The 70,630-nt window shown below is 42.3% G+C and overlaps 5 protein-coding genes across 16 annotated transcripts in view; all 5 read right to left on the bottom strand.

The window, feature by feature from the left end:
• The window catches only part of LOC146645912 (neural cell adhesion molecule L1.1-like), a 43,953-nt gene extending 34,042 nt beyond the window's left edge, over positions 1 to 9,911 (bottom strand). For 3 of the 4 annotated variants that reach the window (XM_085392798.1, XM_085392800.1, XM_085392801.1), the window contains exon 1: positions 9,741 to 9,911. The gene's annotated coding sequence lies outside the window, so the exon portion shown is untranslated. The remainder of the gene's footprint in view (positions 1 to 9,740) is intronic. The other variant, XM_085392802.1, reaches the window with a different exon arrangement.
• Positions 9,912 to 17,948: 8,037 nt separating this feature from the next.
• On the bottom strand, positions 17,949 to 30,482 carry LOC146645911 (uncharacterized). Of its 2 annotated transcripts, none has more exons than XM_085393335.1 (8): positions 30,413 to 30,482; positions 28,183 to 28,521; positions 21,267 to 21,344; positions 21,015 to 21,089; positions 20,603 to 20,701; positions 20,170 to 20,207; positions 19,958 to 20,089; positions 17,949 to 19,591 (listed from the first exon to the last, which is right to left on the bottom strand). In XM_085393335.1, the coding sequence occupies exons 1-8, from the start codon at positions 30,450 to 30,452 to the stop codon at positions 19,421 to 19,423; spliced, it is 972 nt and encodes a 323-aa protein (XP_085249461.1). In that variant the 5' UTR covers positions 30,453 to 30,482; the 3' UTR covers positions 17,949 to 19,420. The 2 variants fall into 2 exon arrangements, with proteins under 2 accessions (XP_085249461.1, XP_085249462.1); XM_085393336.1 differs by having other exon boundaries at positions 28,183 to 28,518.
• Positions 30,483 to 32,811: 2,329 nt separating this feature from the next.
• On the bottom strand, positions 32,812 to 49,988 carry LOC146645910 (uncharacterized). Of its 5 annotated transcripts, XM_085393314.1 has the most exons (8): positions 49,916 to 49,988; positions 38,008 to 38,343; positions 35,888 to 36,232; positions 35,135 to 35,197; positions 34,656 to 34,763; positions 34,358 to 34,395; positions 34,128 to 34,286; positions 32,812 to 33,509 (listed from the first exon to the last, which is right to left on the bottom strand). In XM_085393314.1, the coding sequence occupies exons 1-8, from the start codon at positions 49,953 to 49,955 to the stop codon at positions 33,354 to 33,356; spliced, it is 1,245 nt and encodes a 414-aa protein (XP_085249440.1). In that variant the 5' UTR covers positions 49,956 to 49,988; the 3' UTR covers positions 32,812 to 33,353. The 5 variants fall into 5 exon arrangements, with proteins under 5 accessions (XP_085249440.1, XP_085249438.1, XP_085249441.1 ...); XM_085393312.1 differs by lacking the exon at positions 32,812 to 33,509 and having other exon boundaries at positions 33,521 to 34,286; XM_085393315.1 differs by lacking the exon at positions 32,812 to 33,509 and having other exon boundaries at positions 33,521 to 34,286; positions 35,135 to 35,194.
• Positions 49,989 to 55,175: 5,187 nt separating this feature from the next.
• On the bottom strand, positions 55,176 to 62,375 carry LOC146645909 (uncharacterized). 2 transcript variants are annotated; one of them, XM_085393329.1, is made up of 7 exons: positions 61,862 to 62,375; positions 60,248 to 60,583; positions 59,277 to 59,591; positions 58,618 to 58,710; positions 58,216 to 58,314; positions 57,490 to 57,527; positions 55,176 to 56,400 (listed from the first exon to the last, which is right to left on the bottom strand). In XM_085393329.1, the coding sequence occupies exons 1-7, from the start codon at positions 61,899 to 61,901 to the stop codon at positions 56,227 to 56,229; spliced, it is 1,095 nt and encodes a 364-aa protein (XP_085249455.1). In that variant the 5' UTR covers positions 61,902 to 62,375; the 3' UTR covers positions 55,176 to 56,226. The 2 variants fall into 2 exon arrangements, with proteins under 2 accessions (XP_085249455.1, XP_085249456.1); XM_085393330.1 differs by having other exon boundaries at positions 58,618 to 58,707.
• Positions 62,376 to 65,289: 2,914 nt separating this feature from the next.
• The window catches only part of LOC146645908 (polymeric immunoglobulin receptor-like), an 8,805-nt gene continuing 3,464 nt past the window's right edge, over positions 65,290 to 70,630 (bottom strand). Inside the window, exons 4-8 of one of the 3 annotated variants that reach the window (XM_085393321.1) lie at positions 67,681 to 67,995; positions 67,023 to 67,115; positions 66,679 to 66,774; positions 66,100 to 66,140; positions 65,290 to 65,796 (exon numbers count right to left, since the gene is read on the bottom strand). In XM_085393321.1, the coding sequence (XP_085249447.1) occupies positions 65,677 to 65,796; positions 66,100 to 66,140; positions 66,679 to 66,774; positions 67,023 to 67,115; positions 67,681 to 67,995 (665 nt within the window). In that variant the 3' untranslated portion in view covers positions 65,290 to 65,676. The remainder of the gene's footprint in view (positions 65,797 to 66,099; positions 66,141 to 66,678; positions 66,775 to 67,022; positions 67,116 to 67,680; positions 67,996 to 70,630) is intronic. The other 2 variants (XM_085393322.1, XM_085393323.1) reach the window with 2 other exon arrangements.

Below are 70,630 nucleotides of genomic sequence, written 5' to 3'. Positions count from 1 at the left end.
GAGCTTCCTTCAGGTAGTACCGGTAGATGTATATCAGGGTTGTTGAACTCCAGGCCAAGAGGGCCGGAGTCCTGCAGGGTTTAGATGTGTCCTCGATACTTCACAGCTGATTTAAACGGCTAAATGACCTCCTCAACATGTCTGAAGTTCTCCAGAGGCCTGGTAATGAACTGGTCATGTGATTCAGGTGTGTTGACCCAGGGTGAGATCTAAAACCTGCAGGACACTTGAGGTCTGGAGTTTGAGACCCCTGATGATAGAGAACAGTCCTCTTTGACAGCAACGTTAGAGGATTTTCATGAATAACTGCTTCATGTTTCTGGAACGAGACGTTTCAGACTTAAAGGGAAACAAACATCTCCTCAGAATTGGGCAGCCCACCCGAAAAACAGGGTTACAGGCAAGAGTATGAACATATTTTTGATTCTAGGCTTTAAGTATTTCACTAAACAAATGTTAGACACACCAGGCTGTCAGTCCTGAAGCACGGCTTGTTGTCCTGCAGAGGCAGAAAAAGCAGCGAACGTTTGTGTTTGTTGAATGAAAAGCTGGTTATCAAAAGTTCCTGATTATTTCTGACTAATCACTTAATTGACGAAGCATCTGAAGACATGTGCGTCTGTCACACAGCTCCGTTGTGTTATTTCTGTGTATTTGCCTTTCAGATGGGATGTGGGGAGTCGGTCCCGGAGCTCAGCCCGACGCTTTTCACATTCAAATGAGCTCTTATTGGTGTGACATTGTTTAGTCACCTCTGGATTACCTCCGCCCTCCTCCAACAGCCCACCCTCCCACGCACACACTCCGGCAGACACAAAGCCGGCACGTTTGTTTATGATTTGCGTTTCTCTCCACGAAGGCAAACGAAGCGACACAGGCACGAATAAATTGCTCATTAGTGACGGTATGCTCCTGGATAAACAACAGCTCCCGCGCTGGGTGGCTTCCCAGCCCCGCTGGAGTCCATTAGATTTAGCTGAGGGGTGAGTGGCGCCAGCTGTGAGAGGCCACAGTGTGACAGAGCGCTCGGGGCGGTGTATACAACACCCACGGCCACACATCTATCACTGCCTCCACCCAAATCAAAGTAAGTGGTGGCGGTAATGCACCATTTTACCGTTTGCCAACAGCCAACAAACACTATAAAGAAGGAGAAGAAGAAATGAAAGTGAGGAGGCAGCAGTACTGTTCATGTGTTTGAGAGAAGAAGTGTGAAACATGTTAACACGAAACAGGTCGTCCGAGCGAGGGATGTTACATCCTCTGATTCAACAACCTCTCTGGTTAATCTGATCTAATCATTTTCACACATCCTGGATTAAAACATGGAATCGGCGGCGTGCGGCCTCGGCCCTCGGCTCAGCTGCGACGTCAATCAATACCTCACATGATCATGTGTCACGCGTGTGACGGGCACACTTAACTGAGAGCTGTGAGATCAGCAAAGACCGCTCTCCCACTTCTTCTCTGGTTTCATTCTAGAAAGAGGCGATAAAAACATGGCCGACAGAGGAAACGCCTCAGCGACATCATCGGCTCAGACACCACCGAGCTACAGCTGTGACTGCCAGCAGCACAGATCCTGACCTGCTCCAGGACTTTAGGTAACGTCAGCGTCTGATTGCACGTTTGCCTCACGTCGACCTTTGAACCTTCACGTTTTCCTCGCTTTGCTTTGTTTTCATTGGAGGATTCATTACTTGGGTTTCAGATCGAATCGGACTTTATAAACGTCCGTGTTAGGGTTAGGAAGAGGCGGGAATTGGGTTAAAATGTTCTCCTTCCCAACAGTGTGTGACGCCAGCGGGTGCTTCACAGGTTTATGAGACCTGACAGACCTGACTCACGCTAACTCATGCTCTCCATCACAGCAGCTGTGACGCACAGTAGCTGGTTCAGGAGGAGTGAGCATATCTAACCACCAGCTCGAGTCTTTAGCTGCTAATGCTCCCACAGGCTAGTCCCGCGCGGCGTCCGTCTGCTGTACAGGTAGCGTACCTGGGTTTATCGTTGGACACGGCTGCCTGTGGCCAAAACAGCGAGAACACTGAGCTGAACAAACGAGCTGAAAGTAGCGCTCGTGGAGCTCAGGGAAGCAGTGAGTTCATGGTGTATGCATGAAAATATGAATCCCAGCAACGACTGAGATCACAGAGGTTTGTGTGTAAAGATCGAAAGCATGGCTGTAAAACTTTGTGAGGCCCAAGGCGAAACAGAAAATGAATCCACATTATGGAGATAAGCTCCACTTAAATGTTCTCACCAACACACACACATTATCCTCAGTGGTCCCACACACATCCTCTCTTGTTTCCACCACATCCTCCCACGCACTCCCACCCACTTACACCACAGCGAGCCAGCGGCTCTTCTGACTCTGGATCTTTCTTCTTCACGGCTGATGATCCACTGAGAGCTCAGACTCACAGCAGCTGCAGACACATCACACCTAATCCCTCCTGGCAGGTAAAAGGCGCTACGCCGGGCTTTGATTTTGTCTCAACATAATAACCTCGTCCTGTTGATGTGCGAGGTGTGAGGTCACAGCCAGCAGGTGCTCGGGGCATCGACGAGACAAAGGTGAATTCGTTTGAAGCGCGGAGATGAAGTCACACAGAACACGAACGGACGAGTTTCTTTAACAAAGATGAAGGATTTCTGCAAGCTTAGTCTGGGTTTGCATTTCTTTCACAGATATTTCACACAAACAGCTACAACCTTCACTTGATTATTAGCCACTTGGTTCAAATAAAAACTTCATTATGAAACTAAAATTAAACTAAATTACATTAGCTGTTCATTTAGCAAGCGAATGAGTTAGCAGGTTCATCAGAGTCATTATAGATGCAAGGACGGAAAAGGTGGTGCTAAGAGTATAACGCTGGTTAAATTATACACGTGCTGCTTTTACACATCAGGCAAAATAGATAAGGAGACTGCAGTGATCGTTGCACTGGATCACGTGTCTCCCCAACACGTCTGTGTCAGGGATGCAGATCATGTGTGAAAACAGCAGCAAGTCACAGACGTTACAGCCTGTTTGCACACAGACAGTAAAAGTGAGTTTAACACACTGTTTGGTTCACAATTATTTCATTTTTGCTTCTTTTTGAGTCCGGTTGAACTTTACTGATGTGCCAGTAAGTTAATAACTTTAACTTATCAGCGTCTACCGTCACATCTCTCCGGCTCCCAGCTACACCCCTCCCAGGTGGGAGATCGCATTTCCTCTCAGAGCCTCGGTCTTTATCTTCTCCTCTTCTTCCTCCCTCTGCAGCATCGTTTGTCTCTGCTCGCCCCACCCTGAGCACGCAGGAAGGAAGCTTTAAATTAAAAGGAGATTTGACGTAAATCTCTTTATTTAATCAGACAGAAAAATGTCAATTTGGTTTGTGCACGCGCTTGTGTGTGTGTGTGTGTGTGTATTGGCAGTCTTTCCCATCCCTTTCCGTCATTCTCCCATCACCATGGTAACCCCCTGACTCCAGCAGCACACAGCAATATTTCCTCTTTTCCCATCCCCCAACACTGCCCCTCCTTCTTTTCTCCCATCCCCCACTCCATCCCTCCACACCTCTCCCTCGCTTTCTCTCCGGTGCCACTCCCTACATCGCCTCAACTCACCCCTCTCTCTCTCAGTCACACACAGACACACACACAGACACACACACAGTTTCTCTTCCCATTGTCTCAGTTCCCACTCGCGTCTCCTCTGCTCAACACGAGTGGTCTGCAGTGTTAAAGCAGCCGTCCAGCTTTTGGGAAGCTTATTCCCTCCTTTTGTGCAGGTTCTTAAAGTGCACACACACACACACACACACACACACACACACACACACACACACACACACACGCACAAATATAGCACAAATAAGGTGACAGATGGTGAGCCCAGGAAAAAGTTCTGCCGTCGCTGCAGGTATGAGGAGATAAAAGAAAAGCAGCAGGAGCTGAAATAATGCAGAACATACTAAAGTATCGAGAAACATATTTCCTCTTCCTGAGCGCTCATCTCTTAAACTGAAAAGCTTTATTTCGAGTACTCGGCGACTGGAGGTGCAACAGGATTAAACTCAAAAATGCAAAGAAATGTTAAATTATGCAAAGATAATCGTGGATTAAACGAGATAATTCTGCAGCTGTGGGATGACACGGACGCTGAGATTTAATCAGACATGAGGATTATTTTCATCACTTATTAACTTTGGAATTATTTTCTTGATTATTCAATTGTGAGTCGAATATCAGAAAAATCAGACAAATGCTAAAGATAACATTTGCGTGCCACAAAGATGAACTTTTACTTAAGGGCAGTGATGAACCAATCAGACATTTCTCCATCATGAAGCATGTTGGTGACTGAAACCATCTAACAGTGAATTCTGGGGAAATGAAGACGATATGACGGCTCAGTTTATCCCCACTGAACATATTTATCTTTAGAACGATCCAAACGTTTCACTTGGAACAAGTAAGAACGACATTAAGCAGAAAAAAAGCGGAGCAGAGCCTGGATGCTGTGGTTTCCTAACGCACAGGCGAGCTTCTCTTTGGGCAACAAAGTGGCCGATGACCTCACTCCTCTTTATTTCCTGTAGGTCACTGTGGTCTATAAAATCTCTCCACACCAGCATTAGTAAACCACGGATATGAATATTAGGTTTTCCTCTTTTTTGCGGTGGAGTGTGAAAGAGGTCACAGCAGGTGTGACTGATCAGTGTTTACTGGCTTTGAATGAGTCACTCTTTGTTTTAGTGAAACAGACTCATCTGTGAGCAAAATGAACACAGGACAGAGTCTGAGCTCCACTCAGTGTCATAAAGATTAAGGGAACGGACAAATGAACGCGTTTTAGACCACTCGAGTTTTTCTTCTGTTTCTGATTAGACTATTTGGGGATTTTATTATTTCTTTTAGAAAACTTTTTTAGTTTTTTTTTTTTTTTTTTTTTTTTTTTTTTTAAATAAATAGGACAGGGGGAATGAATGAGAGAAAGAGGGGGAGAGAAAGAAAGAAAACCAAAGGGGAGAAGAGACGGTGAGAAGGGGGGAAAAAAAAAAAAAAAAAAAAAATGACAAAGGATGAACTGAAGCTCTGCCATCACGTAATGTCGCATACTGCTGTTTCTGATGTCATTTAGAAAAGAAAAAAAAGAAAACTTTTTTAGAAAACTGAAAAAGTGCCTGAGATGATGTTTTTAAACCTTTTTCCCCGAAATCTCCCAAACATTCAGTTTATTATCAAATAAAAAAATGAAAAAACGCTGAAAACCAAAAAACGAGGCGTCCTGTTCTCGACTATATCAGCTTTGTATGAGTCACACTTTACGCTTCCTGAAACTCAAGTTTCACTTTTTAAAGAGAAGTTTTGAACACAAATGGATGTTTGTTCTTTATGACCATTTAAAGCTCTGACATTAGAAAAAACTAATGTTTAGTGATGCGAGCGAGTGCAGTCTGAGGCTCATGCACCATCACCACAGAAGATACACGACAGGAAATATATGGTAAAAATTATCCTTTGATCAAACCAGTTTTGCTGGTTGGTGAGAAGCATCAGATTTATGTCTCGTATTGCTCATCTTCTGGTCAGGAGACTGTATGTCATGTGACCTTTGGTCCACCGAGTCACTGATCATATTGTTTGTCTGATATTTGTCTGATAGAGTCTCTGTGCTGGTGGTCACGCCATGAATGGACTCTTGTCATGGATCAGCTACACTGCCCACAAAAACAGACACATTTACTCCACTGTATGTGTGTGTGTGTGTGTGTGTGTGTGTGTGTGTGTGTGTGTGTGTGTGTGTGTGTGTGTGTGTGTGAGTGAGTGAGTGTGAGTGTGTGTGTGTTAAAGCCAGTGAAGTCAGATTAGCTGCTTCTGAAGAGATTAAAGCCCCAAACACAGAGGGGCTGTTAAAACCTGCCTACAGGCTCTAATCCGGGCTAATGGACGCACCCCCCAATCTCCACACACACTCGAAAAAGGAAGGAGGAAAAGATGGGAGGGGGGTGTTAAGGGCATTCCTTAATTTCTAAACACAAAGACCTCATTTGTTGAGGGTAAAATGGAAAAAAGGCGATGTGGAAGAACGAAAGGTCAAAAGAGAGGAAAGATGTTTCGAGGGGGAGGGAGCGGGGGCGTGAGAGCGAGATGGATGAAGATGGATGAGAAATGCCACAAAGAGAATCACAGACGACACTCGGAGCAAAGACGGACAGAGGAACTGAGAAAGAGCTAAATTCAGACTAATCTTATTTTCTGAACCCAGACCTCCATCTGACCTGCGGACCTGCGGCTGAAACCTTTTAGTCCAAACTGCTCATTCTTTGATCCACTTGATAGACCTGCTGGGACAAGACAAATTCAGGTTGTCCTCCCAGTCTGCATGCTAACGTAGGGATGTAGACACCGAGGCTTGCCCGAGGGCCCAGAATTACTCTCAGTAACAACTTCAGTCAGAGCGCTTTTAAACAGGTTTAAACAGTCTCCGCTAAACAACCGCATCGTTCCTCTGACATGTTCTGCATGCAGAGCTGCTAAATGCTGCTCGGGACGTCAGAAAACGATTAATGGAGAATATTTATGTGACAATATTTATTTATAAAAAGTCACAAAAAGTTGTGGAGAAACTGCCACAGAGTTTACGTTGATATTATTTTCAGAAATGTTGCGTAAAGTTTAATTTTTTGATGTGTGAAGAGTCTTTACCCATATCTGTAAAACTGATGATATCATTTTTACCTCAAACACTCCAAAGATCACGCGTCTGGATCAACGCTTCGGAAAATGTTTGCTCCCAGCCTGGAAACTGTGACAGATGTTTACAGATGGGCCACATTTATGCCACTTGTTATATCTTTGCCCTTTTCATAACCTCTTATTAGTATATTGATCTTGTAAATGTAGATGAATAAACACGTCATCATTTTTGTGTCATAATTCAGAATCCAGGTTGATCAGATAGAGGCTGTCTGAATAATTTCAAATGCTTTTAACTGTATCAGGTGTGTCAGGTGGGCGAGTTTGCTCCGTCTGGATGAATAAGACTCACACAGGAAGCTCAGTGTGTGCCACATTGTTGGACAGCACCGAGCGCCCAGCACTCGCACACTCTGTAACTGCTGTCAGCTTCATATCATTTCTTATCAGCTGGCTCTCTGCAACGTACGGGTTGGTGTCATTATAGAAAACTATATTAAAGAATTTAAAGTGTCATAATGTTTGGATGATACAAAAGCAAAAACACAGAAATATATCGATGAAGAAGTGATTTAATCACCACGTCACCAGCGGCGCACACAGGGTTAGCTGGTTTAATTTGGGCGTTTTTCTGTCAAAAATCAAATCAAATCAATGTTCTGCAGATATCGTTCACTTAGTTTCATAAATGTTGTCGACATTAAGACAAGAGGACAGTGAGTGTCAGTGTAATTAAAAAGAGCTGCTCCTAATTTCAAGAATATATATGTACTTAATTTTTATTTTATACATTATTTAATTTAATTTAATGTATTTCATTGAGGGTAAAAACAAAAATCTCAGAAAGGCTTTCAGAAGAAAAGACGGGGAGGTTATGGTCTGATTGTGAAATAGAGAAACTTCATCATCTGCACAACTTAATATCATTAAAAATTCAGCGATCCGTCTGCAGTGAGGCGCTGCACACAGACACGAGTCTGTTTAAGGGAATTCCTGTCAGAAACACTTTAATAAGTTCAAACTCATTCACGAGAACGAAAAGCAGACGCAGAGCTGGAACTGAGCTCAGTCTGAAATGCGTCGGTGCTGCTGCTTCCTCTCCACTAAACATGACAGAAGACTGTTGAACTGAGTCTGAGGCAGGAAACAGTCGACTTTCAAAGCACAGAAACGGATCAGCTCAGAGTGTCTTTTAAAGAAGACGTGCTGCAAAACAGTGGGAAGCTACTTTTTCATGTTACTGTGACAGCACTGAGCAGCTCCTTCAGTGGGAGACTGCGGCACCCACGGTGTGGGACGGAGAGATTTCGCAGGTCTTTCCTCCCCACTGCTGTCAGACTCCATAATAAAGACTTTAACTGATCAAGCACACACATCCATACATATGCAATAACACTAAGTGCAATAATCTTTTCTGGCATCGTTGTATTTTACTCAGTTGTATATAGTATTTGTATTTGTATTCTATTTTTATCTTATTGTATATTTATTTTATTTTATTCTACTGTATATAGTATTTTATTTTATTCTATTCTGTACAGTTGTGTACTGTATTTATTCTTATTGTATTCTAATTTTTGCCTCATAACTTTTGCACTGTCCACTTCCTGCTGTGACAAAACAAATTTCCCACGTGTGGGACTAATAAAGGTTATCTTATCTTATCTTATCTTATCTTACTGGCAGCAAAAACAAAAGATGGATATGTTTGTTCAAAGAACAGTAAAGTTTAAAAACATCATTTGTTAATTATTGCAGTCATATCTTGAGAACAGGGCTGTGCAGAGCGCTCCTTTCATGATGCATATTTTTTTCATGTGGCTGTCTGGAGGTAGTCTACTGTAAGTACAAAAGCCTGAATAAAAAATGCAGGCAGATGGTTTCAGTCAGTTTGACTGCTGCCAAAGATCTGGGGAGGGGAGAAAGAGAAAAGGGCTAAAAATCCTCCTACGCCACTCAGCCCTAAATATCCCTCCTCCTCCTCCTCCTCTCATCCCAGTCCAGGCTCCCTCTCACCTTCCACATCCTCTCATTTCTTCTGCTCTTTTTGGATTCAGGCTCTTCTGGGCTAAATCCTTCACCTCCCGTTTCACTCAAACTCTGCACCTTATCAACTTCCCCTCCTTCAGCTCTCCTTCCACCTCCTCTCTCTTATTCCTGCTCTCAGGTTCTGGCCTAATTTTAAGTGAGAAAACTCCACAATGCAGGCAAAGAATGACAAAGAGGCCTAAATGATGTTGCCATGAGGAAAAAGAGGAATTCCAGAGTAAACAGAAGCAAAGGACAAACACAGCTTTCTCTTCCTGCATTTTATCCCCCAATTCAGAGAGAAGTTGAGCTACAGGAAACACTTTTTTTTACACGTTTCTTGGTCATAAATGCTGATAAACTGAATATGTTCTTGGTTTTGGACCGCTAACTGGACAAACCAAAGACCCTGTTAACCTGGAAACAGCACCATTCAGCACCAGGCCATGGGCGGACAGCAGCCTGGAAGCTGGCATGGACACAAGATGGGAATTGCAGTTATGTTGTTTGGAGATATGAAGATCAGACTAAATCATTCCTGGCAGAGACTTTTAGCATGAAAGGAAGCGTGCTACAGAGCAGCAGTGAATAATTTAACACGATAATGTGGTATAGTGCAGCATTTCATTCAATATTCATAAAAACACACGGCCGCAGATGATTTATCAGATATTAAAAAGCTGAATCGGGTCAGACACTCCCTACAGATGGATTTACCTCCACACAAACATCACGAGTGAACATTTACTGACCCGAGCATGTTTGAGTCAAAAGGTGAAATCACAGACAGGAGGAAGTGCGCACCAACACCCACACATGTATGTACAGTGACACACAAACACTTGTCTAGTATCTCAGCACAGTCGCTCACACACTACCTGCCTTCCTATTATGTAAGACACCGTTAGAGCCTCCAGCCCTGATCTCCAACCCACTGACACACAGACACACACATTCATGGATGGAAACCCAGACACCAGCAGAAGCCTGGGATGCTTCAGTGTTAGTCCTACCTCTGCAGGTGTCTCCTCTTGATGTGTCTCCTCCTCTCAGGCTCCTCTCCGTGGCTCTTCTTCTAGCTCTGTATTGTTTCTCGGTCCAGTCCACCGACTCGTGCCTTTTCCTCCTGTCGTTTTTTGCACTGATGCTGCAGTGGTACAGAAAACACACCCTTCTGAGCTCTGCCTCTTCTCCCTCCCTCCTTCCCTCTCTGCTGCTCTCGGATTGGCTGCTTCACAGAGATGACATCAGCCTTTTTATTGTAGTCTCTCTCTCTCCCTCTCTCTCTCTCCATATACCTCCTGCCCCTCCCTTCCTCTTTACCTCAAAGCCCCCCCCCCATCCCCTATTTTTATACTCTCTGTCTTTTATATTTATATTCCTTATATCCATTAATGCTGCTAATGGCTGAATCACAGAAGCACAAGCTCATTATAAAAGCTTCCTATAGTTCAATAAGAGATGTTTGTTTGCCAGTACACTGGTCCATTAGAGAGGGAAGCCTTACAGTTTGGGTAAATATTTTAGATTTTTTAAAAATTATTAAAAAAATTTTTTGAATTATGATATTTTAGACCAGATCGATCAAAGCCCCTAAACCCTGAAATGGAAAAATTGAAGATAATGGATGGATCCATGAAATTAGAGTTATTATATTCTTCTTCTTCCCTTTCTTTTTTTGGAGCACTATTCAGAATTGCAGGACAGAAGAGGGAGAATATGACCCTTTAAGTTCAGCTACACTAATGAATAGAAACTGAACTGAACTGATTAATTAGTAATTTCCATCTTCAGGGTCCTGAAAGTGAGTTTCTTGCTAAAGCTTGAATACGAGCAGTGCCCTCGGTGAAATAGCAGCTGGTTCTTGCTTTGCATGAACTCAGCAGGTTTAAAGACTGAAGCATTTTCGACCTGAGCCAGTGTGACCATATGACCGTGGGTTAGTCCGGTGGCATCGTTGGGACTTATGTCACAAGCCTCTAACAAAGGTTAGTATTGTTTACTGATAACTGTAGATAAATGTGACTGCAGACATCAAGTCAACAAATTGGTGGGTGAAATTGTGTTACGCATGTCAGTGGCGTCCTGTTAGGGCAACCAATCAGAGGCGTGCTTGTCTCATGAAAACACAACAAAGTGAATCTACTGTTGTTGTTTTATTAGTTTTATTTTTTATTCTGGCTGCTGCTGGTTATTGTCTCTGGAAGCAGGATTAACTCTGCTTGACTGTGATTACACTAGAATCTGTAGTTTAAGTGATTTTATGTTATTTCTTCTGCTTAATGCAGGTTTTAAAGTTAAAACTTGTTGTTAATCTTCAGCTCTTTAAATAATTTATCTTGTTTTAGTTTATTATGTCTTTGGGTAAATTGGCTATGTCATAGTTAAAAGGCCCACTCCCTTTAAAACCCTGAAAAATGTGTGACATAACAGAGCAGTACCGCCCCTGAACTCACCACCAACAGCAGCTCACATTGTGCTTCTTCCATCTCCTTCCAGTCTGTCCAGATGCCTTCCCGCTCTGCTCCTCCTTCTTTTCCTCCTCTCATAATTAGAATGGAGATTATGTTCTCTGGTATCCAGATTATAAAACCCAGTGACATCCATGTGACATTTTGTTAACTGCCAAACAGAGCAGGCATCCAAAACACGCCCACACTTTCTCTGTGTGTGTTTGTGTGTGAAAGATAAATACAGAAAGAAGGATGTGAGAGGACAGATGGACGGGACCAGGCGTCAGTTTTTTAAGTGGTTTTCTTTAGCAGGAAGATGGATATGATGAAACAGTGATTGGTTAGTGTTTCTTTGTGTCTCATCGTTGTTGTGCTCTTCTCCATAGCTCTCCGACAGCTTAATATAAAACACAAATCATCAGTCAAACAATCTGCAAATCCCACAAAAACATTTAAAAGAAAAGAAAAACCTGCTTTGAAGAGGCCTGAGCATTATTAAGCCTGCAGCATGAGATCCTCCTCTTTAACAACCAGACTAAAACGCAGAAATGTAATAAAAAGCTAAAATAACTGACATTAAATAGCATAAAAGCTACACAAGCACACATAAGCAACGCATTTCTGATTTCTACGTGATTCATGCACTCAGTGAGGTTGAGTACGGTGCAGGTCTGCTTTTTACTCAGGCTACATGTATGGTCCTGTGAAAATGTCACGTTGTGAGGCAAATTGTAACCTTACCAATCCCGGACGAGCCCCCTTTGGTCACAAAGTGTATCAAGGACAGAAAGCAAGGTAAGCAGAGACTCCTCACATGAAGTCAGCAAACTGAGTGATGCAACGAAAGAGAGGAAGTCATTATGTCCTACAGGACTGTTGAAGGTAAAGTGCGAGACATGTTAAAGTTTGGATTATTCTTCTGTTACATTCTTTGGTAGCACTCATTGCACACACGTACTTGTGTAGCATTTCCTGTAGAATCTGCACAGAGAAGTGTTGAGAAAAACTGAAACTGAGCACATCAGGAACCAGGCTTCAGTTAGCTGTCAGGATAACGTGTTTGATGGTCCCTCCCTCTGTGCTGCGCAGCCAGGACGACGACCTACAACGCACAACCTTTTGTTCTATATGGTTACACCATACTCGCAAATCACTTCATGTAGCTGTATTTAACTGGGAATATGTGTATGCAGTCAAAACAGCAAATCTAAGAAGGGAGGTAAAAAAAGCTGAGACACAGCAAAGACTGCACAAAGCTAGCTGGCCTTTTCAATACCATCTAAAACATACACACAAAGTTTTGTCAGGGAACACCTGTTTGAACACAGTGTTTGGACCTGCATGTGTGTCACAGCCTCGGGTACAAACAGATGTCACAGAAACTGCTTTAGCAAATTTGGGGTATTTCAGAATAATTTCTATTGTAATTTACTGTCCAGCAGCTGATGATTAGATTTAACCTTTTCATTCCTTAACTGTGTGTTAAAGAAGAAAAACACAAGAAGCATGTCTCTTTCTAAGAAAAGGGAACTGGACAGTTTTTGTATCACAGCAAGTTTCAGAAAACAAACTTCAAGTTTCCAGGTTTAAATTCTCAGATGCAAACATGCAGACATGATAAAAATAAAAGGTGATTTCCAGAAGTTTAATATATTCATTTTAATACTGAAAAGGCCTTTCTTCCTCTCAGCCTGCTCTGTTAATGCTGAAATAATAATGAAGTACAGTCAGCTTACTGATGAAACGAGTGACAGAGCATTTCATATTCCATTACGAGGCAAACGTAAATGAGCACCGTCCTCGTGCTCGTTATAGTGTGAAGGTGCTTACACTCACTATTCAGACTAAATAATAATAATAAAGTACATATTGTGCTACATGAGCCAACAGCAGGTCCAGCTGAGCTGCAGGAAGATGCCTCACTGCTTAATTTAAATCAATTACAATTCAGTTTTATTTATATGGCACCAAAATCACAACAACAGTCACCTGAAGGCGCTTTATTTTGTAAGGTAAAGATTCTACAGCAATACAATATTATACTAATACTTATATATGTTTTAAATATGTTTTATCTGAGCTAATGTTTAATAAAAGTTTAACTTAATAGTGATGAGACTGGACCTGAGCAGGCTGAGCCTTCGTTATGCATCCCTTTGTGCACACAGTTACAGTAAATCACAAACTGACCGGATTTAAAGGAGCTTAAGCGAGAGAACGACCAAAGTTATGAATATTTATTCTCAGAGTTTTCGATGTCTGTTTGTTCACAGGCTGACACAGTGCTGTATAGAGCAGTGCTGCTACACGGCTGAACCGCAGTGAAAGTGTGAGCACCATCCAAACTGCTCTTTAGACAAAAACCAGGGTATTTCCAGATTCCCCCTCTTTCATTTTCATCTTCTGATCTCCTTCTGCTCAGAAAATTGAGTTTCCTCTCAAGCAGACAGCGGGCCCATTATCTCCTCCACCTCCTGCAGCTTCAGCTTGTCCCCTCCTCCCCCCGACTTCCATAGCCTTCCTCCATTTTCATGTCCTCTATTGCTTAATTCGCTTAACCTGCAAGTGCGTGTGTGTGTGTGTGTGCGTGTGTGTGTGTGTGTGTGTGTGTGTGTGTGTGTGTGTGTGTGTGCGTCTGAGAGCTGATGGTTAAGAGTCAAAGATCAATACAACAGACGAGGATCATTCCCTCTCATGTCCTTGTCTCATGTCTGGCATTGTCTGGGACATGTCATTAAAACACACACACACACACACGCACGCACGCACGCACACACACACACACGCACACACACACACACACACACACACACACACACACACACACACACACACACACACACACACACACGCACACACACACACACACACACACACGCTTTCTGTGTGGATACTGTTTACTGTAATTGCGACTCAACCTCTCAATACAGAACACCAACAACCTGCAGCACGTGTGCACACACACACACAGACACACACACACACACACACACACACACACACACACACACACACACACACACACACACACACTGGGATTAAAGACGTCCTGTCATCCGAAGTGTGAGGCTGAAGTGCAACAGAGAGAATAATGTCAGAATTTTAAAAGACAGCAGAAGCTGAGGAGCAGCACTGATGTAGATGTGATCAAAGGAAAAAGTGAAAAGATGAATAAAGGTTAAAGTTTTATTCTATTACAATAAATCCTGTAAAGCAATCAGACCATCAGGATTATGAATTCTGCGTCTGCTGAAGCAGAAAAAAACATTTTAACCCTCTGGGGTCCAGGGTGTAATCGCCATTTTTAACTACTTCTGATGTTTCCTCCACATTTCACCTTTAAAAACGATTTACTTTGTCTTGTTTGGTCTCATCAGCACAACCTCACGTGTCTGAATCTGCAGTCATGCTTTCATTTTGACTACTGTAGTAACACAACTGATCTAAAATCAGACAAAAAACATAAAATCAGAGTAGATAATGTTATATTTTTACTGTAACAACCACAAACATGTTTATTGAATCATATGTCATAACCTTAAATGTAAATATAAATTGTCAATTTTAAAATCATATGCACAAGCTTTGTGAACAACAAAGTTATTTGCAGCCATTTACCTTTGACCTTGATCTTTTAAACAACGTCTTCCTCATGATGCACCGATGAAGCATCAGTGCACTCTCACACCTTCAGCAATCACATTAACGAGACAGACTGAATATGCAGCAGTCGTTTCTTTTCATTACTGACGGTCAGTGAATTCATGTGTCTGTCGTGTGTTTGTTAATATCACCGCCTATGATTAGAGGTGGAGTCTACAGCATATGACCAGTCACAGACATGAACATGTCTATTTGCAGAAGAGTGGCATGTCTAAGCTAACATGCTCAAAATCAAAAAAGCATGTGACTTGTTCATTAATTATTTTGAGTCAGTGGTTTTTTGTGACTTTAGACAGTCTCTACAAACTGTGGACCCTCTTTGTACCTCTGAGCTCTGCTGATGCCATTCTTGAGATTCCAGAGAACCAATGGAAGACGTTCTTATGTGCTGATGTCGTAATCTCAAATCTATTCTGCGACAGAGCAGGATACATCTGCAGCACAAGTTACCACGGTGATGTTTCCATAAACAGGACAACCATGCACACTGAAAACAAGTGAGTGTGAAAAGAGGCAGCACAACTTCCTGCTCACTTTCTTTGGTTCCCAGTTCATCAGGATAGATCAGCTACACCTGAGGGAAGAGCACAAGCGCGTGATGAACCATAAACAATAAACCCTGAACCTGGGCTATGAGAAGCACTGATGCCATAAAAACATTCTGATAAATAACAAGAGCCATCTGTTTTTGAAATGATTATTTTACTGGAGACTGTGAGCAGATTGTACCACTGCTGCTGCCTGTTTCCACGTGAGCAAAGGTCATCTACTCTTTGCTGGGCCTCGTCCTTTAGATGTCACAGTGAACAGTGCCATCTGGTGGTAAGTTAAAGCACTGCACACAGAATACATGGCTGGAACGTGGATTACCGCGGGAGCGTCATTCTACTGGATTTCATCCATAACCCAGCGCGTAGCGTAAGAACGCAGACGATCACCTTGCGTGTTCCTCACGAACACTGAGGGACTTGACAGATCGTCATTATAGTGCACCTCGGAGTGAGAGCGGGCGTCTTAAATGATAAAATCCAGAATTAGATTTCTTCCTTTCTTAGAAATACAGTAAAAACATCTTCTGTTGTAAAAATCTCATCAACTTTCTAAAGTGTCACACTGATGTAGGCACAGAGAATCATCAGCCTCCATCCAGCATCCTCCCCTGTCACATCACCCTGCTCACTATCCATCCTCCTCCTCTGTGGTCTTCCTCTTTTCCATCTTCATCATCCTTTGTTCAATATCTCCACTACCCCCGAGTAGAGATGTTCAGAACATCTCAGCATGTCTTTGTTTTTATAACTGGTTATTCTAAACTGGCTGCATGTGTGGATGTGAGATTGTGTCAGCCTGCTCACCCTGTACTGATGCTCACATGAAGCCCTTTGTAATGGAGGGAAACAGGTTTATTTCCGCTGCTGGAGCCTCTAGTGGACATTAGAGGAACTGCATCTTATTAATATTATTACAGCTTACGGAGATGATGGTGATGATGATGAGGATTATAATAATCTCTGTAATCTTATATACAGAAGAATAGACTGAACTAGGATATTTATACATATATATCCTAACTTTATCAAAGCAGCCTTTCAAAAATGCTGATATTCAACATTTAAATTAACACTGAAACTTTTTAAAGCCTTTCTTTGTCTCACTTCCCCGTTTCTTCCTCTCATGGTCTTCGGTAAAGTCACACAGAAACTTGTGGTTTGTGATGCAACTGAAACGGCACATTGTCTGGTTCCTCTTTTATTTTTTCTTGAAAGAGGAGAAATAAATACTTCTTTTTTTACTTTTGTCTGGCAGCACGCAGTTAATCTTTGACATCCATCAGGTCACTGGCGAACCACTGAGTAACCCTCAGTGGTTCGCCAGTGACCTGATTAGGTTTTTCTTTGGCCACATCTTAAAAAAGAAGAAACTAGAAGACGATATCTTCACATTCTCATATTAAACTTTGTGGTTTTCTGTCATGAGCCTCCTGTGTGGGAATATCAAAAACAGGAAGCTGAACGTCCAGATTCAGGTTGTGGATAATAATTTATTACGGTGCCCACAGCCTGTGGGTTTTTTCCTGTTGCTGTTGCTCTCGGGTGGAGATGTGGCTGGTGTGTCCTTGCAGGTCGACCTGTAGGTGGAGTCTTTTCTCGGGTCTTCTATGCCTGCTGTGCATTGTTGAATGATTTCTTGGTATTCAAGGACCGGCTGGTTCTGCTGCTGTCTCTGTGATAGTGGTAAACACGCCTCCTTTCTAACTGCGTATTTTGTTCGTGTCTCTCTGATCTTGTTTGCTCAGTTCGTTGGCTGAAGCCTGTCAGATATTCCCAACTTCTCTAACCTGCATCTCTACAAGGAGTTTAACTTACTGACTGTGGCTGTTTGACTCAGGTAGGTTGCAGAACTTACCTGCGACTCACCTGAAGTGCTCACTTTCCCTCTGGAATTCTGTCCGCTGTCTGCTGCCCTTCTTCTATCCTAGTCAGGAACACAACCACTAAGACCTGAATCATTTTGCAGAACCAACAAGGTCACGTCAGTCTCACCTTGGATGTGTTTAAAGTCTCCTCTTCCCCCTTCAATACCACAAATATTTTTAATTGAAGCAGCTGGTTATATTTGGATTAGGATGAGGTTATTTTTTTGTAAACTACAGACTTCCATGAAATTTATGATGTGTTCAAATAAAAAAAAAAAAAACACAAGTGTGGATGCAAACTGTTTTCAGCTGAGAGAAGCAGAACATCAAATAAGCTCAGGCCAGAAGAGACTCAAACTACCAACCCAGTTCACATCTCACATCACAGGTTTCCAGTGATGACATCAGCAGGCAGAGAGGTGATGGTCAGATCCAAGGAACTTCAGCGCTGCGGGTCGAGCAGCGAAACATGGGTACATATCTGGGAACTGTTATAAAATATAATCCAAGTGCCTGTTTGCTAAGTATATTATATATTAGGTGTGTTGCGACTTTCAGCCGTAAATAAAGCCGCGGCCGGCTGAGTTGGTTGTGTCCCTATGACGCGCCTCCAATAATCCATAATGAGTCGTACTTGTACTTTGCGCATTTATTTTAAGAACAAAACAAAAACAAACATTTGCACTTTCAATCAATTTACAACTAGCGCATGGATTAACTGGTGTGCCAAAAAATGACGGTCAACAGAAAAGTTTGCCTACAAACCACTCACCCAACACACCTGCTGCGTACACCGACATCAGGTAAATAGACTGTGACCACACCCACATACCATCACCTGAGACGCAGGTAAAGCTATACACCTGTGCCACCAAAACAAAAAGGAAAAACATAAACATTGACTTTGGCTCTTACAAGGTGTACTTCCATGGTACATTAGTTCCTGTATGGCACTGCCATTAAATCTGTTCTTCTTAATTATTAATAACTTTGTAAAAAACACTTAAAATATTCTGTTTGCAAACTGAATTACACTTAACTGTTCAAATCTGTTTAAACTGTTTTAATCAACCGATTCGCACTACAACCTGGTTTGCTTCTTATCTGTAGTTATTTTTATTTAATTGAATAACTGTACAGTACTCTGTTTATAGTAACCACCGTCCTTAATGTAAATATGTAAGAAAAATTGTGCATGTTTCTGTTCTGTGTCCTGTGTCCTGTTTGTTTGTATATGTGTCTTTTTGGCTGCTGTTACAACCAAATTTCCCCTTGTGGGACAATTAAAGGATTATTCTATTCTATTCTATTCTATTCTATTCTATTCTATTCTATTCAAAGTGCTGTAAAAACATAAACCTGCATACGATTTTGACTTCCTCGTATTGCAACGTGAACTTCTGCACCTGTGCAGTTTCTTCTTCATGTTTTGTTTTTGAAAATATTCTTACGGGACTCAGATTAGAGCAGAAACAACTCAAACAAGCATCATCAGGCAGACAGTGGATAAATAAAAATGGAGTGTGACCAAATGCAAATAAAAATGCTGCAAAGGTTACTCATGATACAAATGAAAAGGTTAAAACAACCTCACAAAGACAGAAAACCTGAGTCCTTCTCGAAGTAAAGGAGGTCCACCCATGTGTGGCTGCTTGTTTACAGTAACTAGCTCTTACTTCCTCTTTTTAATCACTTCACTGAATGTTGTGTCAAATAGATTTAGAGAACCAGCAGCTGCTTCCTCTTTCTGTTACATACTCACTGAAGTGATGCTCGACTACCACTGAGAACATATTCAGTGTATTTGGCCTGTTTAGCCTCCAAACTACAAAAGATATCATTGTTTAGAAATCGTTTAATCATGTAAGTCCCCAAAAACACGTCTTAAACAACAATAGAGACACGAGGTCGAAGAAAGATACAGTTCATGCATGTTATCATAACCCTAACCCTTAAACACAAATTAACTCAGAGCGGCAGACTGATGCAGCAAAACGATGAAGTATGATGTACAGCGTGTACTCTATAGCACCGAGCAGTCTTAGGTTATGATGCACATGATGGTCAGGTGTCTTGTGGCAACTGACGAACTGAAACAAAGGAGCGTGCTGTGTGTGCAACAGCATGACAAACATTACCTGTCCTGTCCCAGGAGCTAAAGCTAGGCTATAGTAGAGTACAACGGATCACCTCCGGAGTGGCTCGCGTTAACCCGAGGCTCGGAGTAGATAACGTCACTGGTGTTACTGCGGGACGTGCTGTTGGCAGAGTCACTGCTCTTCTTGGAAAAAGTCACCACGGAGTAGGTGAGTTTGCTCGAGTCGTCTCCAGTCTGAAAAAAATAAAACATAAAATTGTTTATTACAGGTAATGTTTTAAATTGATCTGAGACCATTTTCACAAAGTAGTCCAAGACTTTGTGTTCACTGGAAGCAGGCGCCACAAATATCAGAATATCAGCTCCTCTGTGTGCTGTGTTGTTAGAGGTCACAGGATCGGACCTTTGATCCAAGACCTGGTTACAGCATCCAGCATCCCCCCATCAGGTTATTGATCTGAAATAACGATCTGGATTCTTTAAACTTAGTTTGTGCTTTTCAACGTGACACTGATGATATCGTCTTCATATTTATCACAAATGTGAATCTTTTCTCAGATACAACTGTTTGTTCCGTGAATACAGAAAGTGTTTTCTTACTTTGTGCTGAGAAGTGGCTGCAGTGACCAAGCTGTGGTCATCATTGGTTGGTTTGGTGTATTTGGCATGAGAGTCAGGAGGAGATCTGCTGTGTCTGCCCTCTGCTCGGATATTCTCATACACTGTGTTGGTCTACAGGAGAAGAAGAGGAAATCTAATATCAGCTGGTTTCACAAACATCGGTGCTGAGTCTACAAGTCCTTCAGCCTCACCTCTGTGACAGCAGCGTGTTCAGTTCCCACAGGAGGATCTGAAAAACACATCAGTACAGTGTTTATACTGCAGTTAGGTACTCAGTCCGTCACACAGAGAGACAGAAAACCACTCATGCCCACATTCATGCTCACACGAATGATCAGAGACTGTATTTCAACCGAATATTCAAACTCCAGCCATCAGTTTGTCCAATTCAGGTTTGCAGAGGGCCCAGACTGTATCCCTGCTACCACAGGGTGGAGGCGTGGTGCACCTTGCACAGGTCGTCAGCCTGTTGGAGGGATAACTTGCAAACTCTGCACAGGAAGGCCAGATGGAGGATTCGAACACAGCTTACAACATGCAAAGAGATGTCTGACAAAATGTTCACTTTTCTGTGAAAACAGGAAGTTTGATGAGTGTGCCTGTCAGTGCTTCCGGCTGTCTCACCCTTTGGTTTAGAGGATCTGTTCTTGCAGAATATCAGCACTGACACTGATAACAGGATGATGATGAGAGCCAGAGTCAGACCCACAAACGGCACCACATCTGCAGCAGTTTGATGAGAACAACACGTTATTTTAGACAAACACCTCCTGATGAGTGTGAGCACCAGCCCTTCACGTGGGCTGTAAAGGTAGCTGAGTGCACATGTACAGTATAGTTGTATGCAAGTTTCTTCCATGGAGAATTTGGTCAGACTGTCATGCTGTATGAGCATAAAACCATGTCTACATGACATACTCACTTCTGATTGGTTCCTAGTGGCAGATAACAGCAAAATTATACAAATGATACAAATTCACTTAAAGTATGGACGTCTATAAATCTTCCGTCTCTCAAACCCAGTGGATGGACGCACCTGTAGATGCTGTCCTCTCAGACTGCTCAGTGGTTCCAGTGAAAGTTGATGGAGGCGCAGAGGCTGATGGGAGGACTGGTTAAAAAAATCACATAATGTCTTTAAGGTGGAGATATTGTGGCATGATTTACTTTCTGTACACACTGCAGTGGTATTTTTCAACTAAAGCATATAAATTTGTACTTAAAGACAGGAAACATCAGAAAGCTTTAAGTGAGACTTCTGTCTCTCAAACCCAGCGGATGGACGCACCTGTAGATGCTGTCCTCTCAGACTGCTCAGTGGTTCCAGTGAAAGTTGATGGAGGTGTGGAGGCTGATGGGAGGACTGCTAAAGAAGTTCAGCCATATGTTTTTTTTCAGGTGTTTGAGGCGAACAACAGAAAACAACACATAACAACAATTTGACACATAAACATCATAAAAAGACAAAAGGAAACCAAACGTCTCCTCCTTGAATCGCTACCTTATCGTGGTGGAGGGGTTTGTGTGTCACAGGGATCCAGGGGCTATGTTGTCTGGGGGCTTTTGCCCCCTGGTAGGGTCTCCCATGGCAAATTGGCCCTGGGTGAGTGACCAGACAAAGAGCGATTCATAAGACCCTTATGAAAAGGACACCGAGGGAACAGCTTACCCTGCCCGGGATAGGGTTACCGGGGCCTCGCCCTGGAGCCAGGCCCGGGGAGGGTGCCCGAGGGCGAGCGTCTGGTGGCCGGGCCTTAGTCCATGGGGCCCGGCCGGGCACAGCCCGAAGAGGAGACATGGGCCCATCCTCCCGCAGGCCCACCACCCGCAGGAGGCGCCATAGGGGTCGGGTGCATTGTGTGCTGGGTGGCGGCCAGGAGCGGAGGCCCTGGCGGACTGACCCCCGGCTGCCAAGACTGGCAATAGGGACATGGAATGTCACCTCTCTGGTGGGGAAGGAGCCTGAGTTAGTGCGTGAGGTTGAGAGGTACCGGCTAGATATAGTCGGGCTCACCTCTACACATGGCTTGGGCTCTGGAACCAGTCTCCTGGAGAGGGGCTGGACTCTGTCTCAGTCTGGAGTTGCCCTTGGTGAGAGGCGGCGGGCTGGGGTGGGTATCCTAATATCCCCTCGGCTTGCTGCCGGTACGTTGGGGTTTTTCCCGGTGGACGAGAGGGTTTGTTCCCTGCGCCTTAGGGTCGGGGAACGGGTCCTGACTGTCATCTGCGCTTATGCGCCGAGTGGCAGTTCAGAGTACCCAGCCTTCTTAGAGTCCCTGGGGGGGGGGTGCTGGAGGGTGCTCCACCTGGAGACTCTGTTGTCCTGCTGGGAGACTTCAATGCTCACGTGGGTAACGACAGCAAGACCTGGAGGGGCGTGATTGGGAGGAACGGCCTCCCTGATCTGAACCCGAGCGGTGCTTTGTTATTGGACTTCTGTGCTAATCACAGTTTGGCCATAACGAACACCCTGTTCGAACATAAGAGTGTCCATAAGTGCACGTGGCACCAGGACACTCTAGGCCGTAGGTCGATGATCGATTTTGTAATCGTATCAGCAGACCTGCGACCATATGTTCTGGACACTTGGGTAAAGAGAGGGGCTGAGCTGTCAACTGATCACCACCTGGTGGTGAGTTGGATCAGGTGGCGGGGGAAGACGCTGGACAGACCTGGTGCACCTAAACGCGTAGTGAGGGTGTGCTGGGAACGTCTAGCAGAGGCCCCAGTCCGCGAGATCTTCAACGCACACCTCCGGCAGAGCTTCAACAGCATTCCGAGGGAGACTGGGGACATTGAGTCCGAATGGACCATGTTCAGCGTCTCCATTGCCGAAGCTGCTGCATTGAGCTGCGGCCGCAAGGTGGTTGGTGCCTGCCGTGGTGGTAATCCCCGAACCAAATGGTGGATACCAGAGGTGAAGGGAGCCACTAGGCTGAAGAAGGAGTCCTATCGGGCTTGGTTAGCCTGTGGGACTCCGGAGGCAGCCGACAGGTATCGACAGGCCAAGCGGAATGCGGCTCGGGCAGTGGCTGAAGCAAAAACTCGGGTGTGGGAGGAGTTCGGAGAGGCCATGGAAAAAGACTTTCGGACTGCTTCGAAGAGATTCTGGCAAACCGTCAGGCGTCTCAGGAGGGGAAAGCGGTGCTGGCGGAGCGCTGCTGACGTCGACTGAGAAAATTGTCAGGCGGTGGAAGGAATACTTCGAGGACCTCCTTAATCCCACTGACACGTCTTCCGAGGAGGAAGCAGAGTCTGGGGATGAGGGGAATGACCCGCCAATTTCCGGGGGCGAGGTCACTGAGGCAGTTAAACAACTCCTTGGTGGCAGAGCCCCTGGTGTTGATGAGGTCCGCCCCGAGTTCCTGAAGGCTCTGGACGTTGTAGGGCTGTCCTGGTTGACACGCCTCTGCAATGTTGCGTGGAGATCAGGGGCAGTACCTGTGGACTGGCAGACCAGGGTGGTGGTCCCCATCTTTAAGAAAGGGGACCGGAGGGTGTGTTCCAACTACAGGGGGATCACACTCCTCAGCCTCCCTGGGAAAGTCTATGCCAGGGTGCTGGAGAGGGGAGTTCGTCCGTTAGTCGAACCTCGGATACAGGAGGAATAATGCGGTTTCCGTCCTGGTCGCGGAACACTGGACCAGCTCTTTATCCTCTCCAGGATACTTGAGGGTGCATGGGAGTTTGCCCAACCAGTCTACATGTGTTTTGTGGACTTGGAGAAGGCATTCGACCGTGTCCCTCGGGGTGTCCTGTGGGAGGTGTTGCAGGAATATGGGGTGTCTGGCCCATTGCTACGGGCCATTCGATCCCTATACAACCGTTGCAAGAGCTTGGTTCGCATTTCCGGCAATAAGTCGGACTCGTTCCCGGTGGGTGATGGGCTCCGCCAGGGCTGCCCTTTGTCACCGGTTTTTATAAAAGTTTTTATAAAAGCAAAAATGTAACCTCCAACTGAATAATTCTTTCTCCAAAGGCTTGTCTAACAGGCACCTCTGCCTCCCATTTTACTTTTAAAACCCTCAGTGCTCTAATGACCAAGCTCTGCAGCAGACCACAAGGTAAGGTAGTGGAGGAGGACACAAAATGAGCAACCGCAACCAAAAACCTCCTGTGACAGATACAGGAAGATAACCAGTCAAGAGCTGACCCAGAAATGCCCATGCATGCTCTACGTCTCGCAGTCAGTATTCTATGATCAGCTGTGCCTGAGGCAGCACACAGATCCAAAAGTACTTAAATAGTAACTCATATCTCCACGTGTTAAAATATCATTTGAAACTCTAAGGAGAGCCGTTTCAGTGGAGTGCATCTGGTGAATTCAGGAATGGAATTTATTTAAAATGTTGGGAGTAAAACTTCTGTAAGCTGGTTGGTCACCACCTCTCTCTCTCTCTCTCTCTCTCTCTCTCTCTCTACATATATATATATATATATATATATATATATATATATATATATATATATATATATATATATACATATACGTGAAGTACCCTCAGAAGGTCTGCTAGATGATGTTAATGCAGCACTACGGGCAATACCTACAACCACGATTACCGACACTAACAAGCTGATCTACAATACAGCAGCAGTGATCAGTGAGATGCTTGGCTACAAGTTGAAAAGCGACAAGGGGCAGTACCCTCCATGGAGAAGGAGGCTAGAGGGCAAGATCAAAGTAGCACGGAGGGAGGTTAGCCAACTAACGGAGTTGCAGAAAGGTGCGACAAATAAGGTGCCTAAGAAATACAGCAAGCTGTCCATACCTGAGGCCTTGGAAACTGCCAAGCAAAGACTCACAGCCTTGGCCAGCCGCTTGAGGAGGTACACCAGAGAGATAGAAGGCAGGAGAATAAACCAGCTGTTCTCCATAGAACCAGCAAAGGTGTACTCTCAGTGGCAAGGGAACAATAAGAGAACAGCACCACCAAGGCTGGAGACGGAGCAATACTGGAAGAGCATATGGGAGAAGGATGCAACCCATAACGGCAATGCTCAGTGGCTAGAGGATCTGAGGGCAGACCACAGCGACCTCCCTGAACAGGGTCCAGTAACCATCACAGTGGCAGATATCCAAGAAAGGGTCTCCAGTATGAAGAGTTGGACAGCACCAGGGCCCGACATGGTTCACGCCTACTGGCTGAAGAAGCTGACTGCACTCCACGAGTGCCTGGCAGCACAAATGAACCAGCTGCTAGTTAACGAGAGACACCCGGAATGGCTAACTGAAGGCCGGACAGTCCTGATCCCCAAGAAGGGACTGGTCCCCTCCAACTACCGACCAATAACCTGCCTCAGTACTACATGGAAGCTCCTGTCAGGCATCATATCGGCTAAGATGAACAGGCACATGGGTCAATACATGAGCGGGACACAGAAAGGAATTGGCAAGAATACCAGAGGCGCAAAACACCAGCTACTGGTAGACAGAACAATCAGCCGAGACTGCAAGACCAGACTGACCAACCTGTGCACTGCCTGGATTGATTACAAGAAGGCCTATGACTCAATGCCCCACAGCTGGATACTGGAATGCCTAGAATTGTACAAGATCAATGGGACCCTAAGAGCCTTCATCAGGAACTCAATGGGGATGTGGCGTACAACACTAGAGGCCAACTCCAAGCCCATAGCACAAGTCACCATCAAGTGCGGGATCTACCAAGGAGATGCTCTGTCCCCACTGCTGTTCTGCATAGGCCTGAACCCCCTCAGTGAGATCATTAACAAGACTGGCTACGGATACCGACTACGGAACGGAGCAGTTGTCAGCCACCTCCTGTACATGGATGACATCAAGCTGTATGCCAAGAGTGAACGAGACATCGATTCACTGATCCACACTACCAGGCTATACAGCAATGACATTGGAATGTCGTTCGGACTGGAGAAGTGTAGTCGGATGGTAACAAAGAGAGGGAAGGTAGTCAGAACTGAGGGGATTGAACTACCAGAAGGCAACATTGCAGACATAGAGGACAGTTACAAGTACTTGGGGATCCCGCAGGCAAATGGGAACCATGAAGAGGCCGCTAGAAAGGCTGCAACCACCAAGTACCTGCAGAGGGTCAGGCAAGTCCTGAGGAGTCAGCTGAATGGTAAGAACAAGATCCGGGCCATCAACACGTACGCCCTGCCCGTGATCAGGTACCCTGCTGGGGTAATAGGCTGGCCAAAGGAGGAGATAGAAGCCACTGACATAAAGACAAGAAAGCTCCTTACCATGCATGGAGGGTTTCACCCCAAGTCCAGCACCCTGAGGCTGTACGCTAAGCGGAAGGAAGGGGGCCGGGGACTGGTGAGTGTCAGCACCACAGTCCAGGATGAGACAAGGAACATCCAAGAATACATTGGGAAGATGGCCCCAACTGACCGAGTGCTCAGTGAATACCTCAGGCAGCAGAAACCCAAGAAAGAGGAGGGAGACGAGGAACCATCATGGAAGGACAGGCCCCTGCACGGTATGTACCACCGGCAGATAGAGGAGGTGGCTGATATCCAGAAATCCTACCAGTGGCTGGACAAAGCTGGACTGAAAGACAGCACAGAGGCACTAATCATGGCAGCACAAGAACAAGCTCTGAGCACAAGATCCATAGAGGCTGGGGTCTATCACACCAGGCAAGACCCCAGGTGCAGGCTGTGTAAAGATGCCCCAGAGACAATCCAGCACATAACAGCAGGGTGCAAGATGCTAGCAGGCAAGGCATACATGGAACGCCATAACCAAGTGGCCGGCATAGTGTACAGGAACATCTGTGCCGAGTATAACCTGGAAGTCCCGAGGTCAAAATGGGAGATGCCCCCAAGGGTGGTGGAGAATGACCGAGCTAAGATCCTGTGGGACTTCCAGATACAGACGGACAAAATGGTGGTGGCTAACCAACCGGACATAGTGGTGGTAGACAAACAGAAGAAGACGGCCGTAGTGATCGATGTAGCGGTTCCGAATGACAGCAATATCAGGAAGAAGGAACACGAGAAGCTGGAGAAATACCAAGGGCTCAGAGAAGAGCTCGAGAGGATGTGGAGGGTGAAGGTAACGGTGGTCCCCGTGGTAATCGGAGCACTAGGTGCGGTGACTCCCAAGCTAGGCGAGTGGCTCCAGCAGATCCCGGGAATAACATCGGAGATCTCTGTCCAGAAGAGCGCAGTCCTGGGAACAGCTAAGATACTGCGCAGGACCCTCAAGCTCCCAGGCCTCTGGTAGAGGACCCGAGCTTGAAGGATAAACCGCCCACAGGGGCGTGCTGGGTGTTTTTTATATATATATATATATATATATATATATATATATATATATATATATATATATATATTTTTTTTTATTATTATTTTTTTTTTATTTTAAAAAGGCAGTTTTGAAATTGAAATTGAAATTTTATTGTTCTGGGTCTTTGACTCAGTTTTGTGCTGTTGGACTTTTAAGTTCAGTTTATTTTTAAATATTCTCTGATTCTTAGTTTGGATTTTCTATGTTTTCATGTTGTGTATTTACTTGATGTTTGCTGTGTTTTCCTTCTCAGTCTTTCCTCTGAGCTTAGTTTAGTCACATGTCTGTTTCCATATTTAGCTGTTCTTTCACTTCCCATCACCTCTGTCAGTGTCCTAAGTTTGCATCCCTTGTTGCATTGTACTATTCTCCCTGTTTCTCTGTTTCTAGTTAGAGTCTCATCATTTTCATTCTTGGACTTTGTTTTGGATTTATGTTTGGTCTTTGATCAGTTAAATTAATAGCTCACTTTTGTGTGTTCTGTGTGTTAGATCCTCATTTCTCACACTCCACATCATCCCAGGAACCGCTCTCTGACTTTGCTCTGTAGTGAACGCTGATGTTGCGCTGTGTGTGGGTCAGTGAACGTGTGGACACTCTGAATGTAGCCCTTTGTACCCGTGTCTAAATGTAGCTGTGTGTTTCAGCTGTGTGTTAAATGTTCCTGTGGTATTTTGTATGTTAGTTTTCCTTTGTGCCTGAAATTGTCTCCTGTCTTATTTTGTTTGCCTTATCAGATACTTCCTATATTGAGATTTTCAGTTCTGCAGTTTCTAGATTTAAAAAAACAAAAACAAAGAGAGTATGTGGGACTTAATAATATTTCATTAAGTCAATAAATAATTCATATACCAAAAAAAATCTGCACAAAAGGCAGAAATACTGAAAATTTTATTCAAAACTCCAAAAAAAAGTTGAAACTCACCTTCAGCAACAACAATTCCAAAATGTATGAACTGGTATGAAGATGGATATCGTCCCAGACCACAGGTGTACCGTCCAGAGTCAGACTTGATGAGCCTTCTGATGCTTACAGACAAAATATATTTATGTTCATATCTATATTCAGTGCTGTATCTGCCATGTTGATTACTGTTGAGCTGCGTTTCAATTAAAATATTTCCTTCTTCACATTTTTCTTTGCAGAAGATCTTCCACTTCTTAGAAGAAGAAAAGTAGCACTCAATCGTGATGCTTTGTCCAGCGAGTCTATAAAAATGCATCTGTGCACTGGTGACCTTTGTGTGTCCGTCCTGCAGAGCTGCTGGAAACATGAACCATTAATACTGATTATTTGTACTAAGCTGCATTTTAACATTTACACACAGACACAGAGTCACACTGAGACTTTAGTGTCAGTAATGGCACTCCTTTCCAATAAATCGCTTTTTATTTTACTCATAATCAAATATAATTTTTTTGTTGTTGCAGGTCATTCTCAGTGATGACTTGTTATGTTGTCATGCATGCTGTGGCTTCTCAGGACAGATTTCTGGTGCTGTAGTGCAGCAGCTCCACTAAGAGGAGGTGGGCCTGCTCCTGTTTCTGTGGCAAAAACAGTATCAAAAAACTGGTCAGTGGCATCTGATTAGATTAGTAGCAGCGCACAAACTGACTTAGCCTGTCTATGGGAATTTCCATTGTATGTTAGCATTAAGCTAGTGGGATTAATGCTAACAGTTTTTGACTCTTTTGTCTTGGTTACATGGCTAACCATGTATGGCTTTGTGTCTTATTAATAAAAATATGAAGTGAGTTCTGAATATAACTGGAAGCCGTTCAGGGAAAGCAGGAATAGAGGTGATGTGTGTTGAGCTGCCGCTGCAGTCTCGACTAACTGAAGACGAGCTGTGGAGAGATGTGAGTCAGTGAGTTTCAAAAATCAAGGCAGGAGAAAATAAAGTGTGAAAAATTCCAAATGAAAGAGGTTCGATTTTCTTAAAACTCCTAAATGATGTTCAAATATCAAATATTGGTCAAAAATCTGAAGTTCTTAGCAGATACATGAATATAATAGTTGATATAATTGATATAATATTATATATATATATATCATTCACTGATGCAGGAGAGGCTGTCTTCAGAAGTTTCTCCTTTCATCATTCTGTAAGTACGATGAAAACCTTCAGGGAGCCGTGTCAGAGATACCAGCCCAATTCCATAATTTGTCAAAAAGAAACTTATGATCAAAGGGGTCAAAGGTCGCAGATTTGTCATGCCTGCTTGGCATTCAACGCACTTTGTTGAAAGGTGCTCTGGAATGCCTGGAAATGTACCAGAGCAGATCCCTGATGTTTTTCCGACCCATCTGTCACTCCTGTCGTATACCTCACCACCGTCTCTCTGTCCTCATACATGTCCTGCACCAGCCTCACATACTTCCTCATGCAGCACCACAGCTCCTCTCTCAGCAGCCAATCATCTGCTTTCTCTGATCCATAAAGACTCAGTGAAGCTTCTTCTGACCTTCTCTGAACTTCTCCATCAACACTCAAAGCAAGCATCACATCTGTGGAGCTCTTTCTCAGCATGAAGCCACACAGCTGTCACTGATCATCACCTCTCTGCTTAACCCAGCTTCATGATCACAAATATTAAGAGCTGAGGATGCAGGGTGACGTTTCTATTTCACTATTTTGCTTTTCGTTTCTTTCTTTTCCAGATCTACATTGAGTTCTGTTACGGCTCTTTCATTCAACTCTTCAAACTGCACAGAGATAAAAACATTTTACTGTCCTTTAATCTACTAGAATTTGCACACACTTTTTAACTTCTGCAATTTTTCTTTATTTTCTGCTCCAAGAGGCTGAACAGGAAGAGGTTTGCACCATTGTGCTGTATCACATCCACATTTTACTGACTGTCCAGTTTATTCTGAGGAAGTAACAAACACTTGTAATGAGCTGTGTTTGAAACGATGGTTTCACATGTTATCAAGTCCCAAAGTGAGCAGCAACATGTCCATGAATGTCTCACTGTGATGGTTTCTTCTGTCCATACTGGCCACAAACACATCCATGAAATCATGAATAAAAGCAGTTTGAATGGAAGAAGCGTCCATGAAAGTGACTCATAGCTGACTCTGATCATCATGTTTAACAACAGAAACATGTTGAAGAAGGAGAGTGACAGAAAGAACAAGTGAATGTACTCACAAAGGAAGAAGAAGCAGATCAGAGTGTGACGGACTTTCATGATGAGGCTCTGATGGTTCACTGCTGCCTCTCTTCTTCTTCACTGGAAACCAGGAACTTGTGACGCCTCACTTCTCTGACTGAAGGAGTCCCTCCTCCAAACACCACAGCACCTCTACACTCCTCATTTGTCTGAAACAGTTGCAACAGCTCAACTTCCTGTTAAAACAAATTTGAGTCAGGTGCAACATTATGTTCACCTGACATGTATCCATCCCCACTCTCATAGTTTCAGCATCTACTGGGCCATAATGGTTCTGTTTCAACTGGGATTAACTCCGTCCCCCTTTTTTGGTGCCTCATCGTCTCCTTCTGTTATGATAATAAAATAATGCAGTCACCATGTGCCGAGAAACTACCTAAAACCAAAGTTTTAAGGTGATTATTACATATTTAATAAATAACAGATTGCAGAAAAACTAAACATTAATGAACCATTTCATGGCATAAGAGGTAAAAAGTCACCAAATGCTGCTACAGGATTTTCAAACTGTGGGAACAAAATGGAAATGACACAAAAATGCACTAAAATGCAGGATTAGTTTTCATGTTTTTCCTGTGTGATGGAAAAAGTAACAATGCCAGTAATATTATGGATACACTAATAATACACACCATGCATTATAGAGAGAGTGAAAGAAAATAGATGACAACCAAACATCAGTGTTGCGTTTGCTGTTTTACTTAAAGCTTGAACACGTAGAGACGACGGGCCAATCAGACGCGTTGGAGAGACATTTTGTGGCAGTGACGACGAGGCCGGCAAAGCTGAAGTAAAATCATCAGGACAGAACTGGAACAGTGTTTCTGACCCACTGCAGAGATGTCTGTACTGTATAAGAAGGGCAGTAGGCATGATTCTTTTATGTACAGTACTTTATTCCAAATGTCAACATGCATTGTGTCAACTTCTGGGGGGTTTTGTGAGCCACGGCGCCCCCTCCTGGCATTGAGAAAATGCACTCAGTTACAGTTGGGCATGACAGAGCACGTGGTGTGACGAGCTTGTTCTGCTTGGATTATGGACGTTGTTACCTCAGTTTCACGACGGAAACGGTTTCCAAGCACAGAATAGGAATAATGACCTGAAATCGTTTATTAGGAATCATGATGGACAAAGGACGGCGCCCTGTAACCATGGTTACAGTTACTTACTCTCATGACCGTGCACGTGCACAGAGAGCGTGTTTATACCTGACATCAAACCCAAAGCATGCATGACTTTATGTGTACGGCCTGTAGAAACACACACGGTCTGAGTCACTTTGTCATAACAATGAATTTGTTTTTAGCTCCGTGAGAAAGTGTGTGATTATGTGCCTCAGTGTGTCAGAGGGCGATACACATTTTGGAAGCACGGAGAGCCGCTGATCCACCAAATCTGAGAGTGAGCATCAGCTCCTCCTCTTCCTCACCTGCTTCTCCTCTTTTCCTCATTTCCTTATATCCACCAGAACAGCTGCTGGAGTCCGGTGAGTTGTTGAATGAGCTTTTCTGACCAATCACCAGTGTTTGATTTATTTAACTAGAAACTGTAATAAAACTGTAATAAAACATTATACGGTATTAGTTTTAAATACTGCAATGCAGAAGCAAAATAAGGAACTTACTAAAGCAGGCCTGGGTTTATTTTCCTTTTTTATTCTTTGTTCTTTCTCTTTTTTCTTGAAATTACCTGTTCTTAGTTTAAATATTTGATATATTTTCTGTGCTCTATTGTGAATGAAATATTTGCAGATTGTTAAATTCATTTTTGGTTCAATTTTTACACAACTTTGAACCTTTCTTGTAACTGGGGTTGCAAACTGCCCTAAAATTAATCAGTATGAATTAATTTAAACAGCGAGAAACTAATAAAATGAAATGAAAATGATCAATAGCTGAATCAAAGCAGATTCATCCAGCTTCCAGCTGCTCCCGTCCCAAAGCCTCTCACAGTTACCTTTCATAAGCAAACTGACAGAACAACCCCTGAAATACCTGTGAAGCCTCTGTTACCAACACAGAGTCTCACAGCCTGCGTCTGCGTCACAGGATGAAGGTCTTTGCTGAGATGCTCATACAGCGCTCTGCTGTCCTTATCTGTCCTACTGTCCTTCTCTACTAATCAGACTGAAAACATGACAGTGGTGGCATTAATCATCACGTATGTAAATGTTTCCCAGGGTAATTTCAGTCAACAGCACAGGTCATACTGAGGCATGAAGAACAGATCTTATGCAAACTTACTGACTTCCTGTGTTTGCTGCTGCCTGAAACAGATGTTTACAATCTCACACTATTTATAAAATAGGAAGATTTTATAAATGCAAAAAGAAACATACCATGAGTTCAACATTTATTTGACAGCTACTCTGCAGAACAATTTAAAATAAATAAATACATTAGCTTTAAAGAACATTAGCATGAAACATGTAATAGTGAACATGGTTGGTAAGCAAAGATGCTCACACAACAAATCCTTATTATGACCTCATGTGAATGTGCAGAAGGACACTTCTGCCAATAACACTCCCCACTTCACTTAAAAAACAATCAGCATTTATTCATAAAATTAATAAACAGTTATTAGCTTTAGCTCAGTAAAATGTGCAGTCTGTACTCTTAACGGTTTACTTCTGGCTAAGTGTAAAGAAAAACAAACTCATGTAGGGATGAGACTGTAAAGCATGAACGTGTAAAATATGAAACTTTAACCGAGTTTTCAGTTTGGTTACTTCAGCCAGCAGCAGAATTTCTTCCCATGGTTAAAGCTCGTGTGTCAGAAAGTCAAAACTCTCCCTGTATTCAACTGTTTCCCTCAAACTGTCACATCGTTGAATTAAAAGAATCTCACATTTTGTGAGAGAACGACTTCATTTTGAACCCTGCAGGAGAAAATATGCCATCAGCAGAACAGAAGCTAGTCTGCAGTAGAATACAGTGGATTTTCCAGAGAGGCGCTCGGGTCAGAGCCTGCGTCTCCCTGAGGCTCAGGCGAAGTGCTGCTGGGAGAGTCCACGTCTGCTTTTGAACTATTCAGCTCAGATTTGGTGAGTTTGCTCGAGTCGTCTTCAGCCTGAGAAAAACAAAAAACAGAGATTTTATTGTTTTTACTGGAATATTTTTTTATTAATATGTTCATGTTGTTTCCTGAAGCTAGCCTGTTAAACCCCAGGGGTCTTTCTCAGGTTCCTGCTTGGAAACAACACGCCCAGAATGAAGAGTATTTCTCTGCAATTACAAACTGTGTGTAGTATTAAAATAAACACTTGTGAGGCTTCATCAGAGCTGTAAATATTACAGCAGATGTTATTGTGTCTGGAAAAATAAGACGATTTTTTTTTCCTCGCCCAATTTTCTTTTACTTTTATAACAACTTTCAAAATCTTCTGGCGTACACATTAAACCAGGAATCAACATGAACATGATCTGTGCAAAGACCGATGCTGCAGTGAAACAGAGCAAAGTTACAGAGAGTTTAGTGAAGACAAGGCCAGGGGTTCTGCAGTTTGGCAAACTGTGAGTTGGTTTTGGCTCAAGAGGCGAGATCAGCACGAGTTGATGCAGCTAAATGTGACACATCACAACAGACAGTAGAAGTCAACAATATGAACGACACAAAGGAAAAATGTCCCAGACACAAAACCTTTCCCAGATTACAGTTTTGCTTTGTTCTGTCCAGCGTTTTCCTTACGCTGTGCTCAGGCGTGGCTGCAGTGATCACGCTGTAATCATCGGTGGTTTCAGGCGTGTTGTTGTATTTGGCCAAAGCATAAACTGAACTGATTTCCACAGGAGCGGCTCCTTTCTGTCCGCCCTCGTCTCTGATTTCCTCATACACGGCGTTGTTGGTCTGCAGGAGAAGAAAAAACTTCAAATCCTGTAACGTCAAACTCTGATGATGTCAGAGTTCGTGGAGCTCACCTCTGTGACAGCAGTGTACTCTATTTCCACAGGATGACCTGAAAAACACATCAGTGAGTTTGAACCAGTGCAGGTGAGGAGAGAGGACAGGTGTGTGTGTCCTGAAAACAACAGGAAGTCAGGTGATGCAGTTAAACATGGCGGCCTGTTACAGCGGCTGCAGTGGCTGTTACACACAACTCAAGACATCTTAGACACACACTGCCTGCGTGTGTGTTTGTCTCTCTCTGTGTGTGTGAGTGTGTGTGTGTGTGTGTGCGCGTCTGTGCATGTGTGTGTGTGTTTCCTGTTGCCTCACTCTTTGCAGATCTTTTCTTGCAGAATATCAGCACAGACACTGATAAAAGGATGATGATGATGATGATGATGATGACAGCCACAGTCAGACCCACAGACGGCAAACCATCTGCAGCAGATTCAGAAGACGTTAGTTTACACTCACACCTCCTGATACAATAGATAATCAGTATTTTCTCTGTCATGTTAGTAATATGAGGCCTGTGAGGTTAGTGTTTACCAGTATGAACCTTTACATTCAGACTCAGGGTAAGTTGGAGAGTTGCTTCTGCATTACTGTGTTAAACAGTCTCAGTGTTTGGACAACAGCACATCTTTAAGTTTATCTCTGTAGACCACAGCAGTGGATTTTAAACCAAACCATCAACATTTGAGGAAAGTTTTTATTAAATATTTTAAATTAACGAAATTCTTTGATATAAATTCCACAGTGATCGTGTGCAGAGGAGGATCTTTAAAAACCTGTGGACACAGTGGTACCTTCAGATGTTTTCTTGGGCTGCTCAGTGGTGAGTGAAGGTGAGGAGGCTGATTGGACGACTGCTGAAACAGGTCAGAGAGTGAAGTTTGGTTTAGATGTGGTTCTTATTTAAAAGCAGAGAAAAAGCAGCCCGCTCACACACTCAGAGTCACACATCACTGTGTGTCAAAGTGTGTCTCTCACTGCGAGTAAGGATGTTTGTCACATCACATCTTTGACGTCACAGTAGGCAGGTATCATAGCTCAACATGCTGGGTGTATTTTAACCACCCTAATATTCTTCTGTACTATAGCCAACCATTAATATGCGTCCAAACCAGTGCATGAAACCAAGAAACAAACACAAAAGTCCCTCAGAGTGGACACAGACTGCTGTCTTCAAACGTTGTGACCTTTCCCATCTCCTGATGTTGTAGCACTTTAACAAAAAGGACACATCAGTCCTCCTGCAGCCAGTTTGGAAATGAAAAGTCAAAGAACACCTCATTCTTAAAGGTGAGACACCAGCAGCGTCTCATAGATCTGCAGTATCTGACATCTGGGACAAAAGTGTAAAGAAAGATTCTGAAATTCAGATTTTAAAATAGCACCAAGTTTTGATACTGCTGCAGAAAAACTGTCAAATTAGATTTTAGTTCCAGAAAAAGTGCAAATCATTAGCTACAGTAAGATAACATGTCTGTTATCTGAAACAGCAGCAGCTATCAATGACTGAATTAGCAACATTAAAAACATATTTAGGGAAAACTCACCATCTGTGACGTTGATCTCAAAGTCTCTGAATGAACCTTGACCAGCAGCTGGATTCAGAGAACATCTGTACCGTCCTGAGTCAGACTCAGTCAGCTGTGTGATCGTCACATACAGAATTCCTCCTCCTTTATATTTCTCCTCTGACGTTCCTCTAAATCCAATTCTGTATCTGTCTTTGAAATCATCTTCACCATCTGTTTGAAGAAGAACCTCATGCTCTCCACATTCTCCTCTGCAGAGGTACTTATGTCTTCCAGCCTGATTAAAGGAACATCCGACTGTGAGAGAGCTTCCAGTTTCTTTATCAAAGTGTTTCAGCTGATCATCGTTTCCATCCAGCAGTGCTGTTAAAGAGACAAACGATCAGTAGTTACTATCTGTGCTGAAGATGATGCAGTCTGATCACAATAACTCCAGTTTGACCCACAGTTACACTGGGAGCTGCCCAGTTCAACCAGTCTGTGGCTGGAACAGTGAGTTCAACATTGATTTGAAGTGAATTGTTCAGCTTCAGCCCGACCTCCTCGTGCCATCATCACAACATCACCATAAAACAGTGACACACGCAGACACTCTGCTAGTGTCACTCTGGAGGTTTTACTGTGTTTACTGTACAAAGCAGGATTTAATCTTGTCCACGTAACTTCAGGGTTAATCGTGTTTTTTAATATGAAGCTGGTTCACTTATTACCCGTTTACATCACTGTGCTAATATATATGCTAAGCTAATCTGCTCCAGAGCAGGTTATGTTCCAGATCACAGATCACCAGGAAACCACAACCTACTGTCCAATCAGATCGCTGGAACCGAGACCTCTGAGAGCAGATGGTGGTGTTCAATGTCTTTGCTTCTCCCTGTTGATGCCTGAAGGAATATTAATTATTAAATACAAATTTATTCCCTGATTCTTTTTTCTACTGCAGTTTTATTGTTTCATAATCAAAGTATCTGATCCTAAAACAAGCAGCTGTTCGATGACCTCACATCAGATTTGCACACAACTCGAACAAGAGGTGCATTTGAAAGAGTAAAAACTAAAACTTTCTTTTACATGAATTTAATGAAATGCTGATTATGATCCATCAGATTCTCTGTGTTTTAATGAGCTGAGACACTGATCACTTCAAAAACCTAAACTTTATTAGTCCAGTAGCTCGTTCACAGTCTTACTGATGGCAGCGTTCATTCAGGCCTTTAACACAGTTTACTTTAGTCTGTATTACTGTGTGTGTTTAACCTCTTTATAGTTTTATCTTCCTTCTTAAAATCAGCTGCTCTGATGTCTCCATGTTTCTGATTGGTCAGATGTTGCTCCCGCCTCTTTCATGTGAACACACGGGCAACGAAGGGGTTAACTTAGCGAGCTGGTGAAAAGCTTCATGCTAATGCTGATGTCAGGTTCAGTGAGTCCACACAGGACTGTGGTTTAGGAAACTCAGGCTTTAACCCTGAATGCTTCAGTTCCTGTGCAGGTGATCAGAGGAATCAGAAACCCAACATCATCACTGGAACATGAACCAGGACTCACTGTGCCAACAGAGCAGAGCCTCAAATTTAATCCAGCAACATGAGAATAGTGTGAGGTTAAGAACGCCTCAGTGAATCCTGTGCAATACAAACATGGATCAAACAGATAAATTCTAATTTACACACAAACCTTTGATTTCCATTTTCAGACTCAGAAACTGAACACAGTTTAGTTCATGCTCATGACGTCCAGCTCAACCACAGAAAGCAGATCAGCTGATCACTTAGACGAGACCTCAGATATCATATTAGCCGATCTCATATAGAGCTGTTAGTGTCTCCTGCCCACAACCCTCCACCACAGCTTCTGATGAAATAAATGTGTCCGTCTGCTCTGTTCTGTGCAGCACGATTCACTCACATCATCCTGACATGATGGAGATTATGGCACGAATGTTCTTTTCCATAGTTTATATACATGACTAGAGTTAAAGAAACAGTTTAGTAAAGAGAAGTTTTGTTCAGAGAGTCACTGCCTGTGAAAACTGATAAAAAGTTTAAGTAAAAAACTCAGTTTCACAAAACTTTTCTTCAGACTTTCAGAGACAAAACAGAGAAATCAACATTTCCACAGTTTAGACTGAAACTCACCTTCAGCAACAACAACTTCAAACTGTTTGTATGAAACTGATGATGGAGATTCAGCCACAGCACAGCTGTACTGTCCAGCATCAGACATGATCAGCTGTGTGATGTTCACAGACAAAGCAGGAGTATATTCTACAGTTATATATTCAGTGCTGTATCTGTGACGTTGATGCTTCTCATCTGTTGTATTAATAAGAATGTTTTCTCCTTCACATTCTCCTCTGCAGAATATTTTCCATGTTCCAGCACGAAACCTGAATCCAGCTGTAAGATTTCCTCCAACGACTCCAAATGAAATGTTTTTGTTGTTGTTGACTTCAGGGTTTCCCTCCTGCAGAGCTGTTGGAAACATGAACCATCAACAGTTACTGTTTGTACTTCCTGTAAGAAGCTGCAGTCTGATCACAGCATCCACACACAGACACACTGAGACTAGAGTCTGAATGTGAAACACTGAGAGCTCAGAGTTTAAACATCATCTTCTGTTTCACTTTTCTCTCCTCATTGATCAGAACAAAGATCCACATTCAGTCCTGTTAGAGCTCTGACACTAAACTGTTTGTGATCAAGAGGAAACTAAAAGTTTAACATTACTGAGTTATTCACACTTTGGTTTTAGGCGATGACTCACAGTTTTATATTTGGCTGCAGGATGTGAGGCAGTTTATTCTGTTTCATCTGAGTTATCAGGAACAAAGTGTTTGCAGGCAGATTGTCTTAGTTTAGTCAAATTAAAGTTCAGCCAAGTCGATAAACTCTGAAGGCAGCAGGCTGAGTTTGTTCCCTTTATTTTACTGAGGAAGTAACAAACACTTGTAATGAGCTGTGCTTGAAACGATGGTTTCACATGTTATCAAGTCCTGAAGTGAGCAGCAACATGTCCATGAATGTCTCACTGTGATGGTTTCTTCTGTCCATACTGGCCACAAACACATCCATGAAATCATGAATAAAAGCAGTTTGAATGGAAGAAGCGTCCATGAAAGTGACTCATAGCTGACTCTGATCATCATGTTTAACAACAGAAACATGTTGAAGAAGGAGAGTGACAGAAAGAACAAGTGAATGTACTCACAAAGGAAGAAGCAGCAGATCAGAGTGTGACGGACTTTCATGATGAGGCTCTGATGGTTCACTGCTGCCTCTCTTCTTCTTCACTGGAAACCAGGAACTTGTGACGCCTCACTTCTCTAACTGAAGGAGTCCCTCCTCCAAACACCACAGCACCTCTACACTCCTCCCCTCTGCATCCGTCTGTGAGTCTGCTGCAGGGCTTCCTGCTCATTCATGCACCTTTACATTTACATTTATCCCTGAAACCAGAATTCACATCACTAATTTAAAATGTGATGATGTGTCCAGCTGATTCTTCCACCTCAGCTAAAATTCATTTAGTCTTCTTCTAATATTAAAACTCTTAAATGATCATAAGTGTCATTGTTATTTATACATATTGTTCTTGAGACTTCACAGCATTTCAGTACCTGCTGACTCTGAGGTTGTAAGTCTGTCCGACCTTCATTAAAGATCTTTGGAATCTTGTGTTCATATTTTTATTAGATAATTCCTTATTTAATTAACTTAGTTTCATTTTGACTGGACATAATAATGAGACTTAAATATTACATCACAGCTAACATGACATCCAGCACAAAGACCCAGGATAGAGGATCATTCTTGTCCATTTCAAAAAGTTGCATTGAGGCTGTTTTTTGTCTATAACAGCTGCAACAGCTCGACTTCCTGTTGATGCGATCTCACTGAGTCTGAGGTCAGCTCGTGGCAGAAAAGGAAGCTGAACGTCAACACTGACCAAGTCTGACAAACTTATTGCTCCACAGCACTGAGGGGACAGTTAATATCTGTGCTGTTGTTACATGGAGAATTATTTTATTCTCACAATAACAAAGAGGAAACATCTCCACTGACCATGAACTGACTTAACATTCAGAATCTGAGTTTCTTTGGTAATTATGAACTTTAGTGTGTGCAGAGTTGCTGTGGTTGTTCTTGTTAATGAATTTCTTTGAATAAAAATCTTTTTACAGCATTAGTTCTAAACAGTGGGCTGATACTCAATGCAGAAGCAAATAGAGGAAGTTCATATTGCTAAGGTTAAAAATAAGCGGTGCTGAATGCTCGTACGTCACACCATGTAAGGGTGTGAAGTCTATGATGGACGTGCAGTCCGAAAGAAAATCCCCATTTTGTTTTCATGACTGACTCTGAAGTTGTGACACAGAGGAAGATTTTTTTGCAATCATTTCAATACTTAGAATTTAGCCAAGGGGAAGTCTCTATGAGGACAAAAAATGGTCAGGTTTCCTGCTCAGTGGGTCAGGGTTACTGTGGTGCCACTCCTGAGCTGGGTCCAGGGCTCGAGGATGAGCCACCATGAGCCAAAAGTCCTCTTGGACAAATTCACCTCAGAGTAGGTGAGTTTGTGTTGCGATCTAAAAGTAGTTATAAAACTTACTAAAGTAAATACTGAAATACTTACTAAAGACTACACTTATTTAACAGTGTTTTATTTTTGTTTCGAAGCGTAACATGATGACAGTGCATTGTGGTTGGTTAAATAAGAATGTGTTAAGTGGGTCCCATGCAGTGCTGGAGCCGAATCGTGACACACCATGAGCAGACGGCCTAGTTGTTAGAGAACGGCTAATTCAGCTCCCCTCAGAAGATAATGCTAAAGTTGCAGTGACTGTGGAAAATATGACTGACCATGATATCACCCTCTGTGGTCGCACTACACTGGGGTGGCTGCACAATGCTGATGCCATCTACATGCCGCAGGTAAAATGTATGGAGGGTGAGCTTTCTAAGACATCAGACAGTAGTGCTTCCACACCCACAGTGCAGTCCAGTCAGACAACACAAACTGAGCCCTGGGACCCACCAGTGGATTTGCGCCATCTGACAAGTGACAAACAGCAGCATGTAAAACAGATGCTGAGGGAGGAATGCAATGTTTTTGCGAAAGATGACTGAGACATGGGAGATCTGTACCTGGAGATACTAGCTAAAAGCTAAAAGACAATGGGCCTGTGCAAAAGACATATATGCAATCCCCAGACACCTTTATCAGGAAGTTAAAGCACACATACAGGACTTACTCAATCAGGGCTGGATCCAAAAATCTTGTTCTTCATATTCTTCACCTGTGGTATGTGAGGAAGAAAGATGGTGGCCTTCACATGTGCGTAGACTGTAGGGATCTGAATGATGTCTGACACTGCCCGACAAACATCCCATCCCGAGAATACAAGAGATCCTGGAAAACCTCGGGGGCAACTCCTTGTTCACAGTATTGGACCAGGGAAAGGCTTATCACCAGGGTTTCATGAGTGAGAGCAGCAGACCCTGTACTGCATTTATAACAACATGGGGACTCTATGAGTGGGTGAGGGTCCCATTCAGCCTTACTTATGCCCCAGCAGCATTCCAGCGCTACATGGAGGGATGCCTGGGAGACCTCAGGGATGAAGTGTGTGTCCCATATTTGTATGATGTACTCGTCTTTAGCTCAAGCTTCGAACAACACATCCAAAATGTGAGGAGAGTGCTACTGTCAACTAGGGATAGGTACTGGTATCCGGTGCCATTATGGCACCAGTTCTGACATAAACGGTAGTAACCAGACTGAAATGCAGCGCACATTTCGGTGATTTATTTTGGTGCTTTCCCCCCCTGAGCTGTGATACACTTTGGATTCTAGCCAATCATTTTACCTTTCCAAGGATAGTAGGCGGGCCCAGGTACATAGGTTCTTTTAGAGCAGAGCTACAGATTAAAAATGTCCAAGGCGAAGCGGTCAAAATCTGGCTGTACTTCACAGCAAAAGATGCAAACTCAGCAGCAACAAGTGCTTTAAGCTGATACTGTGATACTGTCAAAGGAGGTAACACCTCGAATCTGATGAAACACCTGGCGACGCATAGCGTTTGTTAAAAAGCCGAGAAATGAACCGTATTTGATAGCTTGCTGCCAGACCTCACACCGAGCACATCTACTGCAGGTGTGGTGCCTGTTATCGGATCCGGAGTTAGCAACATCCCCCAAGAACCCGAAGAGGAGAGTCCTGGCCCCTAGCCCTGCCAGTGTAGCCAACCCGTTCTCACTCCCAAAGCGTAACATTTTACGCTAGGTGACAAATCGTCACCATATTACGTTTTCGGCTACCCACCACGTTCCTAAATGACGACCTCGGAAAAAGAGGAAATATGAGAACCGTCTGGACTGAACCTACACATGTTCGCTCTTATTCTTCAAATCGCTTAGAAACACGCTATTTAACATCATTAAAGTCCTGGTTAAGGTCAGGAATAAGGTTATGGTCAGGGCTAGGGATAAGGTTAGGTTTAGGGCTGGAATACAGGGCTGGAACGTCTACTCCCGCGGGAGCGTCATTGCACTGGATTCCAGCCATAACCCGCCGCGTACCATAAGAACGCCGAAGGTCTCCTTTCGCGTTCCTCAGGAACGCCGCGGGACGTGACAAAACGTCGACATGTTACGCCTCGGGAGTGAGAACGCTCTGGTGTAGCAGAAATGATGAGGATGATGATGCAGCAGCAGCCGTTCTTCTCTGCGTGAGTAGCTTAATGTTGTTCGTGTGTAATTTACGTTGAGTACGCTAACCACGTTATTACGTTAATGCATGTAAGGTGAACTAGCAAACATCATCATAGCTACATGCGGCTGTCTTCTTGTTTGATGGCAGATACTCCCTTCACCCTGGCTAAAAAGGCTAAAATGACCAAAGAAAAAGTGGAAAACAGTTAAACATGAGAGGTTTTGGACAAAGTTTGTGTTTTTTCCATTGTTTAAGCACTGCTTCCAGCCAAGAGTGATACCATATATTCCCCATAGCTGCAGAAAAGGCTAACATTGATATCTTTTTACAAAAAAACAGCTGAACATGAGAGGTTTTTGGACCAATTTTGTGTTCTTCATTCTTTAAGCACCGGTTCGAGCACATGTTCGATACCACATGTGACATGTGTATTATTGTAGGGTTACAATAAAGTACCTTGAGGTTACTGTTGTGATTTATGTACATAAAATCAAATTGAACTGATACCCACTAATGTGTGATCACATTGATGTCATTGATTTATATTTAAGCTATTTTACTTTAAATGTAAGAGATGTTTCTATTTGAAAATGCTCTAAATTAACTAGTTTTAGGTAGAGACCTGGTACCTAGTCTGGGATATTAGATTTTTGTAAATACTTGTTTATGGCTTTAGCAGCATGCTACAGGTAGCATGTTGGATCTCACAACCCCAACACAACCCCAACACTGTAATATTACTGACCTGCTCCACCTTTGTAGTGTGTTGTTTTTGTCACTTATTTTCTGTTATAAAGTGTTTACTTAAATTCAGTGCACATATCAAGATGGAGCTGATTACACTATTGTTTTGGAACATTTGAGATTCATTTTTTTTAGCATTCAGGAGTATTCAAGAACGACAAGCCACGTCTTCCTGTCTAATCATTTCTTATATATATGGCTCTGTAATGTTATGTGCACGTTGAAAATTTTAGCATCTCCTAGTGGTTAGCTTGGAAACTGCGACCAAGTGAATTTTTCTGTGGCTTGGCTTGTTCCTTCCTATTGGATGTTTAGAGTGGGGTAATGCAGGAAGCCATTTTTGTATTGGGATTTGCACAATGAGGCATACCAGACGTCTCCCTGTTTAATCCTTCGTCATCCACCTTGTTATGCCATGAAGAAGCTTTGTTTGTAAGTTTGAATTGTGTTTCATCTTGATGAGTAGTGAGTGGTGTATATTTTATTGCTTTTATGCATATTTGGAGAGATTTGTATGTAAATGCCTAAATCTGTTCGCCATGTGAAGCAAATGCATAATTCATTATTTTCATTGACCATATTTATTTGATGTAATATTCAATAGTGAAGTGTTCATTCCTTGTCTTCATTAAAGCCTTATTTTCATGCATTTATTTCTACCAGGGAGAACACAGGTGAGCTTTAAGGCCTGGACGAGTTTGAAACCTTTTCCCGCCAAAATGGAAACTGGCTGAAAATAAAAATGGGAATCTCTTTATCTGTTAATTTTATAAATTCTTCTCTCAGCTTTGCAGTTGCTGCTCGTTTTATGAGACGAGTAAACCCCAACAATCAGCAAGCACATGGTGACAGTGGGAAGGAAAAACCCTTTTGTCTCCACTGCTGTTCAGTATAGACCTAAATCCTCAAGGATTCTGTTAATGGTTACAAAACAAAACATGTACTTATAGGTGAAGTGGGAAGCACATGTTTGCAGTGAGGTGTCAGAGGACAGATGTTTCTTGTAAAACAGCTTTTGTGTCTGTGTTGAAACTGATTCATGGTTTTCACTGAAAGGAAGCTTTTTTCCAGTAAAGCCATCACTGTCATTGTTATACAGATTTAGAAAGCTTCAGTTTTCTTCTTTTATTTTTGTTTAATTTATGATTTTCTTTTTTTTTTTAAACACTGAAAATGTTGAGTGAAACCCTGGAATCAGGAAACAAACCCAGGTGTGAATCCAGAGAGTCTCATGTGTGGTGTGTGAGTGTAGAGTAGGTCTGGTCCTGGTCCCTGCCGGCTGGATCGAGGCTCTGGTAGGTCGAGTCTTCACGTGTAGAACCTGGAGTACAGTTCTTGTAGTGGACGTCCTGAAACAGAGACAAACTGTCTTCTTCACATAAAAAGAAGAGACTCTGACTTGGTTAAATCATTTGTGCTGGTAAATATTTCCACGTTGCCTCGTTGAACCTCTCAGACAACAGTGTCTCTGTTTGTTGTTGGAGTCTCCGTCTGGGCGGCCATTTTTGTCACCTACCTGTTTGAATTCACCTTCTTGGACTGTAATTTCTGGAACAGTCTACAAACTGAACCATCACACTGTGACTGCTTTATTTCTTTGTTACAGTAGCAGTCTGTCAACAGTGAGAGGAACCAAAGAGAAAGAAAGTCACCTCCATGTTTGTGCCCTCTGAGTTTCCTCTGGTCCTCAACCCTGTGGAACAAACAAAGGATGTTCCTCTGTTAGAGGGAACAATCATTCAAAGTATTCAAAGCATGAGGACAGAACATACTTATATTTCCTGTAACATCACCTTTGGCTTTGTGCACTCCTGTTTTGAAGACCCCATACTTACTATTACTATTATATTTTTTTTACTTCACATGTGTGTGTGTCTATGTGTATGGGGGTGGGTTTAGGGGGGATCTAACTAATGTTGAAGTCAGTGGTAAGCATAATGTGGTGAAATATCATTTACATTACAATAAATATTAAAATAATGAAAATAATCAACATTTCCATCCCCAGTCGCCCCTCCCTGAGCCTGGTTCTGCCGGAGGTTTCTTCCTGTTTAAAGGGACTTTTTACTTCCCACTGTCGCCAAAGTGCTGCTCATAGGTGGTGTTAGGTTGAAATTGTTAAATGTTGCCATTATTGTACTTAAATTTGTAAGCCTTGGTTTCAAACTGCATGATCAAAGACATTCTTATGTTTCTGTCCCCCTCCCCGGCCTGTTGAACGGTGGGGGAGGCAATTAGCTATATTTTTTAATAGGGCTTTGGAGCGTGATGTCACGGGGGTGGGCGTGGAAAGGATTTTGGCCCGATCCACCATTTTGGGGGTCTAAACAAAGCGCAAGCGAAAAAGGAGCGAAGGCACACACAACAGCCATGGTTCGTTCTTGCTGTGTGGTCGGTTGCAATGTTCGATCGCACGACCGGCAAGAGAATAAGCTCGAAAAGGGTTTATCTTTTCATTCTTTCCCAACCTGGAAGCAACATGAGCAGCTCGTGTATCGATGTTACCAAATGAAGGCGTCCAGCCTGGAGAGCAGCTGTGAGACGAGCTCCAGTTCTCTTCCATCTCCAAATATCTGTTGGTGCTCCAGACATTTTCATTCCGGTAAGTTCTAAATATGTTCATATCTTTATAGCCTATTAGTTTTATTTTCGATGCGCTCTGAGCTCATAGCAAATTAGAACAAACATCCTACTGAGTGATTTTGCAGAACTACCTTCTATTTATAGAGTTGCTAATTATTTTGCATTATTGCAGCAAACCAGCCGATGAAATGGGTGAAACATTGTGACTGGGTTCCAGCGCTACACAAGGGACCTGCTTCAAACATACCACCATGCCAATCAGATTACTTCTTCCATGTGAGGGTGAAGAGGTGACCCTTCAGGATAAGATGGTGAAGGTTTGCTGCGTTTGGTGAACAGTGTGATAATAAAACCAGGAAAAATGAAACCTGCTCCTGTTAAATATTCTTTAGTCTTTTGCTGTATAAGTAGCGGTATTTCTTAAAAGATACAGTAAATAAAGTAATGTTAGTAGTGGGTGATATCATGTAAACACTGTCATGATTTTATGTAAACATTTTGTCATTTGTAAACTATAAATGACATCATCATTGTAACTGATGTGATGTTCTATAAAGTGGTTTTAATAAAAAGAGGCAAAAATTAGTTTGTTTCTTTATTGAACTTTTGAATAAAGTCAACCTTCCCTGTGATGCTCACAGTGACCCATGGCTGCAATGCTGTTCATTCAGTCTTTGAGAGTGCAGGACCTGAAACACACACAGACAAAGTTCATTTAAAGTTAAGAACTATGAGCCAAGGCCGACGTAAATGTGTTTAATCTACTTTATCATAAATGTAACAAAGTGTTTAGAAAGTTAGCACATACATGTCATTTTTCATTTCTTTATGTGTCCATCTATAGAACGCTGCAGGTTATAGTGTAAATCTGCCTGTTCTCTGTCAGAAACCTGCCTGCAGAAAATGAACCTAAAGTATGTAATGCAAGGATGTTATTACCGCGGAAGCACTAGCTGGTAGTCGGGCCGTGGCCGGGTCCACATTTCCAATGCACACTATTTTCTGCAAGTACTGCCGCTTCGCCTCTGAACAAAATTGGTCTCTACACAGTCCGTTCTCTTTTGAGCTGCTTTTAAGCATCTTGTAATCGTCGTCCCAACACAGTGTGTTTGTTTTGATTCATAGACCCCGAAAATGGTGTCACGCTCCCACAATGCATTGCGGCGTGACGTCAACTCCAAAGCCCTATTGCAGACATTCCAAGTAAGGTTCTGGGTGTCCTTATTTAGTGAGGATGTTTTACTCCCTGCTCTTTATCTTCTCACCTGTGTTTGTATATGGTAAACCGTTAGAGGAAGCTAAGCCATATACAGGGGTGAGGGGACATGACACTTTGTGAGCAGCAGGAAGTCACACAAACACACCAACATCCATACACACTCACTCACGTGCACGTGAAAAGGTTTAAATACAAGTTGAAATTGAGACTTTGAGACCTCTAATTGAGGAGTTGAGACTGGGACTAAGAACCCACCAGGAAAGCCATTACTGAGGCTTGTATTTCCAAACAAAACAGTGTCCCTCTCCTGGACATTAGAAGAATGCAGGCTTCAGTCACTTTATATTTGCTTCATTTTCAGATCTGAGGCTTGTTGAGCAGTCTGTGGCACAAAGTCTGTGTCATGATAAATGACCTAAATATCAGATTCTGTTTGTCTGGCTGTATACTTTGATGCTAATGAGTCTTAATGTTTTTACTTCAGTTCCTTCTTTCACTTGATTCAGTAGTGACTCGTCCCACTAGGTAGATTTGAAAAATGCACGTCCTTTGTGGACAAACAAGAAATCAGATGATAACCTGAATAATTTATTATTATCAGGAAGTCCTAAAAACTCCCTGAAAAGCCTTCAGTTAATCTAAAATGCTGATTTCAAAATCCTGCTCCTCGCAAATACGAGAGTACATTGTCAATTTTTCCACTTATACTTAAAATTTGTCACTTGTCAGGGTGCATTTGGTTAGCTGATAGACCTTGCAGACAGCAGAGCATGTTCAATTTGAACCTGTATATGTTCAAATTAACTGTTAGATTTGTATTGTTGATTGTCATTTATGCTTAGAAATATCTACTCATATATGCTTGGAGTTGTATGATCAATGTCATGTTGGTAGAGGTTTGATCCTTAATAGTCTGCAAAGACTTTCTGTGCAATCCAGAGTGTTCTGGCATTCACACCACATCCTGGGAGCAGGGGAGAGGTCGTACCTTCTCTTATTGTGTTGTGGCAGGATAAACGTATCTATGTCTGTTTTAGTCTAAGTGCCTTTTGTTTAGATGAACTGCTGGACTTCCAGACCAGCAGGTTTAGGGAAGTCGTTTATGGGGTCACACTCTGACCCCCCCCCCCCCCCCCCCCCCCCCCACACACACACACACACACAGACAAAACATATTAAGGATTATACATTAACATAAAGCTGTTGTACACACACACACATATGAAGAAAGAGTGCATAGTATGCAAACGGCTACCAAACAGCCATCATAATTCGTCATACAATGAGAACAGGACAAATCAACAATTGATAATGACTAATTAATATTAAAATCTGTAACATAATGTGTTGTTTGGAGTTTAGTCTGTTACTGTTGCTATTTTTACCATTTCTTCTTGGAGCAACTGTAACTCACATAATTTCCTTAGGCATTAATAAAGTATTCTGATTCTGATTGTTTCAGGATGACCTGCCATTATCCAATCACACATCTGCTCTTCTGTATCTTTTGCTCGTTTCTCCTCCTCTTCTTTTCTCTTTTTTCTAAACTGAGCACCTGATGGCTTTGAACTTTTCTTGTCCATCTTCCATTGGTTTTAATTTTGCACTCCAGTATGAACACCCATCCCTCAACCCGAGGATCACCACAACATGATCTAACACACCTACACCTTAGTTCACAGATTCACTTTGTCTAGGGTGCATTCCTGAGATTTCACACAACCCAGGATTCAAATCATGAATAACATTCTGTAAATTCATCATGAATTAAAAATGTATCACAGCAGGGAAGAAATGTTGTCTGTGAAACAGCAAAATAAGAAAAATCAGCCAATATGGTGACAAATGCACAAAAACATTATTAAAGGAAGGTATTATTTTTTAAAAAAAGTATGTATATGCTTATATTTATCTGCAGCATTTTTAGAAGCCATCCTGTTTGTGTCTCAAAGTTTATGAAGCAACAGCAAGAACACGTTAACATGCAGTTAAAATAGAAAATAAAGAAAATCATTTTTCTAAATTCATCTGATTGTATCCAACAGACTGAGTTTGTTCCCTTTACTTTTTAAGGAAGAGAAAGAAAAAAAAACTATTTTTGAAAGGGTCAGTTTACATTTTTGGAGTAACAAACCAAACTCAGCAGCTCACAGTCCACATGAACGTGAATGTGTTCACTGTGATGGTTTCTTCTCTTCACACTGACCACAAAGAGATCCAAAAGACAGTGAATTTAGTGGTAAGATTTGGAGAATAATGATTTAATGTCTGTAAATGATTTCAGTTCATTCCAGCATTTAAACTCTGTGCAGTCGTATTTCTGTTCAGCTCTAACAGGACAAACAGGAAGACTTCACAGAACTCTGAGTTTCAAAATACTGACAGGTTGATATTCATCTGCAGGAAGTGATGTCATTATGTCAAATCTATGTGCACTGTGGGATGAACTCAGCAGCAGAGTGAAGAAACATGAAGTCTGTAACAGCAAAAACCCACATTAAATAACAAAATATATCATTGTTGTTTTTCAAATAGAAAATAGTTTACTTGATAAAAAATGATTTTATCATCATTTCAGTCATTTTCTTTCATGATCAACAAGACAGATTTAATATTCTGATCACGTCAGTCAAAGTTGACACTTTTTCTAGTTTTAGTTTAAATAAGTAGTACTTTGAGTTTGTGCTTTTATTTTTATGTTTAATGTTTATTATGAGGAAGTAACAAATAAGGAAATATATCTTAAAAGACCAGCAAACATGAAGTCAAGTCCTAAATGTACTCACAAAGGAAGAAGAAGCAGATCAGAGTGTGACGGACTTTCATGATGAGGCTCTGATGGTTCACTGCTGCCTCTCTTCTTCTTCACTGGAAACCAGGAACTTGTGACGCCTCACTTCTCTGACTGAAGGAGTCCCTCCTCCAAACACCACAGCACCTCTACACTCCTCCCCTCTGCATCCGTCTGTGAGTCTGCTGCAGGGCCATGGGACCTTCGGCAAATGGCTGTATCCCAATTCAGGTTCTGCAGCCTTAAAGTATGCAGCCTTAACGGTCCTCAAGGACCGCTGAGGCTGGAAGTGCGAGGCTTGTAGGCTTGTGAAATGAGATGGTCTAGCCTCCGTCGCGCTGCCCAGGTTGCTTATCAACCATGATACTAACAGCTGGAAACGTTTCATACAGAATTGTTTGACACAAATGAAAGAGAAAATCTTTTGTTCATTTGTTTGTTTGTTTTTTACACGAGCTTTGTGTGATTTGATGAGTATCTGAGGCTGAGACCACAGGACTGTAAAACATGATTGTTGGGCTTCATTTCTGTGCTGAACAGTCATTTTAAGATCAGCTAGTAAATAACAATTAGCTGATGTTGTTCATGACACTAAAGTTAACTCACTTTGGTAATGTATTTATTATATGGCCAATTTTAAATATATACAGATGTGTTATATACAAGAGACAAATATTATTCTTTTAATATGTTGGTACTAAATGTGGCTCAATGCTTGCATACATGTGTAAAAGCAAATGTAGGAGCTGTGATAACTGTGTCTGATAGAATGAAGAGTCGACTGATATATGAAATATTCCTTTATTGGGTGAGAAAATCAGACCATGTCATAACTGCTGTAAGTCACACAGAATAGATATCAGAGCCTTAAACAGGCTGACGTCTGCTAAATGGGTCAAACTGGGCAGAAAGTCTACAAACACATAACATCCTTATAGAATATGATGTAACACTATAGATCAACTTAGCTCAGAATATATAAAGCATATAAACAGTTACAGCAATATGATGCAACAAACACAGCAGCTACTGATCCAAAATACTCAAAGCTTCATAGAACTGAAACCAACATTTATTTTAGCTCCATTCTGCTGCTGATACAGACTTTAGGTTTCTGAACATTAAACTTGTTGCTGCCTTTCATAGTGTGTAACTTGAAGGCCCTGAGTACTCTGAGTACTTTCTCCCACACTGGAAACACTGGGATGATCACATTATGTGAACATTACCTAATAAGACTGATTCAGCACAGACAGTTATGTTAAACTTTCCTAGCAGTCCTTCACAAACAGGGAACAGTCTGTCTATTCTCTCCATCTGTCAGCTGCTGCTGGCTCTTCCTCCTCCTCTTCCTCACACACTGCTGAGTTTGTCCTGGTGGATCATCAGGGCTGCAAAGCCTCACAGATGATGTGCAGCAGTGGGTCCCTCAGTCTGTCCTCACTCTGGACACTTGCAGTCGTCACACATGGAAATCAAATGTGTGATAAGCTGCAGGATTCAGACACAAGTGTAACTTATAAACACATGTTCATACTTTTATTCCACAATCAGAGAGAAAGAAACAGAGAGAGAGTGCAGGACAGACAGACAGGTGACAGTCTCAGGTGTACACACTGCTACACAAGAAGCACAGAGAAGCAGGATTTAGTGTTTGTGTTATTACGAGTGTAAACAAGAAGAGTTCCAGATGGTGCAGTGGACACATGTGTGACTGCTGTGATTAAAGCATCTTTCTTTCAGCTTAACGAGTGAACCGTCAGCTGTTCAAACACACGTTAAAGTCCGTTTGGCTCGACACCACCGAACAGAGGCAGCAATATAACACAGCTCACATTAACAGTGCAGTGGATCCTGCTTGTGCCGTGATATTCAGGACTGCAAACCGAGCAGCATCACTGACTTTCAGCTTGTTGTGTTTGTGGATATATGACTGACTTTAATTATCCATCAAATCACCACATTCTCTGTAAGATTAAGGTCGACTATTGAACGGCGTCTCAGGAAAAAAAAAAAGCACGACCGCTTCACAGATGACAAAGCAACAAGACGACATATACCAGCTTTTAAATTGTGTTGATAGGCCACATAAAACCAGAGTCGTGATAAACAAGATATACGCGGCGTTTTTTCCTCAATAGTTTCGTCACGTTTACTGTCTAAGGACAGCAGCGAGCGCTCTCTGCTTATGAGCAAAAAAACCAAACGAAACAAAAACAGCCCAGCTGTTCTTATTGAAGAACAGCTGATTGTTGTGTAAATAGTTTGAAATGGTTCTTTAAAAAATCAAGGTAAAAGGTAAATGGCTGCAAATAACTTTGTTGTTTGCAAAACTTGTGCATATGATTTTAAAATTGATAATTTATATTTGCATTTAGAGTTATGACATATGATTTGTTTGTGGTTGTTACAGTAAAAAATGTGTTTTTTGTCTGATTTTAGATCAGTTGTGTTACTACAGTAGTCAAAATGAAAGCATGACTGTAGATTCAGACACGTGAGGTTGTGCTGATGAGACCAAGCAAGACAAAGTAAATCGTTTTTAAAGGTGAAATGTGGAGGAAACATCAGAAGTAGTTAAAAATGGCGATTACACCCTGGACCCCAGAGGGTTAAACATTTTTTTTAAAGTAACGCAATAGTTACTTTTCAAGTAATTAATTACTTTTAAAATCTTGTAACTCAGTTACTAACTCAGTTACCTTTTTGAAGAAGTAACTAGTAACTATAATTAATTACTTTTTCAAAGTAACTTGCCCAACACTGCTCAGTCACAGCACCTGGCTTGCAGTTGGATTAACAACACATTTCAATCATGAACAGATGATCCTCATGTGCATTTTTGATTAAACGTTTTAATTTTTTTCTGAACTTTTCACTGGATGAAAGAATGAAAAACAACATGAAGCAAAACACAAAAACAGAATTACCTGTGGACCAAATCATTCTTCAGAATTACTCTGAGGTTGTATTGAGGATGATTTTTAGCATTTATAAATAGGTGCAGCTTCTTATTATCACCAACTGAGTCTGAGCTCGACGTGTAAATTTGGCTTCCAACCACAATACCAACCCTGCCAACCCTCCTGGAGCTCTGTGTCTGCCAAGTAAACCAGCAACCCCTATGTGATGGGCCGTGGCCTGCAATGCTGTGCAGGTGAGGTGGACTCACCTGCACGGCATCTGCAATCACACCTCACCAGCATAAAAAGCTGTGCTTATTGTGTCATTGTGGTTGTTGTTATGTTGAGCTGGTAGCGGGTTAGCTGCAGCTGTGCTGTAAACAGCAACCGAGAGTTAATAAAGGATGCTTAAAACCATAAAAATGTCACCAGGTCTGCTGTGGTTTACTACACCCTTCCTTCTCATCAGTCTCTGCACCATCTCTAGTAATTCATCACAAACCCAGCAATCAGACGTCTCCCCTATCAACAAGCATGTGGCAACAGTGGGAAGGAAAAACTCTCTTGTAAAAGGAGAGAAGTTGTCTTCCTCTGAATCTAAACTGGGAGCTGGAAGATAAATACTTTATTTATACTGAAGAGAAGTTTACATATCCAGCAGCTTATTTTGGCCAGAGGGGCCGATGGTGCGATATGGCAGCCTCGCTTCTGTCAGTCTGCCCCAGGGCAGCTGTGGCTACAACTGTAGCTGCCTCCACCAGTGTGTGAATGTGAGAGTGAATGAATAGTGGAATTGTAAAGTGCTTTGAGGGTCTCAAAAAGTGCTATATAAATGCAATCCATTATTATTATTATTATTATTATTATTATTATTATTTTCCTGAAAAACTCCAGTGTCAGAGCTTCTCGGACCTGCTGCCCCTGAACATGGTGCCTGCTCAGACCTGAGAGGAAACCTCAGGGGAAGCTTTCTGCTCACGCTGCGTGCAGCAGTGATTGAGCGCTGCTGACCACAATAAGGACATAATCAGATGGTAAAAAGAATACTTTGAGGATTTCCTCAATCCCACCAACACTTTCTGTGGAAGGAAAGAGTGAGGAGTTGCTCAAGGCTCAGGATGTTGTACATGACTCTGCAGCACAGTCTGGAAGTCTTTTTTGTGGATGGAGGATGTGCTCCAACACTCCTCAGCCTCCCTGGGTGGATCTTTACCTGGATGCTGGCAAGAAGAGTCTGTCTCTAAGCTAAAACTCAGATTATGGAGGAAAAGTGTGTTTTTTATTCTGGACTTGTAACCTTGAACCATCTTGTTATCTCCTGGAGCTTATGTGAAGGACCATTCAGTCCCTGTACAACTATAGTGAGAGCTTGGTTTGCATTTCCAGGCTCTGCCAGGGCTGCTGTTTGTCACCAACTCTTTCACAGCTTTAATGAAGAGAATTTGTAGGCAGATAGTTTCCACCTTCTTGGCGTCAGGATCACTCTGCTTTTTGCAGAAGATGTGGTCTCTTGGTCTCATCATGCAGTGACATCTAGTTCACAGTTTGTAGCCAAGTGTGAAGCAGCTGGGATGAGACTAAGCACCTCTGAGTCCAAGTCCCCGCTGCTCAGCCAGAAAAGGCTGGTGTGCTCTCTCTGGATGAAGAACAAGTTGCTGCTCTGAATGGAGGAGTTGAGGTATTTTGGGGTCCTGTTCATAAAAGTCATGGGAAATGGACTGGTTCTAATATAGCACTTTTCTACTCTTCTGAGCACTCAAAGCACTTTACACAACTTGTCCTGAAGCCAGGAATCGAAGGACCAACCTTCCGATCAGTAGGTGACCTGCTGTACCGCCTGAGCTACAGCCGCCCAGTCAGAGAAGAGTGGAGCAGGAGGCGTGGACGGGTGCAGTGTCTGCAGGTGAGCGTGTGTTCAGAGTGGAGTTGCTTCCACTGTTAAACATTATTTGGTATCAGTTTTACACAGTGAGCTGAAATGAAGATCTTAAACTTGCAGAAAAAAACCTGCTGAGTGCTCATTGATACATTTCTATTCTATCAATTAGCAGCACTCAGCAGGTTTATATTTGATGGGTAACAGTCTGAAAATCCTCTTTTTCTTTTCGTGACTGACTCTGAGGTTGTGAAAGACATGACTGCTCAGAGGACTGATGGAGAGGAAGAGGCCTGGTCCACATCATACAGATAATACTGACAGTTAACTTCTTAAGAACTGTGCAGAACAGCTTCTGATAACAACATGCAAATTTAGTCGCCATAGAAACAGCTGAACAGGAAGACAAACATGTGAAAGACACTTGTTGCTCAACAGCAGTGACTGAATACAAACAAACTCATTTTCTGTGCTGATATCAAATAGAAAAAAGCTTTTATTCTCACACTGAACAAAGAGAAAATATCTCTGCTAACAAGTGAGGTGGTAAATATTACATTCAGTGTCTGTAGAGTCGATGTGGTTGCTCTCATTAATGTAATTAAGGTTTATTAATACAGCGCTTTACAAGAACAAAAGTCACAAAGCTCTTTACAGCACAGAGTAAGATACAAGAATTCAAACAAGGTAAACAGATAGCATGCACAGGCAGGTCCAACAGTGTCACAGATCGTAGGTCCAGTGGAAGTGAGTTCAATAACTTGGAGAGATCCAGAGCTGATCCAGGTACAGCCAACAAGCACCTATCTGCTTGTTGGAGGTAATGCAGCTTTGCTCTGCACTCACTTCCACCACTGTTTGATTTAATAAGCTAAAGATTTTCTACATTATGAAAGTTTATTTCAGTAAAACATTGTCCTGTTAAACATTAAAGCATCAGTTTTAAACAGCGGCCTGACACTTTGCAGAAGCTAATCAAGGAAGTTAATCTTGCTAAACTGACACCAAGCTGAGCATGCAGTCTGAACACTTCCCCATTTTCTTCACTCGTGTGACTCTGAAGTTGTGAAAGACAAGAAGTTTTTCTTTTTTTAAAGAATTATTTCAATACTTTAGATTTAGCAAAGAACTGTGTGTGTACATGGTACATGACAGGAACAAAGTTTTTTAACTCCTCGAGTGACTGAAGGAGAGGAAAAGCTCTGATCCTGAAAATATTTTCAGTAAACTTAAGAACTGTGCAGATCAGCTGTCTGACAGATTTCCCTGCATCTTCACTGAGTCACTTTACTGCCACAGGATCACTGATTGGACCTGTGCTCAACTTCAAAACACCAAAATCCCTCAGTGACCATAATTTACAAAGCTATGACATCACAGCATCTGACCAATCACACGCTGTCACCGTCCTGTTGTTACATTAAAATAAAATCCCATTCAAACAGATTTTAGTGTGAATCAGATTATTTACACTGAAAGCTTCCTTTGGTCCCTTCACAGAGAAACGTGGCAGCAGCAGCATTGAAGCTAAGCTACACTCGAGTACAGCGAATCATCTCTGACATCAGAGCTCACATGGACCCGAGGCGCAGAGTAGATAACTTCACCAGTGTTACCACTCGAGGCTCCGTCGGGAGAGCCAAAAGTCCTCTTGGAAAAATTCACCTCAGAGTAGGTGAGTTTGCTCGAGTCGTCTTCCTCCTGAAAAATAGAACAAGCAGAGATGAAACTGTTGATCAGCTGCCACATTTTCAATAATGTTTAGGATTGTTAACACAAACCGACTCGAAGGACGAGACGAGCAGGTGCGTCGTCAGCCCTGAGTGAGTGGGGCCGGAGCCCCGCTCTTGTAATAGAACAGTTCATTAAAGGGCCGGTGTGTTCAGGCATCTGTTTGTCACCGGGCATCACAGGTGATAAATAATGTGAGCACTGTGTGACTGATGTTATTTATTTAAGAATGAGAAATGAACCCCTCACTTGTGTGTAATTTTCCTGTTTATGTTTTGTTATGAAAAGAACATCGAGGGAACCGTTTACCCTGCCCGGGATAGGGTTACCGGGGCCCTGTCCTGGAGCCTGGCCCGGGGAGGGTGCCTGAGGGCGAGCGTCTGGTGGCCGGGCCTTAGTCCATGGGGCCCGGCCGGGCACAGCCCGAAGAGGAGACATGGGCCCATCCTCCCGCAGGCCCACCACCCGCAGGAGGCGCCATAGGGGTCGGGTGCATTGTGTGCCAGGTGGCGGCTTCTAATTTCAGTATTCTCCTCTGCCTGTTGTCTTCCACAGGCTTCTGTTTGGGGTCTTTACTGTTTCAGCACATTCTGAGCACTTTAACACACATGATGTTCAGCTGCATGTCTCTCAAACCCCAAAATGTTTCTGAGCTGCAGAGCCTGTGTACAGTAGGTGGATCACTGATAACTTTCTCCAACCTGAAGAAAAAATAGTCCCAGTTTGTGCTCCTGACAGATTTGTGTGTAAAGTAACGGAAAGTCCCTTTGACACATGTACTAAATCTATCAGAAACCATTAAGGTGACTGTTGTTAAACCCTTTTTTATCACTTAAGAAATATTACAAAGTTAAGTCCCATTGTGTCACAGTATGACTGTACTCAGTGAACGTTTCCATCCACACGTCTGCAGCAGGTCTCTGAGGTCATGTTTTTATGTTCTAGCATGCTGCTATCAGCACTGTGTGATATTTATCTTTAAACCTGCTGAACTAATAAAATTCTACTTACTAATTTCACCAAAACTGTGACGCTGTGAGTAAAGTTGATCAAACTCACCTCTGTGACAGCAGCCTGCTCGGTTTCTACAGGAGGATCTGAAAACACATCAGAGAGAATATTTTTGATGATTTAGTGCTGACAGATCTCCATCTGTGACGACCTTCACCAAAGACACTGAAGACTTTATTCAGAGAGTGATTCAGACAACATTTCTGCCAGGCTTTGGATATAAATTCTCGTGATGGTTTCCACCACATCTCCTCCAACATGCTGAAGTCGGTCAGAAACCTTCAGTTTTTAAAAAGTCATTTTTAAGTAGTTTTTGACCAAAACATTAGCAGGAGCCACACGACAGATTTAATCAAGGCAGAATAGTATTTTAAGTATAAATTAACTGTAACATTAGCCACACGTGACTCCTCTGCTTTGGGCTATTTATCAATGATTAATGTGAAACTTTACATTTTCATTTGTGTAATAAAAAGATTGTTTCTGGTTTGTTTTTAATTTGCTTTGCTGTCTGTAAATCACAGTCAGTTTAATGTTAGCACCTGCTGCTGTAACAGTAACTATTACATCACTTCCAGGTGTAACTGGAAGTTTAAACTGAGCAGCAGTTCACTCTCTTAACCTGAATTCAGATCTTAAGGTGGTTTTTGTTCAGTGATTTTTCTGGGTCGAGGTTGTGTTGTTGTGTTTGTCTTTTCAAAGCTTTAATTCACAAAGAATTAAATACAAACTGAGCGATGAGTGTGTCTGTCTGTGTGCTTCCTGCTGTCTCACCCTTTGGTTTAGAGGATCTTTTCTTGCAGAATATCAGCACAGACACTGATAACAGGATGATGATGAGAGCCAGAGTCAGACCCACAACCAGCAGCACATCTGCAGCAGATTGAGAAGAACAACAAGCTGAAGACATGCGCACAGTATATAGAGCTGTACAGTAAGAACTCATCACCCACAGACTGAAATAATATGAAATAGAGTTAGTGTTATTTTAGCATTTTACAGCTTCTAAAGAACATATTCACTTCAGATTGTTTGCTAATGTCACTTGTCAAACTAAATGAAAAGCATATAACAGGACACATTAAGGAGTAATTATGATAATAATTAAACCAGTTTTCACTCAGGTTATAAAAAATCTGTCAATGTTTCTACTCTCAGACTCATAGATGGATGTACCTGCAGATGCTGCTCTTTCAGGCTGCTCAGTGCTTCCAGTCAAAGTTAATGAAGGTGTGGAGCTTCCTGTAGTTGTGGCTGATGGTCCAGCTGCTGAACAAGAGCAGAGAGGAAAGTTTGACTTATAAATGTTTGGAGCTGTGAAGAAGAAAAACACAAAGATTCAAAAATCAGCTGAGAAATCAAACGAGCCTTAAATGGATCCACTGACTGAGAAAAAACCAGTTTGGCAAATTTAGTTTTAGATTAAAAAAATGCACTAAAATAGTTTAACAATGAAATAAAATATGAATGTATGTTGAAATATCAGGTTCTTGGAAACAATAAAGACATTTAGGGACATTAATGGTCACCTGTTCATTTCCAGCTCCACACTCTGATTCCTGCTCTCCATCACAGTAACTTTACAAAGTTCACACTTCTAAATAATCTTGTTTCTAAATAATTCTGTTTCTATGTTGAGATAAACTGAGTGCTGAGAGCAGCCTGAGCTGTTGGCTCACAGGGATCACTGTACAGACACTGAGCTCATTATTAGAAACTTTGCTCGTGTTCAACATGAACATCCACCACTGGAACAGCAGATATATGACAGGAAATAAGGAACAGCTGAACAGCTCCACTCTGACAACATTTGATTAATGTCAGTAAAAACTCACCGTCTGTGACAGTGACCTCAAAGTCTCTGAATGACCTGCTGGAAGATCCACTCAGGTAACATCTGTACCGTCCTGAGTCAGACTTGGTCAGCTGTGTGATGCTCACATACAGAACTCCTGAAGCATATCCAATGTTGTATCTGCCTCTCTGAGCTCTGTTATTATTTGTGTCAACAAGAATGTTGTGTCCTCCACACTCTCCTCTGCAGAACAACTTTCTGTCTCCAGGTTGTTTAAAGGAACATCCGACTGTGAGAGAGCTTCCAGTTTCTTTATCAAAGTGTTTCAGCTGATCATCGTTTCCATCCAGCAGTGCTGTTAAAGAGACAAACGATCAATAGTTACTATCAGTGCTGAAGATGATGCAGTCTGATCACAATAACTGCAGTTTGATCCACAGTTACACTGGGAGCTGCCCAGTTCAACCAGTCTGACAGAGGAACTGTTGGACTAAGTGAGATTTAAACGGCTTCATCATCAGACTGATTGGATTCATGAAAATCAGCTTTTATGACAAGTATAGACTCTAAACTGTGAACCCTTCATGGTTTTAAGTACATTTAAAGTCTGGATGGACGTTTGTGTTGTGAATGTGATTTTCACACATTCATTGAGGAAGAATCCATTTTGCTGTGAGGGGAACTCTTGGAAAGATCAAACCGACGACACAGAAGCAAAAACTCATCAAAGAAAATCAAAGTTACATCAGAAAATCTTCTTCCATTCATCAGCGTCTGTTTCTGACATCAACATTTCATTCACATCATTATCAGCTGACACACTCACTAATATTCACACACACTCGTGTCCCAGCTGCAGTTCATCGGTTACTTAGAGGAGTCCAAATGTAACCAACAGTTGACAGAAGAACAAACTTCAGCTTCTTTAAACCGTCAGCAGCTGTCAGTGAAACTCAAACTTTGCTTCAGGAACAGAAACTAAACATTTCCACAGCTGAAACAGAAACTCACCTTCAGCAACAACGATCACGAACTGTCTGAGTGAAGCTGATGATGAAGATCCAGCCAAACCACAGCTGTACTGTCCAGAGTCAGACTCAGTCAGCTTTGAGATGCTCACATATAAAACATAACCTGATTCTATTTTATATTCAATGCTGTATCTGCCTGTTTGAGCTCTGACATCAGTTGTATTAATGAGAATGTTTTCTCCTTCACATTCTTCTCTGCAGAACATCTTCCATGTTCCTGGAGACTCAAAGGCAAATCCAGCTTTAAAATCTCCTCCAATGACTTCATAGTGAAGAAACTGAGCATCGGTGACTTCAGGGTTTCCATCCTGCAGAGCTGTTGGAAACATGAACCATCAACAGTTACTGTTTGTACTTCCTGTAAGAAGCTGCAGTCTGATCACAACATTCACACACAGACACACTGAGACTAAAGTCTGAATAACAACAATGATTCATGTCAAATACATTTTATTGTCTAAAGTGGTGGAAAATCTTCTTCCAGTCGACACGACTCAAAATATATCTGAACATGTTTCCTATGCATGAATAAAATGACAATAAAAGATGAAGATAAACAAAACATGTAAATGACTCATAACTCCTCTGTGTGGTACTTGTAGTAATTATGTGTTGAGAGATTGAAGCAACAGCTCAACATGCAAGTTTTTCATGTGTTTCATCCACAGGAAGTGATGTCATCATTTAGTTTAAATGTACTGCTGGTGTCAAAGTTCATGAAGCAACAACAAAACCAGTGATGAAGTTTTTATTTGTTGTAATTTAGTTTTACTGAGTAAATGAAATAATCTGATGATTGAAAGCAGCAGTTTTTCCCCTTTATATCACTGACTACAGTTTGTTTGAGGACGTAACAAATACTTGCAATGAACGACATGTTATTGAGTAATTTATGACTCTATTTTAAAGCTCTGAAGCCAAACTCAGCAGCTGATGTGAGTCAGTTACTTTATGTGAATGATTTCAGTTCATTCCAGCATTTAAACTCTGTGCAGTCGTATTTCTGTTCAGCTCCAACAGGACAAACAGGAAGAATTAGCAAATAACTTTTCACACAACTCTGGGTTTGAAGATGCTGACAGATTTCACTCACAGGTTTATATTTGTCTGCAGGAAGTGATGTCATTTTGTCAAATCTATATGCACTGTGGGAGTGAACTGTGAATAGTCACAGTGAAGAAACATGAACATGTAACAGTAAAAGCAACAAAATGTGTTTTTGTCTTTCAAAGAAAAATTCATTGACTTGATCAACAAGTTTGTATTTTCAAATAATAACTGAAAGTATCAGGTGGAGTTTTTACTTTGATATTACAGGTTATTTTGAGGACGTAACAAACACTTGTAAGAAACCATCTTTGAAAGGACGAATCCTAAAGCCAAAGTGAGCAGCAACATGTCCATGAATGTCTCACTGTGATGGTTTCTTCTGTCCATACTGGCCACAAACACATCCATGAAATCATGAATAAAAGCAGTTTGAATGGAAGAAGCGTCCATGAAAGTGACTCATAGCTGACTCTGATCATCATGTTTAACAACAGAAACATGTTGAAGAAGGAGAGTGACAGAAAGAACAAGTGAATGTACTCACAAAGGAAGAAGAAGCAGATCAGAGTGTGACGGACTTTCATGATGAGGCTCTGATGGTTCACTGCTGCCTCTCTTCTTCTTCACTGGAAACCAGGAACTTATGACGCCTCACTTCTCTAACTGAAGGAGTCCCTCCTCCAAACACCACAGCACCTCTACACTCCTCCCCTCTGCATCCGTCTGTGAGTCTGCTGCAGGGCCTCAGGCTTCCTTCTTATATTTATAGTATTATGTGCAAAGTGGAAATACAATGATGACACTTGACTCTGTTAAATTCAGCACAGTGACCAAAACCTCCAACAATGATCATCATTCATCATGAAATCATTTCTCTTTCTGTATCTGAAGAACTTTAGTTTGGGATCATTTAGAAAAACAGTTTGGGTCAAATGTTAGAAAAGAGTCAGACTTTCTTTCTTCTCACAGTTTGTTTAACATGAGTTTCAAATCTTTGCACATTTAAATACATCTATGAACAGAATATGAAAGAACAACAGTTCTGATATTATATCAAACATTTCAATCACCTTGTGGTTCAAAGTGGTATTACATGGCAGCCTCATGTAATACCACTTTGAACCACAAGGTGACGCACGAGTCAGTGTAGCATCCAGTACGTCCTCAGTCCGACATCAGACATCCCAACATTATTCCAGTTAGCTCAATATTCCAGTTCCAGGAATGCAGGAATGTGACTGTCACACTCAGCCAACTGATCCTCCTGAGACCCAGAAAAAACATCTTTTGACAGAGTAAAGTTTAATATTAAACAAATTAAATAAATAAATCAGCTGTAATCTGATATTTGTGACCTACCGGAGACTGAGAGAGAGCAACTTGTGTGTTTGGAAACCTTTGAAGTGTTGCTGAATTCCAGTGTAAGGCTGAGGGTTTATCCTCGTCAGTGTTCGCATTATGTTCCACGGTTGATGTACCTGATGTTTGTTCCAGAACCACACCCACTGTTACACACTCTGAATGAGGCAATAAAGGGAATCATCTTCCTATTGCTGCCTGGCTTCATTCTGTTAAAGACTTTATTCTTTCCCCCTGAAAGGAGACCTCACTGTGATGGTTACGTTGATGGACTGTCTAATCTTGAACAATTTGTCTCAACTTATTGAACTGGCCATAATTAGGAGCCAGCAAATTGTGACCAGGTTATCTGAATCATGCTAAAAATACAGATACACTGAAAAGTGTTTAAGTTACGACTGCCTCTAGAAATGAACGCCTCCTGTTGTTTGTGCGCTCGGATTTTCTTTCCCTAAAAGCAGACGGCCTGTTTCCTGTTTGATGTAATCAGAGGACTACCTGCTTGGTGTTTGTAGGCAACTGTCCCAGGTTCATGTTTCATGGTAAAAAAACGTTTCAATGGTATTTCAGTATGATTATAACTGAACTGATTTTGACAGGAGACCTACAGTTTAATGTTGTTTAAGCACACATGTTATGAATTTTATAAATCAACAGGATGAAGGAACAAATCAAACTCATTCGAAATATTCTACAAGCTCTCGCATTTCTCAACATTGTTACCTTCAGACTAATGTATGACGATGGAGCTCTTTGTCAGTTTGAGACAAATTTGCCAGACAGGTCCAGCCCACTGTTCTTACTCTGATTTCACAACAACTATTATGGAATCAAAAACCTCAAAGTGCTGACTGACTGCTAAATACATCTGTAAAATCTGTCATATAATTTCTTTTATTTGCATCAGTGTGAAGAGAACTTCTCTGTATGTAATGAGCCTGTCTGCAGCCAGCAGCCGCCTGTGTACTGTGTGCTGAATCACTCCACCCTGTCTTTCTGTAGGCCTGTTTGTGTGGCAGGTCTCATGTACTGGAGGGTTAGTGCAGCTGGATTTCCACCAGTGACACTGACAACATCTGGCTGGTTCCCCTCCCTGAGACACTTTTTGAGTTTTGCTTTGGGTTCTTGAATCAAACAGCACTGTGTGCAGCATTTCTTCACCCACACACTCATTTACTGCTGATTATACTGACTAGACCCACCATGGTTATCACTCTATCCAATGGCTGTTAATAGCAGTTATCACTCCCAAGTATGGCTCAGATTGGCTCTCCTGTTCTGCAGCTTCACCCCAGCACAGTCTATCCTCCAGTTCCTGGGGCTTCTCCTGAACCTGCTCCTTCACCCATCCCTGTTCCCGGGGTGAGAGCGACCAGGGCCCGGCCCGCCCCTGCACCCGCGCCAGTTCCTCAGGTGGGGACAGCTGTAGGGCTGCAGCTATTGATTATTTTAGTAATGGAGTAATTATTTTTAAAATGTGCTGTTCAAATGAAGCTGGCTTGACTTGAATATTAATACTGAGTTGACAGAATCCACGTGTATTGCATAAAGACACATAAAAAGTAAAGACTTTATATCCATGTATCTGATAACAGGAGTTCTAAACTAAAACTCCTCCAGGTGACGGTGTCACGGCAGCTGCCCTGGAGTAAAACACAAACACAAGATTAGAGCCTGACGTCGGGGCGGTGAGGTGATGTCAGGCACTGCTGCCCAGATTAAAGTCTCCAGGTTCAAGGGTCTTGGTCAGCTGGGGTCTTTCTGTGACATTCATGTGCTCTCCCACGGTCCAATGAGACGGTTGTCAGGTTGTGCCCAAAACATATAGGTGTGTATATGAGAGAGTGTGGTTTCTGTCCTTTCTGACTTGCGACCTGTGCAGGTGGACCCGCCTCTCTCCCTGTGACAGCTGGGACAGACTCCACCCCTGTGACCCTCAGCTGAATAAGCAGTTAACAAAAATGATCCACAGATGATCAGAAATTCCTCCGTTTGCAGTTCAGTAGGTAACGTGCTCATCACATCCACTGATTGTGTTGTTGTTGTAAGTTAGGGTAACTGGAACAGCTGTTCTTTCACAGACTGGACCCCACATCAGCTCCCTACTCCATCCTGTAGTACAAACTGGTGTGACACCAAAGTCTGTTCCATACAAATAATCTGATTCAATACAAACACCAACATAGTGCTGACCTAAAGAACACCAAAAGTCACAGGAACGCTGTGGAAATGTGGGATTTGCAGCAGGACTGATGTGGATTACAAAGTGAAGGCAGACTTATTATGTTTCAACCACTGTAATAATAATAGAATAAGAACACCATCCTTGTAGCTGCTGCGTATGCTAAGGTTTTATATGGTTTGCTGTTAGCTCTGTGTGGCTAACCAGCTGATTAACTTCAGTTACGTCTGATGCAGATCCATCAAGTGATTCCAAATGAACATTTAATGCAATGGATTCACTTAAAACGCTCAAATAAAATAGAAGAATCCAAAGCGACGGTTGTCTCTGTTTAGGGTTGAGTAAAATATGAAATCTATAACATTTAATTATTTTTCTTAGTGTACAAAAAACAGACTGATCTGGGGAGGTAATGTTTTGGTTGTTTTTAATAACATGTACATAATATTGGCAGTTTCATGATACTGAGGGGAGCGACTGTTTCTGTCCAGGGTGGGAGGGGTCAGAAGACATTTTTCATGTCAGTCTCGGGGTCCTGGAGGTGTCGAGGTGTTGGAGAGAAGGAAGACTGCAGACACCTTCTCAGACAAATGGATGACACGCTGCAGCAGAAAGACTTCACAGTGTCCACGGGGCACTCGTGTAGGATGATGGGGGCTGGTGGGGCTGGTTCCTCCTGCAGTTCCAGCAGCTGCAGTTCCTCTAACAGCCACTTGAAGCTGACTCCAAAGTGAGTCAATATTTACAGTTTTCAGGGTTTGTGTTCAAACTTTAAACCTGAGGCACTGAAACAAACCCAGGTGTGAATCCAGAGAGTCTCATGTGTGGTGTGTGAGTGTAGAGTAGGTCTGGTCCTGGTCCCTGCCGGCTGGATCGAGGCTCTGGTAGGTCGAGTCTTCACGTGTAGAACCTGGAGTACAGTTCTCGTAGTGGACGTCCTGAAACAGAGACAAACTGTCTTCTTCACATAAAAAGAAGAGACTCTGACTTGGTTAAATCATTTGTGCTGGTAAATATTTCCACGTTGCCTCGTTGAACCTCTCAGACAACAGTGTCTCTGTTTGTTGTTGGAGTCTCCGTCTGGGCGGCCATTTTTGTCACCTACCTGTTTGAATTCACCTTCTTGGACTGTAATTTCTGGAACAGTCTACAAACTGAACCATCACACTGTGACTGCTTTATTTCTTTGTTACAGTAGCAGTCTGTCAACAGTGAGAGGAACCAAAGAGAAAGAAAGTCACCTCCATGTTTGTGCCCTCTGAGTTTCCTCTGGTCCTCAACCCTGTGGAACAAACAAAGGATGTTCCTCTGTTAGAGGGAACAATCATTCAAAGTGCACGTGAGGCTGAAGATCACTGCTGCCCCTCCTGTTCTTTCATCCTGCTTAGTTGGACTTTATTAGGCTTCATTTTAGACTTTGCCTTCAGAATCAAAGACTCACATTTGCTCGAGTCTCCTCCTGTGTACTGAAGAAGTGATCCACAATAATTATACTATTTTACAGTTTTCATGGGTCGTGTAGTCAGAATATTTTTCCTGTTTTTACTTCACACGTCCGAAGCAGAGAACATCTGGATCTGATCCTGCTGACAGTGTCCAGAGTTCATGTGTGACACAGTTTAGGATTCAGTTACTTCCAGTGTTTAACATCATCTCTACAAGTCACTCCACTCTCCTCTTAGAGCCCAAAGTGGACAAGCAGGATGAAAAATTTTGATGTTTGACTGCAGCTGTTTGAACAGACTTCAAGTGAAGTGAAAAAAAGAGTTTTTGGTTAGAAACGAGACGTTCTGTGTGTTTCTGTGTCTCTGTTGTCTTACCTCTGCTGCTCTTCCTCTTGATGCAGATTATTAGAACAGTCAGTGATGAGAGGATGATGATGATGAGCAGAGAGATGATTACATACAGCAGCACACCTGTGACAGCAGAACAAGCTTGTTTTACATATTGATTGATGAGTTGCACATGTAGTGAAATAACAGACGTGAAACGAATAAACAAACAGATAAAAGTTCTACATGAACAAGAGGAGCTCACAGAGAATTTAGAAAAAGAAAACGAGTTTGGCACAACGTCACACTCACATCATACTTCTGATTAGAAAAGCTGCCACACAGGACAGGCTGATTAAAAACATACTGTCTTCTCTCATAGATGGATGTACCTGCAGATGCTGCTCTTTCAGGCTGCTCAGTGCTTCCAGTCAAAGTTAATGAAGGTGTGGAGCTTCCTGTAGTTGTGGCTGATGGTCCAGCTGCTGAACAAGAGCAGAGAGGAAAGTTTGACTTATAAATGTTTGGAGCTGTGAAGAAGAAAAACACAAAGATTCAAAAATCAGCTGAGAAATCAAACGAGCCTTAAATGGATCCACTGACTGAGAAAAAACCAGTTTGGCAAATTTAGTTTTAGATTAAAAAAATGCACTAAAATAGTTTAACAATGAAATAAAATATGAATGTATGTTGAAATATCAGGTTCTTGGAAACAATAAAGACATTTAGGGACATTAATGGTCACCTGTTCATTTCCAGCTCCACACTCTGATTCCTGCTCTCCATCACAGTAACTTTACAAAGTTCACATTCTAAATAATCTTGTTTCTAAATAATTCTGTTTCTATGTTGAGATAAACTGAGTGCTGAGAGCAGCCTGAGCTGTTGGCTCACAGGGATCACTGTACAGACACTGAGCTCATTATTAGAAACTTTGCTCGTGTTCAACATGAACATCCACCACTGGAACAGCAGATATATGACAGGAAATAAGGAACAGCTGAACAGCTCCACTCTGACAACATTTGATTAATGTCAGTAAAAACTCACCGTCTGTGACAGTGACCTCAAAGTCTCTGGATGACCTGCTGGAAGATCCACCCAGTATACAGCTGTACCGTCCTGAGTCAGACTTGGTCAGCTGTGTGATGCTCACATACAGAACTCCTGAATCATATCCAATGTTGTATCTGCCTCTCTGAGCTTTGACATCATTTGTGTCAACAAGAATGTTGTGTCCTCCACACTCTCCTCTGCAGAACAACTTTCTGTTTCCAGGTAGTTTAAAGGAACATCCGACTGTGAGAGAGCTTCCAGTTTCTTTATCGAAGTGTTTCAGCTGATCATTGTTTCCATCCAGCAGTGCTGTTAAAGAGACAAACAATCAATAGTTACTATCAGTGCTGAAGATGATGCAGTCTGATCAGAGTAACTCCAGTTTGATCCACAGTTACACTGGCAGCTGCCCAGTTCAACCAGTCTGACAGAGGAACTGTTGGACTAAGTGAGATTTAAACGGCTTCATCATCAGACTGATTGGATTCATGAAAACAACAACAACAACAACAGTCTTTATTTATAGAGCACATTTAAAAACCAACGGCATGCCAAAGTGCTTAACATAAAACAAATTAACACAAGTATAATCAAAGTCATAAAAACAAAAAATAAAAGTGTAAAATTATGTTCACAGGAAAAAGCCACCAATAGAAAAAAGTATAACTATAGCACAATATAACTATGCCATCAAAACACAATGGCGATATGACATGCACAGCGCAAATAAAAGCATGATAGGAAAATTAATAGAATAAATCACTGCAAACAAGGCCAGCATTTAACCGGTAGAAAAAGCAAGATTAAACAAATACGCTTTAAGCCGTGATTTAAAAGATTGAATAGAGTCAGACGCCCAGATGCCAATCGGAAGGTTGTTCCACAACTCTGGTGCAGCCAGAGCAAACGCTCGATCACCTCTAGACTTCATCCGAGATCTAGGCTGCACCAACAGTAACTGTGAGGATGATCTTAAAGCCCTAGCAGGAACATATGAGCTTAGGAGTTCCTTAAGATAGCTCGGTGCTATGTTGTTAGTGATTTTAAAAGTAAACAGCAGAATTTTAAATTGGATATTTCACAGGCAACCAGTGCAAATCAGCTAGGACGGGAGTAATGTGGGCAAACTTCCTAGTTTTGGTTAGAATGCGTGCAGCAGCATTTTGGACTGTCTGTAATCTATGAAGGAGGGCAGAGTGGAGACCAAAATAGAGTGAATTGCAGTAATCCAGCCTCGAAGTTACAAAGGCATGGATGAGCTTTTCCAGGTCTTTATGCGGGATATACTGCCTGGCCTTAGAAATAAGGCGGAGTTGGTAAAAACTGGATCTAACAACAGCAGACACTTGTTTATCAAGTTTAAAAGAGCTGTCAGGTAACACGCCCAGATTCCTAACAGTGTCGGAAAAGGAACTAGTGAGAAAACCAAAAGCATCACGAAGTTTGGCACGGAGAACGTTACTGCCAAAAACCACAATTTCAGTTTTCTTATCATTGAGGATAAGAGTATTTGCCAGGAGCCATTGCTTGACCTCACGCATGCACTCTCGAAAACAATTCAAGGACAAAGCTAGGTCATCATTTAACTCAAAGTAGATCTGAATGTCATCGGCATAATAATGAAAAGCGATGTGATATTTCTCAAAGATAGCGCTTAAAGGAAGCATGTACAATGAGAACAGAGTAGGGCCTAACACAGATCCCTGAGGGACACCACAGCAAACAGGTACAGCGGAGGAAGAGGAAGTGGCCAGGTGAACCGAGGAGAGCCGATTGGAGAGGTATGATTTAAACCAATCCAGAGCAGCACCCTTGATGTCTACAGTGTGCTCAAGTCTCGCCAATAGGATGTTATGATCAACCATATCAAATGCCGACGATAGATCCAATAGCACTAGGACCGAGGAGCGTCCATTATCGGCCATTATTAGAAGGTCATTAAGAACTCGGAGCAGCGCTGACTCAGTGCTATGATGTGGTTTGAAGGCCGATTGGAATTTATCATTAATGCTATTCTCATCCAGGTAGGCCTGGAGTTGAAGCAAAACTATCTTCTCAAGAATTTTGGCCAAGAACAGAAGCTTGGAAATCGGCCTATAGTTCGCATAATCATTATAATCGAGGTTCCTTTTTTTAAGAACAGGCTGAATTATAGCATGTTTAAAGGCTGATGGTACGCAGCCGGAAAGCAAAGAAGAGTTCAAAAGGGAGAATATACTAGGTCCAATTGCACTGAAACAGTCCTTAACTATACGAGATGGAAGAACATCATATACGGGATTAGTATTGTTCCGTTGTTCAACTAGACGCTTTAGAGTAGGGAGTGAAATGGGTTCAAACTGATAGAAGGAAGAGGAACAGTCAGGGGTAAACGCAGGGCCTGTCATTAAAGGAAGAGCAGATTTAAGAGATGAGACTTTATCTAAAAAATAATTTAAAAATTGTTCGCAAAGAACCGGGGAGCACGGCAGCGGCATAGTGGGGCAGGGGTTGACCACAGAGTTAAACATTTTAAATAAAATTCGAGGATTGTTACCATTGGTAGAGATAATTTTTGAAAGGAAAGCTGCTTTAGCCATTTTGGCAGCAGTTTGAAACTTCAAGCGGCTAATACGTAGGATGTCGTAAGATGCCTGGAGTTTATCTTTCCTCCACCTCCTCTCATCACGCCGACACACACGTCGTAGAGCGCGAACAGAGTCACTTAACCAGCATTGTGAATAAGTTCTGGGGCGCTTCATTTTAACAGGTGCAACAATGTCGAGGATGGAGGAACATGTAGTTAACAGCGTATTGGCAAAATTCTCAACCGTATGAGGGGTAAGACAATCTGACGTAATAGATGCAGAATTCACAAAAGAAGCAGAGAAATTCACCACAGTATCAGCATTAACAGTACGCATAGGGCAAAGAGGAGCCTCAAGGTGTAATCCAATATTACCTA

This window comes from Rhamphochromis longiceps, linkage group LG20 (genome assembly GCF_057381845.1).
Source record: "Rhamphochromis longiceps isolate RC_006_pf linkage group LG20, R_longiceps_female_GT1.1, whole genome shotgun sequence".
Lineage (NCBI taxonomy): Eukaryota > Metazoa > Chordata > Actinopteri > Cichliformes > Cichlidae > Rhamphochromis > Rhamphochromis longiceps.
The sequence above is the reverse complement of the archived record's forward strand: the minus strand, read 5'-3'. Positions and strand labels throughout refer to the sequence as shown.

Excerpts from the sequence above, each read along its gene's own strand:
- LOC146645911 (XM_085393335.1), bottom strand. The coding sequence starts at position 30,452 with ATGAAAGTCCGTCACACTCTGATCTGCTTCTTCTTCCTTT. Across the intron at positions 21,090-21,266 it reads TGAGAGGACAGCATCTACAG|TCCTCCCATCAGCCTCTGCG; the intron begins GTGCGTCCATCC and ends TTTTTTAACCAG. Across the intron at positions 19,592-19,957 it reads CAGCCACTTCTCAGCACAAA|ACTGGAGACGACTCGAGCAA; the intron begins GTAAGAAAACAC and ends TATTTTTTTCAG.
- LOC146645910 (XM_085393312.1), bottom strand. The coding sequence starts at position 49,955 with ATGAAAGTCCGTCACACTCTGATCTGCTTCTTCTTCCTTT. Across the intron at positions 34,764-35,134 it reads GCCCAAGAAAACATCTGAAG|ATGGTTTGCCGTCTGTGGGT; the intron begins GTACCACTGTGT and ends AATCTGCTGCAG. Across the intron at positions 34,287-34,357 it reads AGTACACTGCTGTCACAGAG|ACCAACAACGCCGTGTATGA; the intron begins GTGAGCTCCACG and ends CTTCTCCTGCAG.
- LOC146645909 (XM_085393329.1), bottom strand. The coding sequence starts at position 61,901 with ATGAAAGTCCGTCACACTCTGATCTGCTTCTTCTTCCTTT. Across the intron at positions 59,592-60,247 it reads CGTGATCGTTGTTGCTGAAG|CACTGCTGGATGGAAACGAT; the intron begins GTGAGTTTCTGT and ends TCTCTTTAACAG. Across the intron at positions 56,401-57,489 it reads AGCAGGCTGCTGTCACAGAG|GAGGAAGACGACTCGAGCAA; the intron begins GTGAGTTTGATC and ends TCTATTTTTCAG.